The sequence below is a fragment of the Gossypium arboreum genome, chromosome 13 (assembly GCF_025698485.1).
Source record: "Gossypium arboreum isolate Shixiya-1 chromosome 13, ASM2569848v2, whole genome shotgun sequence".
Classification (NCBI taxonomy): Eukaryota; Viridiplantae; Streptophyta; class Magnoliopsida; order Malvales; family Malvaceae; genus Gossypium; species Gossypium arboreum.
Genome location: NC_069082.1, coordinates 14,622,135 through 14,688,359, shown reverse-complemented (window position 1 = coordinate 14,688,359; position 66,225 = coordinate 14,622,135). Strand labels below are relative to the sequence as shown.

The following is a 66,225-nucleotide window of genomic DNA, read 5'->3' as shown; positions in this document are numbered from 1 at the left end:
TCTCGTGTGTCCTCCAATCCCCTCTCACTGCGAAGGGCTTACCGCATTTTCGGCACTCGAACGGCTTTGCTCCATGCTTTCGCTTGTAATGTGTCTGCAAAGTTCTGAAATCCTTCAATGGTCTAGACCTTGGGTGATCTATATTGTTTTTGCAACCCTCAGCACAGCAGTAACAAGGAAGTCTCAGCATAGAAGAAGCCGGTTTCGTTCCTCTTAAGGATTCAGGGCCTTTTCGATACTGTGATCCATGCCCCCACATATGCATCTAAGAAACAAATGGGACAAAGATTACAAGACATCCTTAATTACGAAGAAATCCCATGATGTCATAGAATAATCTAATAGGTGATTAATGATTTGTCATACAATAAGTACTATAGGTAGTAAGTTTTTGGAACCTGCATGTTGTTGTATCTATTGAAGGTTTTGTTGCAGACACTGCAAGAGAACTGAGTGGGACCAACAAGGATCTGGGCGGGTGAAGGAATCCAGTACTGTCCTTCAACAAGACTGTTACCAATGTCATTAGAGTTGCTAGAGCTGGTCTCAACTGTTGTTGGTGGACCAATGTGGAGGGCAACTGTTACACCACTTTCAGTCTCGGTAGTACTAGTAGGGTTTGGACAGCTGGGGACCTTGCTTGACGTTGAGCTTGAAGGATGTGATGTTAAAGGGTATTTGGAAATGCGTGGGGCTTGTCCAGGAGGACCAAGTGATAAGACTATGGAATCTTCACCTTCTACATGATCATCAGCTTCATGGCAGGAACTTTCTCTAGGGGATATATTATTGTAGGTAAAGGAAGGAGCTTGCATGCTGATAATTGCTGCTAGTGCTACACAAGGGATTTATTTTTGGCCTTTTGGAGAAGAAAGATTAGTGGGGACTAGAAGGCTATGAATAAAGAATTGGTTTTTTTTACCCTTTTTTTACTGTGCCATGTAACAAGAAAAAGCTCGAGTAAGCTGCTATAAAGAAACTCACAACATGGTTCTCAAATCATTAAATAGTGGATAATTTCATGACAAGTAGGGAGAGCTTGGGAAGGGTGGTTTATAAAGGGGCCGTGGAGACCCAGAGAGATTGGATTTTGGCGTGTTTGGGAATGGAGGAGACAAGCGAGCGACAAAGGAGGAGAGGGGGAAGATGCATAGGAGAGCGTAGCAACAGTGAGTAACACTCCTTTCACTCTCACAGGCAGTGTGCAGGTAGGCTAAAAATGCTCGATAATCGAGCTCCTAATCCCTTCCTCTTTTCGACTCCTGCTTACATTTACTCTTTTTTCTTTTATTCAGCCAAAAAGTGAGAGATGTACATGATGCAGCAGATATGAAATGAAGCAATTTTAACTGTACAAATGGAAGGCGTGAGTACCTTCCTCCCCCACATTTGTTATTTAAAGATATTGTGATAGTGATAAAGGCGTTTTGGTGTTTCTGCTGTGTTGTGTGGAGGTGATTCATGCTGGAGGAGACTACTACTTTGCAGAAAAAGCAATCAATCAATATATGTATATAACAATTTGAATGAAAAATACAATAATTCCACACAGAAACAAGAGAGTACTCTACTCCTTTACTCCTATATTATATCATCACCTCAGCATTCTCCTTTTACAATTTCAATAAGTTTGAATGTGTTAATTTAGCCTTTGGCTTTGGCATTGGCACGGCTGAAAGGTGAAATTGCTGCAGCACTTATATATATATATATATATATATATATATATATAAAAGGAATTGTCAATTTGGACCAAGACCAGAAGAGAGAGAGAGAGAGAGAGAGAGAGACTGTGCAAGTGCTTACATGCATGTGTTTCAAGGCATAGAAATGTGAAGATTCTTCACTGTAAAGGAGAAAGTTATCAGGGGGAAAAAATTTGGCGATTCAGTCTTCACCTACTGGAATTAATTCAATGAGAGAAGCAATTGTTTTTTCACGTTCAACCCTTGCTTTTTCAACATTAATTGATTTGTCCTAATGTTTGTTCCTTTGATTGGAAAGAACACACAACCCTTTACATCTTAAGCCTATCTTCAACCTTTTAACGGCCTCCCGATCATGAACCATCCCATCAAATATACATATACATATATAAGCCACTTCAGAATATATATATATATATATATATATATATATATATATATATATATATTACGGTCCATAACGTAACTACTAAGTTTAGCCGCAATATATATATGTATAAAACAAAATCTAGAGTTTGAACATATTTAAGGCCAAACGCTGACTTAGAAAATTTTGAATGAAGGATTAAATTTTGAGAAATTAAAATAGGTATGTGTTGTGTTTGATTCATCATGTCATTACATTATTTTTATTGTTAGAAGGCCTTCGAGGTTAAACTAAATTTGATTTTCTTTGGGCCTTGGCTTCTATTCATTCATTCTTTTTCTTCTTGTTTTTATTTATTTCACAATATATTTTTTAAATATTTCTCCATTCTTGTTAAATATTTTAAATTTAAACACATTAGACTTATCATGATATTAACATACAATTTGTAATTCTCCAAAAAAAAATGTACTCAAATATTTTTAGTGTCACAAAATGTAATATTTCAACACAATATGACCATAAATATAAAATTCACAATAATCACACTAGAAATAATAATTTTAATAAAAAAGCTAAAATTCTAATCAAGATTGAATAAATTTAAGATTATAAAACAATCAATTATAATTTCTTCAAAGATTTGTATTAATCAACTTCTAAAAGTTGTTAATTAAGTTGTTAGGAATCTCATATGTGACCAAAGATCCCTAATTCATTCAATCAATAAAAATTTATTCTTGTATAAAATCTCAATTTATCACAAGACACAACATTAACTTATAGAGATTAATCTATAAATGTTTAATTTTGAAAAATTATTGAGTTTTTCATCATATATTTGTTAAGTTGCAACTTGATAACTCCCATATTTAAAGTTATTTTAGTATAGTTTTTGTAGTATTTTGCGATTAAATTGTAATAGTTAGATTACTTCTGTTATATTTTATGGTTTCTCGAATTAATTATATTTTATATGCATTTTGTTTATTTTGTTTATTATTTTTAGAATTAGTTCACATTTATTTGCTATTTTTAATTTTTTCATTGTATAAAAAGTGATTGTTAGGGTTTTAACTCGATTAAGTAACAAACAAGAAAATAGCAGAATAAATTGAGAAATTGAGCACACAAATTTAACGTGGAAAAATCCCTCCAAAGAGGATAAAAAACCACGGGCAAATATAATTTTACTATAATGGCAAAAGAACGAAGAGTACAAAAGATGGAGATAAAAACTAAACCTCGAAAACCCAAAAACAAAGAACCCACAAAATGTAAACACAAAATTCTCTAAATGTGTTATGAGTTCTAATCTCTAATGGGTGTATTTTCTAAGGTTGTAAAAGAGCCTATTTATAGGCTAAATTCATAGATCAAATAATAATAAAATAATCTAAACTAATCGTGTTTGATTGAAACAAGTAAATGAGTTTAACCGAAAGACTATTTTTCAAATTTGATGAAAATAGGAGTCATATTTAACAAATCTCCACCTTGACTCATATTTCCACAATGCCATCTTTGCTAAAGCCCACCACGAGCCTATCTTGAACTATGCGAGGAATTAATCGAGTCAATTTGTGCTTAGAACCTGAAGACTTCTAGCCTTCGACTTGTACACTTTGCCAAATCAAAACTAATCCGGTCCGATTTTCACGAACACGGTGCCTAACTTTTCAAAACCTGCATCTAAAAGAGAACCTCTCTTCAACGAAATAGTCATACCTTTTTCCCTCCTATGACCAAGTTGCCTCCGCTCCAAACAAGTTGACTTCAACTCCGTAACGGACGAGGGATATCCGATTTCACCGGTCACTGTATAACCTTTCAGAATATAAAGACTGCTGGTTCTTTTACCTTTTAACAAAACGAGAGCTCCACGAGATACTTTAATACCGCTCGACTCGATGTTGATTTTGCATCCTTTCAAGTCTAAAATACTTAAGGAGATGAGATTCTTTCGTAAATCAGGTACATATCTGACATCTGAGAGTGTCCTAATCGTCCCATTGTGCATCTTAATTTTAACAGTACCAATACCAATAACCTTACTAGATGAATCGTTTCCCATGCGCACAACTCCACCTTCAATCGAACTGTATGTGGAGAACTAGTCTCTATTGGGACACATGTGGAAAGAACATCTTGAATCTAGGATCCATTCGGATGTGAGCTTGGTGTTATCACTTGTTGACACTAACAAGAAATCATCCCCATTTTCATCGGCCAAATTAGCACCAGCTACATCTTCCTCGTTACTCTCAGCTGTTTTTTTATTTCGCAGTTTATAACAATCTGCTTTGACATGACCTAACTTTTTACAATAGCGACACCTTTTATCTCGTTTCTTTGATGCTACCAAAACGGAAGCTTGCCTATCTGTCTTGCTATCCAAATGAAGCTCATTGTCGACTTTGTCTCTACTCAACAAATGACCCTTCACATCTTCGAACGAGAGTTTGTCTCTGCCATAAATCAGGGTCTCCCTAAAAGACTTGTATGAAGGGGGTAAAGAGCACAATAATAGCATAGCCTGATCTTCATCGTCAATATTAACCTCAACATTCTTTAAATCATTTAAAAGAGTAATGAATTGACTGGTGTGATCTCTAAGAAGCTCACCTTCGTTCAAACGAAACGTAAATAGACGTTGTTTCAACACTAAACGGTTAGCCAGAGACTTAGTCGCATAAAGAGTTTCTAACCTTTTCCACAAGGCAGATGATGTCTTCTCCATCAATACCTCCTGCAATACCGTATTCTTGAGGCACAACTGGATTGCAGATAAAGCCTTTTCATCAAGCTCTTCGCATTCTGTTTTATTTAGATTCTCAGGCTTTTTCCCGATAACAACCTTTTTCAAGCCTGATTGAACTAGAATTGCCATCATCCGAACTTGCCACAGATTGAAATTTGTCTCACCATCGAACTTCTCAATTTCAAACCTTGTTGTTGCCATCTCTAAACGGGCTGATCTATGAAAATTGAACTAGCTCTAATACCACTTGTTAGGATTTTAACCCGATTAAGTAACGAACAAGAAAATAGCAGAATAAATTGAGAAATTGAACACACAAATTTAACGTGGAAAAACCCCTCCAAAGAGGATAAAAAACCACGGGCAAAGATAATTTTACTATAATGGCAAAAGAACGAAGAGTACAAAAGATGGAGATAAAAACTAAACCCCGAAAACCCGAAAATAAAGAACCCACAAAATGTAAATACAAAATTCTCTAAATGTGTTATGAGTTCTAATCTCTAATGGGTGTATTTTCTAAGGTTGTAAAAGAGCCTATTTATAGGTTGTAAACAGTGTTTAACTGAAACAAGTAAACAGTGTTTAACTGAAAGACTATTTTTCAAATTTGACTGAAGATAGGAGTCATATTTAACAGTGATAAAGAGAAGTTTTCTGCTCTACCGGATCAAATTTGCAACAGAGCATGTTTTTAAATTTAAAAATTTTGGAAGCAAGCAGGTCCATCGCAATTCTTTGTTTTGTGGAGTGTCATAATAAAAAACTCAATGATTAAGAGGTATGAATTAAAAGCTTTTATGGAAAAGAAAAAAGAAAAGAAAGAAAGAAAATCACTTGGAGGCAAAAAGAAAAATCTCTAACAACAAGAGAAACTTCATGCTTATAAAGACAAGAAGAAAAGGAGATCCAAGAAGCTCAATTCATCTTCTTTATCTATGTTCTCTCTAGATTGTTTCTTTTTTCTTTTCATTTATGCAAGTTTGTTTTCAATTTCTTTGTGTGATGTTTTCACAATTCTCAATGAACAAAACTTTTTTTCATGATGGATCCTATACCTTAGTTAATTAACTATTTTTCTCTTCAATTATTTTTATTTATGTTAATTACTTAGTCAGTCTTATGCTTATTTAATCTGTTTGTTTGGCTACTAAGTTGTATTAATTTGATAACATTAATTTATCTTGCAAGAGAAAGTTAGAGTTTAGATCTAGATTGCTTAGGATTAAATTTAGTAGCATGGTGAACAAGTTGATTTGTAGCTAGGATAGGAATATTTCTGATGCCCTAATCAACCAAATTCGTTTATTTTTAACGACTTAACCCAACTTGCCTAGCATAGGAATATAGCTAGTGGGGAAGAAAAATTAATTTAGCTAGATATTGGAAGGGTCTAATTAATGCCATTGAATCATAGGTTAGTAATTACATATATTAAATAATTGAATGAGAGATAATTGATTAGCTAGATTAGGTGAAGTTAGAGTCCTAAGTCCATAAAATTGATTTAGAAACTTGAAAGTTTTCATTGCTTTAGTAAAATCTTTATAATTTGCTTAGTTTAATTTTAGTAGTAATTAGAATTTATTTTATTAATATGGATTAGATAAAATTGAATAGTTGGTACTTAGAAGCTTAAAATTTGGTCATCGTAGGAACAATCTCTTCTTATCACCGTATTTACTTGATAGACACGTACACTTGCGTTAAAAATTTTAGTCATCAAGATATTTGCGTCGTTGCCAAGGACCAAAATTTTAAGTTATAATATACTAATATTAATTTTATTCATAAGTAATCTGAGATCACATCTTTTTATTTTTTTTCAAGTATTCTAAAATTGCACGTACAAATATAGGTTAGATTCTTTAAAACTATTTGATCAGAAAATTAAAAGAACTTGTCACCAAATTTGAAAAGCAACCAGACAAGCTAAAATACAACCAACTGAAATGGAAAATGAGAATACTAAGGATCTTGGTGCCAAACCACCTTGGTTGGTAACCAATCATTGATGTTAAAAGCACCTCAACAATCAAGGAGGAGATGTATTGATTACAACATGCCACTAGATAAGGGATATCTCTCTAGTATTGCTAAACCTACCATTGAGGCAAATAACTTCAAGAACAACAAATTCTTTGGACTACTAAGTGAATACCCAAATTCTCATCTAAGAACTTTCTTAGAGATTAATGAGTATAGTGGGATATTCGATGAGGTGATGAAACTATTTTTGTTCAAATTTTCTCTAGATGGGAGAGCTAAGGATTGACTCAACTTTCTCCTCCATGCCTCTATTACTTCGTAGGATCAATTGGTGGAGAAATTTCTAGCTAGATATTTCCCTCTTGCTAAAACTATCAAACTTTTAAGGGATATTTACACTTTCATTCAATATGATGGGGATACTATGTATGATGTGTGGGAAAGTTACAATGAACTTCTTAAAAAGTGCCCAAACCATGGCTTGGAAAGCGCTCAACAAATTTTGGTTTTTTACAGTGGATTAGATGTTGCGACGAAATTTCAAGAAAATGATGCATTTGGAGGTTCGTTAGTTTGAAAGTTCCCCAAATATGCTTATATGATTTTGGAAGATCTAATCTTTTGAAATTATAAGGTTTATGAGCATACTGTATGAAGAAACCAACAAAAGTTAATGTGAGGGGTGCACATTCTACTAAGTAATGTTATGAATATATTTAAGAGGCAAACTACTTGGGAAACCAGAACCAACAACAAAATAATGCAGTTGTTAACACTTATAATCTTGAATAGAGAAATCACTCAAAATTTTCATAGAGGAACAATCATTAGGGAACTAATGCACCAATTTAGATCAAATGCTCTGTTTGAGTTTCAACAAAGATAGCCACAAGGTCTACCTAAGAAAACAACTGAAGAGCTCTTTTTGGAATACATGAAAAAAAAATGATGCTCAAGTCTCAAGTCAAGAGGCAGCCCTTCAATCATTAGAGAAACAACTAGGCCATTTTGCAAATGCTTTAAGCAGTCGATCAAAAAGAACTTTGTTGGCTAACGCACAGCCAAATCTATAGATGGATTTTCGGAATGAGCAATCTAATTCAATTTTTCTTACAAGTAATAAAGAGAGCCTTAGTTACACTAGGTTAAGCAAATAGGTTAGTTAATCTGATTAACAAGATTTAATAACAGAAAAAGGGGTTGAACAGAGTTTGCCCCAAAATTCTAAGCAGAATAAAGAAAGAGTTGAAAAGTCAAAGTTAAAACTTGTTGAAAAAAAGACTCTAGTTTATCCACCTCCTCCATTCCTACGGTGGTTCCAAATGAGCACACTGGATAAACAATTTTATCGATTTCTAGATATGTATAAGAAACTAACTATAAACATTCCATTTGCAGAGGCCTTAGAGCAAATTTCGTGTTTTGTTAAGTTCATAGAAGACATATTGTCGAAGAAAATGTGTCTTAGAGATTATGAGATTATGGCTTTAACTAAAGAATGCAATGTAATTTTATAACATAAGTTGCTTTTAAAGCTTGAGGACCCAGGTAGTTTCGATATCCGATGCTCTATTGGTGTTAATTTTTCTATTAAAGCTTTGTGTTATCTAGGAGAAAGCATCAACTTGATGTCATCGTTAGTTTATAATAAGCTCAAACTAAGAGGGGTAATGCCTACATCAGTTACATTGCGATTAGCTGATATAACTCTAGCATATTTTAGGGGTGTTATGGAGAATGTTATTGTGAAGGTAGGAAACTTTTTTTTTTTACTTTATAGTTCTAGACATGGAGAAAGGCATTGATGTTCCCCTTATCCTTGGTAACCTTTACTAGCGATAGGGTGATCATTCATTGATGTCCAAAAGGGTGAACTTAGAATAAGGGTAGAAAATGAAAATGTAACCTTTAAGGTTTCTCCACTTTAAACTTGATGCAAGATCAGGAAGAGTGTTGTTTGGTTCAAGTTCTTGACAGGATTACAAAGAAGATAATCTTGCCAAGACTATAAATAAGGAGCTTCTTGGAAGGTAACCCAAGCTTCTAAACTTTTGCTTAATTTTTTTCTTTTCTTTAGTTTTTTATTTTTATTTTTACTTTTAAATATATACTAGACTTTCTAACCTACTTAAGCTCGGGTTTAAAGAAGTAATTGTAAATAAATTTAAAATTATGGATTAATGTTAAATTATATAAAAACATGACAAAGACACGCAATATCATTAAAATGAAATAAATATATGATCATTCGATCTCTTTACATAACATGGATAAAAAAATCATGTGAATCATATGTTGGATCTAACGACTTTAGTGTAGTATATTCGTTTGTAAACTTGTAATTTTTTTAATTGATTGGTTAATAAAAAAATCATTGATTACAGTAATATACTTTGTATGATTGTCCTCATATGGTTTTTTTTTACGCAAAGCAAAATGGAAGCAAATGTTGCTCATTGGTTGTCTAATATTTAAACTAATACTAAGTTCTATTACGTGGTTGGATCATAATACAAAAAGACAATTTATATTAGTAGATGAACCTAAATATGTCCTTAGTCTAATCGGAAATAAGCAAACCAATTGAAAGACTAATATGTCTTCTATCAAGTTTAATTGGGGGAGATGCTTTATATTGAGTATTGGAGTGGATAACTCCTAGAAGATAGACATAAATGTGATTGATTGACTGGACTGACAGTACTTCGGACTAGAACCAAGAAGAATATTGAATCCATTTATGGATTTTTTCACTTGTGACATTCATAAGGTAGCATACCTAAATCTTGAGTGGATGACGGACTATGTATGCGTGACTCATACACTTTGATGTAAGTAAAAGCCTGAGTTAGAATAGACAAGGAATCAAAATCTAGTTCATTGGGTGTACAACTATTATAGTATGTAGCATCATTCACAACAGTGGAATTCATAACCCTAGACATGGGTAAATGATATCCTCTCATTGACATTACATGGTTGATGAAAAGTAAACGTAGTCATAAGTTATTTGTGTTTGTGATGAATGACTTGATTATTATTTGATAGTGATTGACTTTTCATGAAGGAAGATGTAATGAATACCATGAGATAAAATAGGATCATATTAGGTGAAAGAATATTATCCCGAAGAGATTAAGGATATCATATAAGGGTAATACACTAATGACAAGTTCAATGTGTAACAGCATGTTTTTAGTGATGTCGGAACAATGGTTTTGAGACCACAATTCTAATTAGTGAATTATTATTTTATTATTTATTTAATGTCTATAGGATTATATTTAGGTTGTATTAAAATTTTGTTAAGAAATTTTAATGTTTAAATGGTTAATTAGGTAAAAAGGACTATATCGTAAAAGGGGTAAAAGTTGATTTTTATTAGTTAAAAAGGCTAAATAGCTATGGAAAGGAAAGCTAATGGACTTATATGACAGTTATATCAGTATCAAGAAGAGAAAAGTATCAGTGATAACGTCGGGTGCAGAGGCATCCTCATGTGCATGGATAGCATATGTTCTTGCTGGTGCTCGTGCCTCATATTTGACAGTTGAATCTTTTTTTGCACCTCGGTTTCAACTCACATTGCCAGGATTTCGAGGTAGTCTACCTCTTGCAGTGGGGTTGCTCGGCCTTGAAGTTTGAACAGTATATTTTTCAAGCCTTTCTGGGCAATCTCTGAGATAGTGGTCAAAGGAACTACATCTAAAACAGGCTCCAATTTTCGTTCGACACTCACCAAAATGAAATTTATTACAGTACTTGCATTTGGGTTTGGTATTTCTTACACTACCCGTACTAGTTACAGATGTAGCCTGAGATCTTGAATTGGAACGTGGAATACTTCTATCTTTCCTAGAGTACCCCGTAGAGGTGGTAAAGTGGTCAAAATTTTTCTTTGATTTCTTAGAAGCTGACTATTGTGACTTTCTCATAAATCTTTTACTCAAAGTTCTGGCTTTCATCTCAACCTGTTTCTTTTCTTTACTCAGCTCTTTAGCTTTATGTGTTCAATCAACCAGTATAACAAATTCTTTTAATCCAAGATTCCCAACCAACAACTTAATATCTTCATTCAGACCCTCTTCAAACCACTTACACATTGTGATTTCAGTCGGGATACACTCTCAGGCATACTTACTCAGTCGGAAAAATTTTCGTTCATACTTAGATACAATCATATGCCCCTGTTTAAGCTCCAGAAATTCTTTTCTTTTTTGATCAAGGATCCTCTGACTGATATATTTCTTTTTGAACTCAGTTTGGAAAAATTCCCATGTGACCATATCCTTCGGTACAATAGAAATTAGTGTATTCCACCATTGATAAGCCAAATCTTTTAATAGAGATACAACACATTTCAGACATTCGGCCGGTGTGCAAGATAATTCATCCAAAACACTGATAGTATTTTCTAACCAGAATTTGGCCCTTTTAGGATCATCTTCAGCTGTTGCTCTGAATTCTTCTGCCTATATTTTTTAATTTTATCTATGTGAGGCTTACTAGTTCTAACAAGTTCTATACCTTGAGGTATATCAGGAACTGGTTGAGAAATAGAAGGGGGTAGAGATTTTTTTACAACCAGATTTGTTCTTACGAATTCTGTAAACCATTCATTCATCATTTGGAAGAAGGATTCTTTTGCCTCTCCTCCTCAACCCTCAGATACGGGCATTCTACTACTAGATACTGCTCTTTGTACTAAAGCTTGAGCATTACTCTCAGCTTCTTCGGATTAAGCTCGGTTTGATGACATTACTATATGAAAAACATATTTAAAATGGTCAGGAGATAACACACTATCATAGGTTATATAATGGTATGAATAGCTAGAGTTGTACATGCTACGTTAGTCCGAGAATCAACTAAACCGTGACTCTTATACCAATAAATGTAACACTCCTAACCTATATTCATCGTTAGAACAGGGTTATAGAGCATTACTGGAGTTTACATGTAACGCCCCAAAATTTATGTTTTTGCTTTTGGGAATTTATGGCACTATTGAGTATCTGCTTCAGTGGTTAAATGTTCTGGGTGTGTGTGAGAGGTTCTAAGATCAAGCCTTACTTTGGAAAATTTTGGTATTTTTCTGAATAAAGTCTTAACCTTGCTCAATAGGCTTATGTTTAATTCTTGATAAGAATATATCAGAATGGGCCTGCTGGTCTGGTGGCTAAGTGGAGTGTTGGTGTGAGAAAGGTCTTGGGTTCTACTCTCTATAACGATAAGGGTTGTATTTTGCTTCTAGTAGTGGCTAGAGTTGTGCTGATTAGGGACTCTAAGTAGTGGTGTGTAGTGGGGGAGTGTGGGAGTGGAAGTAGGAGGGAATTAAGGGATTTGGGGTGAGTTCAAATTTACCCAGCAATTTTTTTTGAAAAAATTCAGTTTCTCTCCCCTCTTGAAGGAAATTCTGCTGTTCATTCTTCTCTTTCCCCAGCCAAAAATCCTCCATTCTCTCTTTGTTCTCCTTTTTGCTACCTTGTTGGACGGTAATTGTTCTCCCTTCCTCATTTGTGGCTTTTCTTTAAGTACTACGGTAAGTAGTCTCTTGTGGTTGTGATTTTGGACGTTAAGTTTTGTTGAGGTTATTTATTTTGTTGATTTGGCATCATCGCATTGCTGATATCAAGACTCTTCTCGTGCTGCTTCGTTAGCAAACTGAATTTGAAGCGTTAGGGGTAAGTTTTAATCGCTCGTCGATTGAGTAATCCGTTTGGATTGGTTTTAACTCGATGTTTGAATGTCTAACTGAGTAGTTTTGGGTAAATATAGGTTCGGGAAGGCTCAGAGTTCGTCTTAGGTTCAATTGAAACTAGGTGGGTACCCGAAAACGCAGGAAATGAGGTTTCAGTGAAAGTCAAAAACCATTCTGTCGATGCCACACGGCCATGTGGTAGGCCGTGTGCCCTAACACAGGCGTGTGATCGATGAGGCTAGGCCTTGCGCACTGGACACGACTGTGTGATGGCCAAGTAGGCCGTATGCAAGACATGAGCTCGACCTTTTAGGCTATGTGAGCCACACGGGTATGTGGGCCCATACGGGTGAACCACACGGGCGTGTAGAATTGTAGGCCAGACAATGTGATCCACACAAGCAAGGCCAATTTAGGCAGAGTAGGCCACATGGGCGTGTGGGCCCACATGAGCAGGCCACATGGGCGTGTGAGCCTATTTTTTTGGAAAACTCTATAAGGTTGCATACGTCGTCCAAGTTGACAGTGACCTGTTGCAGGGTTGGTAAGCATTACTCAGACCCCTAATTTCGTGATCTGCTTATGTGATGTATGATTTAATTATGTGATACTTAGTGTGTAAATCTGAACTATTTGAGCAATCTGATAGACTGTATTTTAACATGCCATTTATGTATGTTGCATTGCATCGGGGTTAGGTTGTTGTTATCAGAGGAAGTATTCTGAAAGGCTTTGAAGCCTGATATATGGCAGCTTAGCTGTAATTATCTGATTATGTGTCGCATTTTGGTACAGCCTGGTGTGTAGGGATGGGTGGGTTGATTTTATCCCCACATGGTGTGTAGGGTTGGACGGAGATGATGTGTAGAGGCTGGTGGATAGGACTTTGATGATCTATTCTGCATCTGTATCTGAGTTGGCTAAGGCCTAAACTGTTCTGTAATGGGCTCTAGCCTCATACTGTATTCTGGTGTATGTTTGAATGCATGTTTTATCCACGAGGATTACACACTGAGTTTGCGAAAACTCACCCTTTTCTATTTTATCTGTTTAGGTAATCCTCAATAGTAGACGGATCAGAGCAGCAGAGGACTTAGCGGTGGCCACACGGTTATCCACTTGGACTATTTATTGTTTACTTATGTTTTAATTTATATTTGGGAAAATTTGATATAATTAAGGCCTTTATGGATTTTTACTTAATTTGGGATTTTGTAATGTTTTACGGGTTTTTTATTGCTAGTAGTAGGAAAACTCGGGTTTTATAAAGAATCAAATGTTTTATGAAACTACCATGCATGCGAAAATGCTTTTAAAAGCTTCTAAAAAGTTTAACGTTTTAAAAATGGTTAACGATTGAAAACAAATGACACGTTTTAGAAGATAACATAAGATGATGAAAAGAGGTACCTACGGAGAAATGGTCTTAACGTCATTTCGATTTATAAAGCACTATCATGTGATATCGCTAGATTCGACCATAACTTGGGGTTTTACATTTAGTGGTATCAGAGTCAGGTTGCAAAACTTGGATGTAGATTTGGGTTTTAAAGAAATGATTTGTAAATAACCTGAAATATTTTTTGAAATAAGTATGTGGTACGCCAAGTCTCCAGCGCCGATACTGTAAGTTCTTTGAAAATCTATTTAGAATTGTCTGAAAATATGATTAGAATATTCTGAAACTACTTTAGGTAGTATAGCACACCGAAAACACTTTAGGAAGTGTAAACTGAAACCAGTAGTGAGACTACGATTCGCGATAACAGACTCTAAACTTCTGATACTGTACTGTATAAAATATTTGTTAATAAATATTGGAACTGTAACTAATGCATAAAACTGTTAATACAGATAAATTTTAAAATTTACGATGAGCACACGTGGTACTCATAGACGAGGTACTAAAGGCGATGGTAGGGGCAGTAGAGGGGCTCGAGCTGAGTCCTTGACATCTGATACTATTCTGAATATGGATACTAGTGAGACAGCGGTATCACTTGTGACAGAGATTGGGTCTGGGTCTCATGATCGTGTGGTTAGGGATGGCACACTGTCCGAAGCCATGCTACGAATTTTGGAGAGGGTCGCTGGGCCCAATACTAGTTTTGGAGGCCGAGGGTCGGTTACAGAATGACTCCGGTCCAATGGGGCTTAGTTATTCAGGGGTGTCGTTGGAGTCGCCCTTAACGTGGCTGAGTGTTGGATGGAGGCGACGGAGAGAATTATGGACGACCTGGATTTTACTGAGCAGAAGCTTAAGGGGGCTGTTTCTCTGTTACGTGATGAGGCATACAAGTGGTAGCTCACGGTTAAAGAAGGTACTCAACCCGACCGTTTGACCTGGGATTATTTTAAGACTGTGTTCTAGGATAAGTATGTAGGGGCCAACTATATGATGCCAGGAGGCGTGAGTTCCTTAATCACACCCAGGGAGACCGTCCAGTGGCCGAGTATGAGGCTAAATTTTGAGAGTGAGCCATTATACACGAGGCATAGTGGCAACTTAATATGAGAGATGTGTACGTTTTGAGGATGGCCTCAGGGATAATCTAAGGGTGCTGATAGCTCCGCAGAGGGAGTGTGAGTTTACTGTTCTAGTCGAGAAGGCCAAGATTGCTGAGGATGTTAAGCGCGCAGAGTGCCAGAACAGAGATCGCAAGAGGGCTCAGAACAAGAGGGATTCAGGGCCCTCGAGTTCTGGGTTGAGGCCTAAGAAAAAGGCCATATTTGATGGGCCAGTGAGAGTTGGGCCTCCTGTTGCACCTACTGGGATCTTACCTTGTGGACATTGTGGTAGATGCCATCCGGGCGAGTGTTGGAGGACCACTGAGGCATGTCTGATGTGGGTTCACAGAGCATCGTGTAAGAGATTGTCCATTGAGAACTGATTAGATGCAAGCTCTAGTTACTGGGACTGCACCGCCACCGGGAGTAGTTCAGTAGCCATTTAGAGGTCAAGGTCAGGCCAAGGATGGTAATGGCATGGGCCAAGGACAGATAGCACTGGGTAGAGGTGCTAGATTGACTGAGGCAAAACAGCCTGCTTTGGTCTATGCTACTCGTCATCGTGAGGACAGAGATGCTCCGAACGTCATTACGGGTACATTTTTAATCTTTAATGTACCTTATCTTGCACTGATAGACATAGGCTCTACACACTTATACGTAGCTAGTACTGTGTTTGAAACCTTGAGCATTCCGGTTGAAAGTACTTCTAGCGAGGTAACTATTGTGAGCCCGTTGGGATAGTCTATTCGAGTAAGTAAACAGTTTAGAGACGTCCCATTAGAGGTCCGAGGGATAGTATTTCTAGCTAATTTGATGGAGCTCCCATTTGGGGAGTTCGATTTGATATTGGGGATGGATTGGTTAGTAAAGCACCAAGTAAGTTTGAATTTGCGACAAAAAGGAGTGTTGAGAACTGATGAGGACAATGAGGTAATTGTGATTAGGGAATGACAAGACTACCTGACTAATGTGATCTCTGCTTTGGTAGCGGAAAGGGTGTGAGGCATTCTTGGCCTATGTCAGTATTTCTGATTCTAGGGACTCTTCAGTTAAAGACATCAGAACAGTGAGGGATTTTCTAGACGTGTTTCATGAGGAGTTATCAGGGTTACCTCCAAGTTGTGAGGTGGATTTTGGGATTAAGTTGTTTCCTGGCACAGCTCCAGTGTCTATCGCTAGTTATCGAATGGAACGAAAAGAGCTGACAAAACTTAAGGCTCAAATTCAGGAGCTGTTAGACCGTGGGTTCGTTCATCCTAGTGTGTCTCCATGGGGAGCACCTGTTCTGTTTGTAAAGAAGAAAGATGGGACGAGGAGGATGTGCATCGACTATCGACAGTTGAATAAGCTAACGATTAAGAAAAAATACCCACTTCTGAGGATAAACAACTTATTCGACCAGTTTAGAGGGGCTTCTGTGTTTTCTAAGATCGATTTGTGTTCGGGTTACCATCAGTTGAGAGTCAAGGAGGCTAATGTGCATAAGAAGGCATTTAAGACTCGATATGGACATTACAAGTTCCTAGTTATGCCTTTTGCTTTGACTAATGCACCGATGACATTTATGGATTTAATGAACAGAGTATTTCAGCCCTACCGGATCAGTTTGTGGTGGTGTTTATCTGTTACATTTTGGTGTATTCTAAGATAGAGGATGAGCACGATGAATATCTCAGAGTGGTTGTACAGATTCTTCGTGAGAAACAGTTGTATGTGAAGTTCAACAAGTGTGAGTTCTGGCTTCAGGAAGTGACATTTCTGGGACATGTAGTTTCTGCTGAGGGGATACAAGTTGATCCTCATAAGATTGAGGCTGTGTTGGGTTGGAAATAGTCAAAGAATGTGTCTGATACTTGCAGCTTTCTGGGGCTAGAAGGATATTATTGATGTTTTGTAGAAGGGTTCTCTTTGATCGCAACTCCGATGACTAAGCTATTGCATAAGGGAGTTCCTTCCGTTTGGACTGATGCACAGCAGGAGAGCTTTGATAAGCTCAAGACGGTTTTAACTCAGGCTCCTATTCTAATACAGCCTGAGCCCAGTAAAAACTTCATGGTATACAATGATGCGCAGCATGTGGGTCTGGGTTGTGTTCTGATGCAAGTTAAGAAGGTAATTGCTTATGTATCTCGACATCTTAAGACTCATGAGGCGAACTATCTGACGCACAACTTAGAGTTGGCAGCAGTGGTATTTGTATTGAAAATCTGGAGGCATTACTTGTATGGTGAAAGGTGTATTATCTACACTGATCACAAGAGCCTCAAGTATCTCCTCACTCAGAAGGAGTTAAACCTTAGGCAGGGTAGATGGGTTGAACTACTTAAGGATTACGACTGTACGATTAAATACCACCCTGGTAAGACTAACGTGGTGGCCAGTGTACTGAGTCGTAGGGATGTGATTGATCTGAGGGTGATGTTTGCTCGCCCCAGTTTATTTGATGATGGTAGTTTATTGGCCGAGCTACAGGTTAAGCCGACTTGGATAGATCAGATTAATGGTAAATAGTTGGAGGATGAGTCTTTGCGTCTTTGGTTTGGACAGATTGAAAGTTGTAACATTACGAATTTTACATTGAACAGTGATGGGGTACTATGTTTCTGCGGTTGAATTTATGTATCGAATGATGAGGATTTGAGACAATCAATTCTGAGGGAAGCGTATAATATCCCTTATGCTATGCATCTCGGCGGGAAGAAAATGTACCGAGATCTTCGAGAGTTATATTGGTGGCCAGGGTTGAAGCGTGTGGTCACTGATTTCGTTGCTCACCGTTTGACTTGTCAGTAGGTTAAGGCTGAGCATCAGTTACCTTCGGGTTTGCTGCAGCCGGTTGAGATACCGATGTGGAAATGTGAGCAAGTAATGATGGACTTCATTAGTGGGTTGCATCTAACACCCACTAAGAAGGATTATGTATAGGTTATCGTGGATCAATTGACCAAGTTTTCTCACTTCATTCCACTCAGGACGGACTTCTCTCTACAGAAATTGTGTAAACTCTACATATCAGAAATAGTGAGACTTCATGGGGTACCCCAGTCGATAATCTCTGTTAGGGATCCACGTTTCACGTCTCGATTCTGGAAGAAGCTTCATGAGGCTCTGGGTTCAACATTGGACTTCAGTACTACTTTCCATCCTCAGATAGATGGTCAATCTGAGAGGGTGTTTCAGACATTGGAGAATATGTTGAGGAGCTGTGTGATTGACTTCCGAGGCAGTTGGAAGGAGTATTTGCCGTTTGCAGAGTTCGCTTACAATAATAGTTACCAGTCTAGTATACAGATGACACCTTACGAGGCACTTTATGGTCATAAGTGTCACACCCCTTTATGCTGGACTGAGTTGGGTGAGCGACGTGTTCTGGGTCTTGAGTTGGTTTTTGAGACAGAGGATAAGGTTAGGTTGATTCAAGATCGACTAAAAGCGGCATCGGATAGGCAGAAATCTTATACAGATCTAAAGAGATGTGAAATCGAGTGTTTTGTGGGGGACTTCGTGTTCTAAAGGTCTCGCCATGGAAGAAGATTCTGATGTTTGGTTGTAAGGGCAAGCTGAGCCCTAGATTTATTGGGTCGTACCGTATTCTGAAACGAGTAGGACCGGTTTCTTATCAATTGGAACTACCTCCAGAGTTAGACCGTATCCACGATTCACGTCCCGATGTTGAAGCACTACTGCTCTGATCCCACACATATTGTTCCTCTAGAGAAGATTGAGGTTCGACCAGATCTGACCTTCGAGGAGGAGTCGATTCAGGATTTGAATCGAGACGTTAAAGTTATGAGGAGGAAACCCATTCCTTTAGTAAAGGTGCTGTGGCGGAATCATAGCACTGAGGGGGTTACATGGGAGCTTGAAGATGCAATGTGCTAGCAGTATCCTCATTTGTTCTGATTAGGTAAATTTCAAGGCCAAAATTTTCTTTTTGGGGGGTAGAGTTGTAATGCCCCAAAATTTATGTTTTTGTTTTTGTGAATTTATGACGCAATTGAGTATCTGCTTCAGTGATTAAATGTTCTGGGTGTGTGTGAAAGGTTCCAAGTTCAACCCTTACTTGGGAAAATTTTGCTATTTTTCTGAATAAAGCCTTAACCTTGCTCAATAGGCTTATGTTTAATTTTTGATAAGAATATATCAGAATGGGTCTGCTGGTTTGGTGGCTAAGTGGAGTGTTGGTGTGAGGGAAGTCTTGTGTTCGACTCTCTAGGATGAAAAGGGTTGTATTTTTGCTTCTAGTAGTGGCTAGAGTTGTGCTGATTAGGGACTTTGAGTAATGGTGTGCAGTGGGATGGTGTGTAGTGGGGGAGTGTGAGAGTGGAAGTAAGAGGCAATTAAGGGATTTGGGGTGAGTTCTACTTTACCTAGCAACTTTTTTTTAAAAAAAATTCTGTTTTTCTCCCCTCCTGAAGGAAATTTTACTGTTCATTCTTCCCTTTCCCCAGTCAAAAATCCACCCTTCTCTCTTCGTTCTCCTTTTTGCTCCCTTGTTGGACGGTAATCGTTCACCCTCCCCAATTTGTGGTGTTTCTTTAAGTACTACGGTAAGTAGTCTCTTGTGGTTGTGATTTTGGACGTTAAGTTTTGTTGAGGATATTTATTTTGTTGATTTGGCAGCATCGCATTGCTGAGACTAAGACTCTTCTCGTGCTGCTTCGTTAGCAAACTGAACTTGAAGTGTTAGGGGTAAGTTTCAATCACTCGTCGATTGAGTAATCCGTTTGGATTGGTTTTAATTCAATGTTTGAGTGTCTAACTGAGTAATTTTGGGCAAATATAAGTTCGGGAAGGCTAGGAGTTCGTCTTAGCTTCAATTGAAACCAGTTGTGTACATGGAAACACAGGAAATGAGGTTTCGGCGAAAGTCAAAAACCATTCTATCCACGCCACACGGCCATGTGGTAGGCCGTATGCCCTAACACGGGCGTGTGATCGACGAGGCTAGGCCGTGAGTACTGGGCACGGCTGTGTGATCTACTAGGCCAGGTAGTGCGTATTGGGCACGGCCGTGTGATGGCCAAGCAGGTCATGGGCTCGACCTATTGGGCCATGTGGGCTACACGGCATGTGGGCCCATATGTGTGAACCACTCGGGCGTGTGGAATTCTGGGCTAGGCTGTGTGATCCACATGGCTAAGGCCAATTTAGGCTGAGTTGGCCACACGGGCTTGTGGGCCCACACGGGTAGGCCACATGGGAGTGTGAGCCTATTTTTTTGGAAAACTCTGTAAGGTTGCATGGGTCGCCCAAGTTGATTGTGAACTATCATAGGGTCGGTAAGCATTACTCAGACCCCTAATTTCATGATCTGGTTATGTGATGTATGATTTTAAGCATGTGATACTTAGCGTGTAACTCTGAATTGTTTGAGAAATCTGATAGACTGCATTTTAGCATGCCATTTATGTATGTTGCATTGCACCATGGTTGGGTTGTTTTTATTAGAGGAAGTATTTTGAAAGGCTTTTAAGTCTGATATCTGGAAACTTAGCTGCAATTATCTGATTATGTACTGCATTCCGGTATAGTCTGGTGTGTAGGGATTGGTGGGTTGATTTTATCCCTACATAGTGTGTAGGTTGGACGGAGATGGTGTGTAGAGGCTGGTGGGTAGGACTTTGATGATCTGTTCTGCATCTGTATCTGAGTGGGCTAAGGCCTAGATTGGTTCTGTAATGGGCTCCGGCCCCAGACTGTATTCTGATGTATGTTTGAATACATGTTTTATCCGTGAGGATTACACATTGAGTTTGTGAAAACTTACCCTTTTCAGTTTTATCTGTTCAAGTAATCCCTAGTAGTAGACGGATCGGAGCAGCAGAGGACTCAGCGGTGGTCACACAATTTTCCACTTGGACTATTTACCGTTTACTTATGTTTTAATTTATATTTGGGAAAATTTAATATAATTAAGGCCTTTACGGATTTTTGCTTAAATTGGGATTTCAAAATGTTTTACGGGTTTTTTGCTGCTAGTAGTAGGAAAACTCAGGTTTTCAAAAGAATCAAATGTTTTACGAAACTACCACGCATACGAAAATGCTTTTAAAAGCTTCCGCAAAGTTTAATGTTTTAAAAATGGTTAACGATTGAAAACAAATGACACGTTTTAGAAGATAAAATAAGATGGTGAAAAGAGGTACTTACGGAGAAATGGTCTTAACAACATCGCGATTTCTAAAGCACTATCATATGATATCGCTAGATTTGGGCATAACGTCTAGGCTGAGTTTAGGGCATTACATTACAGATCAAATACAGTAAATATCAATCATACTGTCCCTTCAATGGGCCCTCGAGGCCCAAAATATGCATTTAAAATAAGTCGGGACTAAACCGGAAACTCAGATAATTTTTTGTAAAATTCCAAAATTTTTCCTAGTTGTAGGGAACACACGCCCATGTGGCCAGGCCATGTGGTTCACACGGTCAAGAGATACACCTGTGTTGTAACACCCCTTACCCGTCCCTGAGATCGGGATAAGGTACGAGGCATTACAGAACATAAACAAGGTATTTCCGAAAAATACTTGTCATAAAATTTCATTCCAAATTAAAATCGACCAAACAAAATCATTTTGTCCTTATCTTGGACCTACGAGGTCTAAAACATACATTAGAAGTAACCCAGAACTAAACTGAGAACTTAAGAAGATTCTAAGAAAGTTTCTAGGTTTAAGCCTCACACGCCCGTGTGGAGGCAATGCACACGCTCGTGTGCTTTGGGACACGCCCGTGTCCCTTACCCGTGTGAAATTTTTAGAATTTATTTTTTTCGAACTTACAAGGGTTTTCACACAGCCGAGCACACGCCCGTGTCCAAAAACCTAGACATTCTGTTTATGACATCATCATTTATTTAGAGGCACATAGCCAAGGCACACGTCCGTGTGCTAGGCCATGTCCTCGACACGACTGAGACACACGGCCGTGTCTCTACCCATGTGTTTACTACCATGCATACTGACTTATAAATTTTCAATGCAGGGGACACACAACCATTCAATATGCCCATGGGGCAGACCGTGTGTCATACACGGCCTAGACACATTGATAAACTGTAATATATACATATTTTTACCCCATGCTTAATGCATTTTATGGATGATTTTCCCTTTGAATTGGTGAATTCGATGCTCCTAATGCTTTAATTTCATGTTTTAAAGAGAAAGGAACGAGAAACGGGCCAAAAACAGAGAAAATGGGCCAAAGTACGAAATCAACACGGCCTGGACTTCCTCACACGGGCAGACCACACGGCTGTGTCAATTTGGCAGATTCGAAGCACGATTCACATGGGCGTGCCCCTGCCAAGCCCAAGTCGAGTCCAATTCAGAAAAGGCTAATTTTGAGGGTTTTTAGGCATACTAAAGCCTATAAATATGCCCTAAAGGAAGTGAAAGGGGGAGACGGAGAGGAAGGAAGTCGATTGATCCATCTCAGAAGTCAGAGTCACCATCAAGACTGAAGATCTCCCCTGAATTTCCCTTCAGAAGTTTTGGTTTTTCTTTATGTTTTGTATTCGTTATTCTTCTGAGATGTTTTCCTTTTTAGTTATGAACTAAATCCCCTAAATATCTAAGGGGAATGAAACCTAAGACAAATCTTGTTATTATTTTTTGAATTGTATGATAAATATTTAACTTGTTCTTAATTATGTGTTCTTAATTCTTATTTTGATATCCTAGGATACTGATTCAAGATAAGCTCTTATACAGAGGAGGAATAGACCCTGTCTAAGACTACATTTGTCATAATTAAGCGGAGTTGTTTGCGCGCCTAGACATAGGGTGACAAGATTTTGCCGGATTAGGGTGAAACCTAATAAGGGGATCCATAAATCGAGTTAATGCAACCCTAGGTGTTAATTAGAGAAAAGTCTCAATTATTCAATCTAGGGATTAGATGTTATTAGTCTTGAATAGGGATAATAACATAACTTAGGGATCTCTACGGAACAAGTTATATGAATAAATCGTCTGATTCGGAGCCAAAATAACAAGTACAGTCTAGGTGGATTTTTCCTTAGGTATTGTCTTAATTCAATTATTTTCCAAAAGTAATCCCCCAATTCCATTCTCTGTGAATTCTTAGATTAGTTAATTAGTTAGTTAAAACAAAACCTCCTTATTCTTAGGCTAGATAACAAAAAGATAGTCATTACTAGTACTTTTAGTTCCTTTGGGTTCGACAATTTGGTCTTGCTAAAACTATACTACTGTTCGATAGGTACACTTGCCTGCATCACAATAATAGTTAGTTTTGAGAATGATTAATTATAAATATTTAAAACTTACCTGTCATGAAAATCGCGATCAAGTTTTTGGCGCCGTTGCCGGGGATCGAACCCGAGTCACCCGCGTGACAGGCGAGAATACTCACCACTATACTACAACCCCCAATCGAAGAGATTGCTGAAAAACAAGACAATCAGCTACCTCCTGTAATTGCGGTTAATCAAAATCCTGCTCGACGCACTATGTATGATTATGCTAAACCTTATTTAACAGGAACTGAATCGAGCATAGTTAGACCTGCTGTAGCTGCAAATACTTTTGAACTAAAACCTAACAGTATTCAAATGATACAGCAATTTGTTTAGTTTGATGGTTTGCAGGATGAGGATCCCAACACTCATTTAGCAAACTTTTTGGAACTATACGAGACATTTAAAATTAATGGTGTTTCTGATGATGCCATTCGTCTTCGGTTATTCCCTTTTTCGTTGAGGAACAAAGCTAAATATTTGTTGAACTCATTACCACGAGAGTCAATTACTTCTTGGGAACAAATGATCGAAAAACTTTTACTAAAATATTTTCCGCAGACTAAAATGGCTAAATTATGTAATGATATCTCTTCGTTTATGTAGATGGACTTAGAAACTCTTTACGATGCATGGGAAAGATACAAGGACTTACTGAGAAGTTGCCCTCACCATGGGTTACCGCTTTGGCTTCAGGTTCAAACATTCTATAATGACCTGAATCCTTCGACTCGACAAATGGTTAACGCAGCTACTGGCGGAACCATCAATAATAAAACACCTAAAGATTCTTATGAGTTTATAGAGGAGATGTCACTGAATAAAAATCAGTGGCAAGTCATGAGGACTAAGCCAACTAAAACAGCAGACGTTTATAATGTCGACTTGGTTACTATGCTGTCAAACCAGGTAGAACTTCTAAATAAAAAGATTGATGGTTTTCTTAGTTCTTCACAGGTTCACCCAGTAATACAGTGCGAAGCAAGTGGAAGTGGAACAAGCCATTCAGAATACCAACCTTATGGCCACAACATGGATAGCGAGCAGTTAAATTACATGGGTAATAATCCTCGATCTCAAAAAAATCCATATAGTAACACTTACAATGCAGGTTGGAAGAACTACCCAAATTTCTCGTGGGGCGGTCAAGGAAATCAAAGACCACAACACACTCCGGGTTTTCAACAGCCACCCTATCAACAGGAAAAGAAACCGAACCTTGAAGAGATGCTTAGAAAGTTTATGTCAGAAACCCATTTTCAGAATACCGAAACAACACTTAAAAATCAACAAGCGTCAATCCAAGGGCTCGAAACTCAGATAGGCCAGCTTTCTAAACTAATTTCCGAACGACCACAAGGTAGCCTGCCAAGCAACACTGAATCTAACCTAAGAGAGAAACTCAATGCAATTTCCATTCAAGATGAGGAAGGGTTAGTGGCAAAACCATGGCCAGAACTGGTGGTAAACGAAGGTAAGAATGAGGTAGGCCAAAACGAACAAAAATTGGTAAGTACAGAATATAAACCTCGTGTGCCATACCCCAATGCGACAAGGAAAGACTGCTCAGATGAACAATTTGGTAAATCCCTTAAACTTTTAAAGAAACTACATATTAACCTACCGTTTATTAAAGCACTTTCGCAGATGCTGAACGCAGTCAAATTTTTAAAGGAGCTTCTAGAAAATAAACGAAAGTTAGATGAAAGGTCGCATGTAGAGTTGAACGCTGTTTGCTCAGCCATTCTTCAGAATAAAATACCCAACAAACTAAAAGATCCAGGGAGTTTTACTATTCCTTGTTTAATTGGTAGTTTAGATGTTAATAATGCGTTGGCTGATTTAGGGGCTAGTATCAATGTTATGCCTTACAAATTGTTTAAGCAACTAGGTATAGGGAAACCCAAACAAACTAGGATTAGCATTCAATTAGTAGATAAAACTGTCAGATTTCCTAGGGTATCATTAAAGACGTACTCGTTAAAATTGACAAATTTATATTCCCAGTTGATTTTGTTGTTTTAGACATAGAAGAGGACAGTAATGTTCCTTTAATTTTGGGAAGGCCCTTTTTAGCAACTGCTAGAACAATTATTGACGTTGGCACAGGTGAACTAACACTTCGTGTAGGAGACGAAACAATCACCCTTCAAGCTCGCAACTCGAACAACATATCAAAAATTGAAGGTGATTGTACAAATTGTTCTACTAAGACTGATCATACAGTGTAGCCTATTATGCAGGAAATAAGTTTGAAGGACACACATGAGCCATGTTCAATCCACAACAAAGGATCTACACATGAAGAATGAATGTTACAAATCGAGGAGTTAGATGAATGGCTGACATTTAAACCTAGAAAACACGATAAACCAAAACTATGCTAGAACGAGCTTAATGCCTCACCAAATCAACTTAAGGTTGGAGATAAGGTTTCATTAGATGCCACAGATCTTCACATTGACACTACCAAACCGAATGAAGAAATTCCTCTTACAGTACTTAGCATTTTCCCATTTGGTATAGTCGAGGTAAGTCATCCCAAGTTTGGCAGTTTTAAGGTAAACAACACTCGTCTAAAACCTTATTTTGATGAGAATGATAGAAGGAATGAGGAGTATAAACTCCTCAAACCCCCATGACCATTCAATGGAGAGGTAAGTCGAGCTTAGACTATAAATAAGCGCTTCTCGAGAGGCAACCCGAGTACTAACGGTTTTAAATTATTTAAATTTCAAATTTTAAACATCTAGGTCACTAACAGAGTCTTTGAGCACAGGTTCTAACTCCACATGGTAAAACACACGGCCGTGCGAAAACAGGGTAAAAGTTATCTTTCCCAACACGGGATGCGATAAGTGGCCACGGGCGTGCGTCCTGGCTGTGGTCAAATTTACCAAATGAACACAGGCGTTTGACACGCCCGTGACTAGCACCCATGGACAACACTGTCAAAACAACATGGGCGTGTGCAGAGCTACACGACCGTGGGAAAAGCAAACCACATCACACACAGTCGCGTAACATGATCATATAGCCACACGACCTATACATAAGGGCATGCCCTAAGGCCGTGTGATGACATCTCACTTCGCAACAAACATGGGCGAGACACGGTCCACACGGGCGTGTGAACCGGCCGTGCCACTTGAAAAATTGCATTATCTATCTTATTTTATTTTTCTTTTATTAATTTTTGAAGATTATTTTTTTTAAACACGGCTTATCTTTCTGATTACTATCAAATTATTCCCCCAATTCTCCTTTTGTCTTTTAGAATCATGTTTGTCTTCCAGCTTTATTTCCAACAACTCGCTCTAGCTAATCCAGGAATTTCATCCATTTTAAACTCAGGAAGTTTCACTTTTCTCTTTATCTTATGAACTTACACTGAAATTTGTTAAAATATCTATCTTTGTACATTGAGGAAAATGTACATCCTAAGTGTGGGGGGGTATTCATTTCCCTATAAGAAAAATCCCTGAATGACTACCGTGTTCTCTTGAAAAGCTCTCATATCATTTTTAGGATAAATTTTGATTGATTTATGATTTTGATTGATATATCCTGAATTAAAACATAGGCATTTATGCATTTATTGTTTAAACTTTAAGACATTAGAGAATCAAGCATGATAAGTTAATTTTTAAGAAATTAAAATTTTAGGTTGTTTCCCCAAAGTTTAGGTATTACTTTGAATTGGAATTCACAAGTTTTAAACATCAAAAAGCCATAATTTTTGTGAGATTTTTGATCTTTTTGAGCATCTATTAATTCTTTCATGCTCACTTTTATTATTGCTCTGAGTGCGTCAGTCTTGAACTGTTATTCTAGAACTTGCTTGATTATGCATGTCAAGACCACACTATTTGATTTGATATGTCAAAATGAGAAAGGCACTTAGGATTAACCCACTCATGCCATGAAAAGCCTACCTCCACGATTAACCCTTAGTAAATCCCGTTGAGCTAACAAGCCATTTCTTGTATTACCCTTAATATTAACCCTTAACCCATTATTGTTGAAATCCCTTAAATTAATTTGATCCCCTTTTTTTGTCGAGATTGGAATTGAAATAGTTTCTTAACTATGTTTTATTCTACTTTGATTTAATTCTTGTTTTGAAAAAAAAATGTATACATCCTAGTAGCAGTAATCTTCTGAGACAAAGAAGTTAAATTCCATATTCTGAGAAGAGCCTCGTTGTACGCAATTGATAACTAGCTATTTTTCTAGTTAGGTAATTTTTCAAGTCAATCTCGATTCTAACCTTTTCTTTCAGCTCGAGACCACACCCCCTAACCAAGCCTCGTTACAACCCTTTAAAGAACTTTTGATTGATGTATCATATCAATTTATAGTGGTGGAGATTTGATTTTAATGCTAGCCTCTGCTAATGACTTTTCATTATTGACTATTGAGTGCTTCATTTATTGTACTTAAACACCTCGAGTGATTTGAGTGAATCTTTAGTGAGGATGTGAAACTCTGTGACATTTTGAATCAAAGGTAATTATTTAGATGAGGGGAGACACCTATGTTTTCAGAATAAAATGCTCAACTTGGAATGATTGAAACTTTGATGTTCTTTTAGTTGAATTCTCAATGTATGATTACCTATGAATTATTTTGAGATATTATCGATAGAAATTATAAGTTGAGAAGAATTTATTTTGATTATGAGTTGAGAATTTTGCTTGAGGACAAGCAAATGCTTAAGTGTAGGGGTATTTGATAAACCGTAATTTATACATATTTTTACCCCATGCTTAACGCATTTTATGGATGATTTCCATTAGAATTGGTGAATTCGATGATTCTAATGCTTTAATTTCATGTTTTATACTTAGGAGTGCATAGAAGAGCGAAAGGAACGAGAAACGGGCCAAAAACAAAAAAAATGGGACAAAGTACGAATTTAACACGGCCTGGACCTCCTCACACGGGCAGACCACACAGCCGTGTCAATTTGGCAGATTCAAAGCACGACTCCCACGGGCGTGTCGCTACCTAGCCCAAGTTGAGTCCAATTCAAAAAAGGCCAATTTTGAGGGATTCTAGGCATTTTAAAGCATATAAATACACCCTAGAGGAGGAAAATAAGAGGGCATAGAGAGGAAGGAAGGAATTACTCGAAGAAAGCCGATTAATCCATCTCAGAAGCTGGTTTCATCATCAAGACTGAAGATCTCCCCTCAACTTCCCTTCAGGAGTTTTGGGTTTTCTTTATGTTTTGTATTCGTTATTCTTTTGAGATGTTTTCCTTTTTAGTTATGAACTAAATCCCCAAAATACCTAAGGGGAATGAAAGCTAAGACGAATCTTGTTATTATTTTCTGAATTGTATGATAAATATTTAACTTGTTCTTGATTATGTGTTCTTAATTCTTGTTTTGATATCCCAGGATACTAATTCAAGATAAGCTCTTATTCAGAGGAGGAATAGACACTGTCTAAGAGTACATTTGTCATAATTAAGCGGAGTTGATTGCGTGCCTAGACATAGGGTGACAAGATTTTTCCGAATTAGGGTGAAACCTAATAGGGGGATCCATAGTCATTACTAGTACTTTTAGTTCCTTTGGGTTCGACAATTCGGTCTTGCTAAAACTATACTACTGTTCGATAGGTACACTTGCCTACATCGCGATAATAGCTAGTTTGAAGAATGATTAATTATAAATATATAAAACTTATCACACAAAATCACGCGATCAAGTTATTGATTACTTTAGCCATTTATTTTCTTGCAATTTAATTTAATTTTATTATTATTATTTATTAATTTACTTTTTCTTTCTCTTGGCAAGTTTTTATAGTTTATGACTAGAAGAAACCCGTCAGGACCACTATTTTTTAACGAAGAAATCGATTGCACAGTTCGCAGAAAGTAAAGAGATATAAGGTGAAGCTTAAGATACTGATAAACCATAAATTATACATATTTTTACCCCAAGTTTAATGCATTTTATGGATGATTTCTCATTAGAATATGTGAATTCGATGCTCCTAATGCTTTAATTTCATGTTTTATTCTTAGGAGAGCATAGGAGAGCGAAAGGAATGAGAAACGGGCCAAAAATGGAGAAAATGGGCCAAGGTATGAAATCAACACGGCTTGGACCTCCTCACACAGGCAGACCCCACGACCGTGTTAATTTGGCAGGCTCGAGCACGACCTAAAGTAATCGAACGCAGGCGTGTGTCACGGGCGTGCCCCTGCCAAGCTCAAGTTGAGTCCAATTCGGAAAAGGCTAATTTTGAGGGCTTCTAGGCATTCCAAAGCTTATAAATACACTCTAGAGAAGAAAGAAAAGGGGGGAGGGAGAAGGGGGAGTAAGAAATTACTCCAAGGAAGCCGATTGATCCATCTCAGAAGCCAGATTCATCATTAAGACTGAAGATCTCTCCTCAATTTCCCTTTAGGAGTTTTGGGTTTTCTTTGTGTTTTGTATTCTTTATTCTTCTGAGATGTTTTCTTATTTAGTTATGAACTAAAACCCCTAAATACCTAAGGGGAATGAAACCAAAGACGGATCTTGTTATTATTTTCTGAATCGTATGATAAATATTTTACTTGTTCTTAATTATGTGTTCTTAATTCTTGTTTTGATATCTCGGGATAATGATTCAAGACACGCTCTTATTCAGAGGAGGAATAGACCCTGTCTAAGAGTACATTTGTCATAATTAAGCAGAGTTGATTGCGCGCCTAGACATAGGGTGACAAGATTTTGCCGGATTAGGGTGAAACCTAATAAGGGGATCCATAGATCGAGTTAATGCAACCCTAGAGTGTTAATTAGAGAAAAGTCTCGGTTATTCATTTTAGGGATTAGACGTTATTAGTCTTGAATAGGGATAATAACATAACTTAGGGATCTCTATGGAACAAGTTGAATGAATAAATCGTCCGATTCAGAGCTAGAATAACAAGTAAAGTCTAGGTGGGTTTTTCCTTAGGAATTGTCTTAAGTTAATCAATTTTTCCCAAAAGCAATTCCCCAATTCTTTTCTCTGTGCGTTCTTAGTTTAGATAATTAGTTAATTAAAACAAAACCTCTTTATTCTTAGGCTAGATAATAAAAAGATAGTCATTACTAGTACTTTTAGTTCCTTTGGGTTCAACAATCCAGTCTTGCTAAAACTATACTAGTATTCGATAGGTACACTTGACTACATCGCAATAATAGTTAGTTTAAGAACAAGTAATTATAAATATTTAAAACCTATCACGAAATCACGCGATCAAGTTTTTGGTACCGTTTCCAGGAAACTAAGATATTAGGAACGCTCAATTTTTATTACTTTAGCCATTTATTTTTCTTACAATTTAATTTAATTTTATTATTATTATTATTTATTAACCTACTCTTTCTTTCTCTTGGTAGGTTTTTTTTATAGTTTATGACTAGAAGAAATCCTTCGGGACCATTACTTTTTGACGAAGAAATCGATCGTATAGTTCGTAGAAACCAAAGAGAAATAAGGTGAAGATTAAGATACACGGAGAACGAGCAAGAAGACGATACTCAACCTCCAACCGAAAAGATGGCTGAAAACCAAGGCAATCAGCTACCTCCTGCAATTGCAGTTAATAAAATCCTGCTCCACGCACTATGTATGATTATGCTAAACCTTCTTTAACAGGAACTGAATCAAGCATAGTTAGACCTGCTGTAGCTGCAAATACTTTTGAATTAAAACCTAACACTATTCAAATGATACAAAAATTTGTTCAGTTTGATGGTTTGCAGGATGAGGATCCCAACGCTCATTTAGACAACTTTTTAGAACTATGCGATACATTTAAAATTAATGACGTTTCTGATGATGCCATATGTCTTCGGTTGTTTCCCTTTTCATTGAAGAAAGCTAAACAGTGGTTGAACTTATTACCACGAAGGTCAATTACTACTTGGGAACAAATGACCGAAAAATTTTTACTAAAATATTTTCCGCCGGCTAAAACGGCTAAATTACGTAATGATATATCTTCTTTTATGCAGATGGATTTAGAAACACTCAACGATGCATGGGAGAGATACGAGGACCTTTTGAGAAGATGCCCCCACCATGGGTTACCGCTTTGGCTCCAAGTTCAAACATTCCACAATGGTCTGAATCATCCGACTCGGCAAATGGTTGACGCAGCTGCTGGCGGAACCATTAATAAAAAAACACCTGAAGATGCCTATTAGTTTATTGAGGAGATGTCACTGAATAACTATCAGTGGCAAGTCATGATGACAAAGCCAACGAAAACAGCCGGTGTGTATAATGTCGATTCGGCCACCATGCTGTCAAATCAGGTAAAACTCTTGAATAAAAAAGATTGATGGTTTTTTTAGTTCTTCACAGGTTCACCCAGTAATACAGTGCGGAGCAAGTGGAGGTGGAACAAACCATTCGGAATACCAACCTTATGGCCACAACATGGATAACAAGCAATTAAACTACATGGGTAATAATCCTCGACCTCAAAACAATCCATATAGTAACACTTATAATGCAGGTTGGAGGAACCACCCCAATTTTTCGTGGGGCAGTCAAGGAAATCAAAGACCACAATATCCTCTGGGCTACCAACAACCACCCTACCAACAAGAAAAGAAGCCAAACCTTGAAGAGATGCTCTCAAAGTTTATATTAGTGTCAGAAACCCGTTCTCAAAAAATCGAGACAACACTTAAAAATAACAAGCATCGATCCAAGGGCTCGAAACTCAGATAGGCCAGCTTTCCAAACGACCACAAGGTAGTTTGCCAAGTAATACTGAACCTAACCCAAAGGAACAACTCCACGCAATTAATATTCAAGATGACGAAGGAGTCGTTGAGCCTGAACTAGAACCGAGGCAAGAAACTATGGTAAGCAAAGGTCAAGGTGAGGTAGATGAAAATACAAACAAACCAGTGACTGTCAAATATAAACCTCGTGTGTCATACCCCAACGCGACAAGGAAAAATCACTCAGATGAACAATTTGGTAAATTCTTTAAACTCTTAAAAAAATTACATATTAACTTACCGTTTATTGAAGCTATATCGTAGATGCCAAACGCAATGAAATTCTTAAAAGAGCTTTTAGCAAATAAGCAGAACTTGGACGAGGCGTCGCATGTGGAGCTAAACGTAGTTTGCTCGACCATTCTCCAAAATAAACTACCCAACAAACTATAAGACCCAGGGAGCTTTACTAATCATTGCTTAATTGGTAGTTTAGATGTTAATCATGCATTAGCTGATCTAGGGGCTAGTATCAATGTCATGCCTTACAAAATGTTTAAGCAACTAGGTCTCGGGAAACCCAAACAGACTAGAATGAGCATTCAATTAGTAAATAAAACTATAAGATTCCCTAGAGGTATTACTGAAGATGTGCTAGTTAAAATCAATAAATTTATATTTTGTTCTAGACATAGAAGAGGATAGCAACACTCCCTTAATTCTAGGAAGGCCCTTTTTAGCAACTGCTAAAACCATCATTGATGTTGGCACAGGTGAACTCACACTCCGGGTGGGAGACGAAACAATCACCCTTCAAGCTCATAATTCTGGCAACACATCAGGAATTGAAGGTGATCATTTAAACCATTCTACTAAAACTAACAATAAGGGGCAACCTACTTTGCAGAAAATGATTCTGAAGGAAGCACACGAGTCGTTCTCAAGCACTAGTAGAGGACTTGTTCATGAAGATCGAAGATTACAAATCGAGGAACTTGATGAATGGTCGAGGCACAAACTAAGAACACCCGACAAACTAAAACTACGCCAAAACAAGCCCGGTACCTCTCCAAATCAACTTAAGGTTGGTGATAAGGTCTTATTAGATGCCGCAGATCCCCACATTGTCACTACCACACCGAATGAGGAAATCCCTCTTACGGTACTCAGTATTTTTCCATTCGGTACGGTGGGGGTAAGTCATCCCAATTTCGGTACTTTTAAGGTAAACAACACCCGATTAAAACCTTATTTTGATGAGATTGATAGCAGGAATAAGGAGTATAAACTCCTCAAACCACCATGATCATTCACTGGAGGGGTAATTCGAGCTTAGACTATAAATAAGCGCTTTTCGGCAGGCAACCCGAGCACTAACAATATTAATTTCTTTAAATGTTGGTATTTAACTCCTAACTTATTAATAGAAATCTTAAATACAGGTGTTTCCACATAGACACGGCCAAGCACACGGGCGTGCTTACGACCATGTGAAAAGAGGGAAAAATATTTACCCAACACGGGCTACGATTAAATGCCACGGTCGTACGGTATGGCCGTGTGACAGCCCTAAATTGACCCTAGTCGGAAAGTGGTTTCGAGACCGCTAAACCGAGTCACCGAAGTATTTGAATCTGATATTTATTGTCTAAAATATGTGAATATGAATGTGTGAAAGTTTTAAGCTTCGATTTAGTCGATTGCATATGAATTTAATTAATAGGACTTATGTGTGACACTTTTAAAAGGTGATAGGTTAATCTATAAGGACCTATTAATGCATGTTATAAAAATGATGGGTTTGCATGTCAAATTTCCATTTATAATAAGTAGTGGCGGCCATGGTATGGGTCATTGATGATAATATGTATTTTCTATTAGCATTATTAGTTTACAAAATAAAATAAGGAATTAAGAATAATAAAACATGTGGTAAATGGGAGGAGAAACCAAAGTTTTCATCTTTGCTCCTCATTGCCGTGACTAGGAGAGAACAAGCTTGGAAAAATTCAGCTATGGTGGTTAGCTAAATCAAGGTAAGTTCAAGGATGATTCTTGGATTTCTAGCATTTTTTTTTGAGTTAGTCATTAAGCTCCTTGCTTAGCCCATGTCCAAATTTTGAATCTTGTTGGTAACATGAGTAATCGGTTAAGAGAAAATGTTCAAGAAATGGTTGTTGTTCATGTTATTTGGATGAAAAGAAAAAATTGGTAGTTAGGTGAAGTAGAGTCTAACAAATGAGCACATATGTGCATTAGTTGCTAGATGGAGAAAAATCGGCTAGCAAGTTGAGTATTAAGGCCGAATATGATTTTGGATATTATTGGGCAATGTATGTGTTTTGAATTGATGGAATGGAGAGGATGCTTTAATTGTGTTATGAACAATTATATGTTAAATTAAGGTTTGCTAAGCTAGCTATTAAGGTGAAGTGCAAATGTTAGTATTTGATTACTAGTGTATATATGTGTAATAGCTTAAATGAAGATGCTTGATGTCATGAATAAATGTTGTTTATATGTTTGGGAATTGAGTAAAATTTGATGTTTAATCACTTAAGGATTCGGCATTGTTTAAGATAATTTACTTAAAATGTGATTTTGAATGTTATGAGTATTGGGATGTAAGTATATGTGTGTACTTGGTCATAGGAGTTTGCTATGAAATTTTGTTTGGTTGAGTGATGAATGGCCGAATGAACTATAGGCTAGGGTGGATAAATTTTTGTACATAAGTAGTGTGTGTGACTATTGGTTAATGAATATTCGGCATAATGGGGTTTATGAGTAAATGGCATAATATATATATATATATATATATATATGTGTGAATATGTGGTAGTGCATAAAACAAGAAATCGATTAAATTGGGATGGTCACACATAGGTATATTTGGCTTGTAGTTTTATAAATGTGATATGAGTATTTTGTTTGTAAATGAGTAGTAAATATGTTAAGAATGGTTCTAAAATGTATATGGATGCCGTGTGATTGTGTTTGATTGGGAAGTAAATTGTTTGATTTAGCTCAAGAGCTTAGAGGATCAAAGTTGGATAAGGGAAAGGAAAAAGTGATCGAATAGTCAGTTAAAATCGTTTGACAACATCCGAGGTAAGTTTTGAGTAATGAAACTTAGTTTATGATTTGATTAAGTCATGACATATAAGCATAACAAATAAGCGGTGATATAATGATTCTACTTGAATTGTATATTGAGGTGATTAGTTTATATCTATGACGGGTAGCGAATGTGTATAGAGATCATGTTATAAAGCAAATCAAAATCATGCTCTTTGTATGTGGCTATTGAGCGAAAATGGTAATGGTTGATAAGCGTCTTGTGTTTGAATTCTAGTTATGATAATGAAATATGGATGTGTCATGATTTATTGGTATATGTGCTTGATTATTCGGATGATATCCGGGCTAAGTCCCGAAGGCATTTGTGCAAGTTACTATATCCGGGCTAAGTCCTGAAGGCATTTGTGCGAGTAGTTGCTATACTCGGGCTAAGTCCCGAAGGCATTTGTGCTAGTGACTATATCCGGGCTAAGTCCCAAAGGCATTCATGCTAGTGACTATATCCGGGCTAAGACCCGAAGGCATTTGTGCGAGTTGCTATATCCGGCTAAATCCCGAAGATACTTGGGTTTGGAAGCAAGCGATCTTGCTGTAATAATTTCAATTAATACGCTCATAAAATACAAATGATAAGGTATGTTTCGTATATGCATCGGAAAGGTTGATTCCTTTCAAATAGTACTCGCTCAATTGATTAACGAGCTTAGGCCTCTAGTTAGGTTTGATACCACATGTATGAATATATTGGTTGAAGCATGAAGAAATTATGATTTTGAGAATGTGCATATATGAAATTATTCATTTAGTCATATGAACGCTATACTTTAGTCGTAAATAATTTACGTTACTCAAAACTTACTAAGCATTAAATGCTTATTCCGTTTCTTTAATTCTCTGCTTTTATAGATTTTTGTTCGTCACTATCGGACTCGGGATTGTCAAAGTCAAGTCGTCCACACTATCTAAGCCCTTTTGGTACTCTTTTAGTTAAACGTTGATAATGGCATGTATAGGACTAACCTTTGTTGTTAATCAAGTACCTTTGGTAATGTGTATATATTCGGATAGCCATGCGAAAATGGCTTAAATATTTTGAGCATAGTATTAAAATCATTTTGTATATATATGGTTATTGAGAGGTGTGGAAATGCTTGGCAATGATTAGCCATTGGAATGGTTAATCACGATCATATTTGGTGCTATGTATGTCAAATGGCTAGTTGAATCATGGAAACTATGAAATAGGTGAAATTTACCTTAAAATAGATGCTGACAGTAGTAGTGATGTGAGTTTGAAAATTCACTAAAAATAGTAGAAATGTAATTAAATAATGAATAAATTATGTAATCGAACCTTGATGAGTCTATTTTCATATGGACAAAGCGAAATGACCATATGAGCCGTATTTTATGAGATGTTTAAGTTTTCGTGAAACAGGGCCAGAACAGTTACTGGATCCCCTGTTCTGACTTTGGAAATTTACCGTAAATTAACCAGAAATAATTAGAAGTCATGCTTTATATGTACAGATTTATTTTTGAGTCTAGTTTCATTAGAAACAAACGGAATATGTATTGAAGCCCTGTACATGGAGATATCTAAGTCGTAATGCATGAAGGTCAGAGTAGTCGAACCCTGAAACAGGGGAGACTTTAACTAATAAACTGTGCTAATTGGCCTGACCAAAAATTCTAGAAAAAAATATGTAGATGAATATATGAGTCTAGTTTCAGGGAAAATTTACGGAATCAGTTTTCGAGTTTTGGAACTCGAGATATGATTTTTAAGGTGACAGTGATGCTGTTAGCTAGCTTGTTTGGAAATTTTAAAATGAACTGTGTAAATAAATGAATTAAGTTCGTTAACACCTCGTGTTCGACTCCGGCAACGGTCTCGGGTGCGGGGCGTTACAGGCCGTGGTCGAGCCTGCCAAAACAACACGGGCGTGCGACACGCCCGTATGAGAGAACGGTGGGCGAACCTGTTAAAACAACACGGGCATTTGACACGCCTGTGTGGAACACCTGTGGTCAAACTGTTAAATTAACACGGGCGTGGGGCTTGCACACACGGGCGTGAGAGAAGTGAACGAAGCTAGACACGACCGTGCAACACAGCCGTGTGAACCCATATGCCCGAGGAACACGGGCGTGTACTAAATGTCAGGCGCGCCCAAATTTGAAATTCGCGAATCACACGGGCTAAAATTGGGGAACACGGGCCTGTGCCCTGGCCGTGTGGCCCAAAATCTATAAAACCCTACACTATTTACTTTCTTCCCCATTCAAAAACCCTAACCCTAGCCGCTGCAACTCCACAGGGCCTCCCTGCCACGCCCGTGTTCCACTTCCCACTTCATTTTTGACGCTCAATCTCTTTCCCTTAGCGTTTGTTTACTCCTTTCACTTCTATTTTACTTATTTCTAATGCTTATTATCAACATAAACTTCATATCTTTTGATCTATTTTTCATTTTTTCTATAATTTAATTTGCATTCTTAGGTTAGTTATCATAAATTTGGTGTTAAATCAAGTTATTAGGAACACCTCATACCCATGACATTACTATGTTTATTCTCACGCTATTACCATGCCAATGTATATCATTTAATTTGCATTCCTAAGTTAGTTATCATACATTCCGTGTTAAATTGAGATTAGGAAAACCTCATACCCATTACATTTCTATTCTCATTCTCATTGTTATTGTGGTTGAGTTTGCTTCATATTAATAATATTGGCTTATATATGGAGGAGTTCAAGGAGGAGAATGAACTACATGCTCTCAGTCGCCACATACATTTCTCTCCCTCGAAGTGCTGGCACACTTTGGCCCCTGGCGTGGCCTCCTACAATCCTAGTCGCTCTAAGGCATCAGTTCTCCCACCATCCCTGAGGTACTTACATGCTATTTTAGCTCACACGATTACAGGGAGGTGAGAGAGCATTGGCGTCGTCAACACCCACGACGTCTACTTCTTATGGTGCATGTCGCACTGGGCACGTCATCGACCTTGCCTATTTCATTGCCCTCGCGATTCAGCACCAGACAGAGCAGCATAGGAAGAGAGTCATCTCCATTGGCCCTTACGTGACTCGGCTGGCGCGACACTTCGGGCTCCTCAACATCGCGGCCCGAGAATCATCCCTCACCCTCATCGGCCAGATGTCTCCACAAGTCATCTCGAGCATGCTTATCATGAGGATGATCGAGAGGCGCCGAGGAATCTACCCTCCCTAGCACTGTCTTGCCCAATCTACCAAAGAGGAGGACTACGAGGACTTTCCTGATGATGTACCCCCACAGCACGAGGGCCCACCGACTCAGCCACCACCACACTCTCGTCTAGTTCATGCAGCTGCTTCATACACTAACATCTCTGAGCGCCTTACTCGATTCGAGCAATAGTGTTTTCAACGATTTGACAACATTGATGCTACTCTACAACAGATTTGTTAGCACCTCCAAATCTCATCGCCAGTCCCACCTCACGAACCAGCCAGCGATGAAGACGCTTAAAAACATTTATTTATTATTTTATGTTTTTAATTTTTATTAAAACTACTTTTATTTTTATTTTTTAGCAGATTTTAGAATTTTATTTTTAATTATCAATTTCAGTTTTTCTTTATGAGTAATTATTCTTCCTAATATCCCCTAAAAAGTTCCTGATTTTATCACAGTTATATAGAGCTTTTAAGCTTATCGTCACATAGGAACTAAAACTCCACCGGGAAAGGTTCTCCACGACTACCATGTCCTGATCAACCACGACCATAGCTACCACTAAAGATAATATCCTTTTGGCGCAGGACTTATGGACTAATGAACCTCTACGACCGCCGGAATATCCTCCTCAACTCTCAAACCGATTACTCTCTAAAACTCTAGTTCGAGGAATTCATCATATAGGAAGTTTCACTTCTCTCCCTATCTTATTTTTATTCTATAATACCTATCTTTGTACGTTGAGGGCAATGTACATCTTAAGTGTGGGGGGCATTCATGTCATTATCAGAAAAATCCCTGAATGATTACCTTGTTCTCTTGACAAGCTCTCATATCATATTTAGGATAAATTTTAATTGATTTATGATTTTGATTGATATATCTTGAATTAATACATAGGGATTTATGCATTGATTGTTTAAACTTTAAGACATTAGAGAATCAAGCATAATAAGTTGATTTTTAAGAATTTAAAATTATAGGTTGTTTCCCCAAGTCTAAGTATTACTTTGAATTGGAATTCACAAGTTTTAACATCAAAAGCCATACTTTTTGTGAGATTTTTTAGCCTTTTGAGCATCTATTAATTCTTTCATGCTCACTTTTATTATTGCTTTGAGTGTGTCAGTATTGAACTGTTATTCTAGAACTTGCTTGATTATGCATGTCGAGACCACACCATTTGATTTGATATATCAAAATGATTAAGGCACTTAGGATTAACCCACTCATGCCATGAAAAGCCTACCTCCACGATTAACCCTTAGTAAACCCATTTGAGCCTAACAAGCCATTCCTTGTATTAACCTCAATATTAACCCTTAACCCATTATTGTTGAAATCTCCTAAATTAATTTGATTCCTATTTTTTTCGAGATTTGAGTTGAAGAAATTGCTTAGCTATGTCTTGTTTGTAATAAGTTAGTCTATGATTATTTAACTTGTTCTTAATTAAAAAAAAAACTATGTATACATATCTATAATTTCATATTCTGAGAAGAAGCTCTTGTACGCAAGTGAAGATTTACTCTTTTTCTAGTTAGGCAATTTTTCGATTCAATTTCGATTATAACCCTTTCTTTCAGCTTGTGACCACACCCCCCTAACCAAGCCTCACTACAACCCTCTAAAGACTGTTTGATTGATATATCATCTTAAATTATAGTGGTGGAGATTTGATTTTCATGCAAGCCTATGGTAATGACTTTTTATTATTGACTATTGAGTTCTTCATTTATTGTCCTTAAACACCTCGAGTGATTTGAGTGAATCTTCAGTGAGGATGTGAAACTTTGTGATATTCTGAATCAAAGGCAATTACTCAGATGATGAGAGACACCTATGTTTGCATGATTAAAATGCTAACCTTGGAATGTTTGAAACTTTTATATTCTTTTAGTTGAATTCTCAATGTATGATTACTTATGGATTAATGTGAGATATTATCGATAGGAATTATAAGTTGAGAAGAATTTATTTTGATTATGAGTTGAGAATTTTGCTTGAGGACAAGCAAATGCTTAAGTGTGGGGGTATTTGATAAACCATAAATTATACATTTTTTTACCCCATGTTTAATGCATTTTATGGATGATTTCTCATTAGAATTGGTGAATTCGATGCTCCTAATGCTTTAATTTCATGTTTTATACTTAGGAGAGCATAGGAGAGTGAAAAGAACGAGAAACAAGCCAAAAATGGAGAAAATGGGCCAAGGTACGAAATCAACACGGCCTGGACCTCCTCACATGGGTAGACCACACGGTCGTGTCAATTTTGCAGGATCGAGCACGGCCTAAAGTAATCGAACACGAGCGTGTCCCTGCCGAGCCCAAGTTAAGTCCAATTCGGAAAAGGCTAATTTTGAGGGCTTCTAGGCATTCCAAAGCCTATAAATACACCCTAGAGAAGGAAGAAAAGTGGGGAGGGGAGAAAGGGGAGTAAGGAATTACTCCAAGGAAGCTAATTGATCCATCTCAGAAGCCGGATTCATCATCAAGACTGAAGATCTCTCCTCAATTTCCCTTTAGGAGTTTTGGGTTTTCTTTATGTTTTGTATTCTTTATTCTTTTGAGATGTTTTCTTATTTATTTTTGAACTAAAACCCTTAAATACCTACGGGGAATGAAACCTAAGACGAATCTTGTTATTATTTTCTAAATCGTATGATAAATATTTAACTTGTTCTTAATTATGTGTTCTTAATTCTTGTTTTGATATCCCAGGATACTGATTCAAGACACGCTCTTATTCAGAGGAGAAATAGACCTTGTTTAAGAGTACATTTGTCATAATTAAGCGGAGTTGATTGCGCGCCTATACATAGGGTGACAAGATTTTGCCGGATTAGGGTGAAACCTAATAAGGGGATCCATAGATCGAGTTAATGTAACCCTAGAGTGTTAATTAAAGAAAAGACTCGGTTATTCATTTTAGGGATTAGACATTATTAGTCTTGAATAGGGATAATAACATAACTTAGGGATCTCTACGGAACAAGTTGAATGAATAAATCGTCCGATTTGGAGCCAGAATAACAAGTAAAGTCTAGGTGGATTTTTCCTTAGGTATTGTCTTAAGTCAATCAATTTTTCCCAAAAGCAATTCCCTAATTCTTTTCTCCGTGTGTTCTTAGTTTAGATAATTAGTTAATTAAAACAAAACCTCTTTATTCTTAGGCTAGATAATAAAAAGACAATCATTATTAGTACTTTTAGTTCCTTTGGGTTGGATAATTCGGTCTTGCTAAAACTATACTACTGTTCGATAGGTACACTTGCCTACATCGCAATAATAGTTAGTTTAAGAATGAGTAATTATAAATATTTAAAACCTATCATGAAATCAAGTGATCAGATACACAGAGAACGAGCAAGAGGATGATACTCAACCCCCAATCGAAGAGATGGCTGAAAACCAAGACAATCAGCTACCTCCTGTAATTACGGTTAATCAAAATCCTGCTCCACGCACTAAGTATGATTATGCTAAACCTTCTTTAACAGGAACTGAATCAAGCACTATTAGACCTGCTGTAGCTGCAAATACTTTTGAACTAAAACCTAACACTATTCAAATGATGCAACAATTTGTTCAGTTTGATGGTTTGCAGGATGATGATCCCAACGCTCACTTAGCAAACTTTTTGGAACTATGCGATACATTTAAAATTAATGGTGTTTCTGATGATGCCATTCGTCTTCGGTTATTCCTTTTTTTTGTTGAGGAACAAAGCTAAACAGTGGTTGAAGTATCACTACTTGGGAATAAATGATCGAAAAATTTCTAATAAAATATTTCCTGCTGGCTAAAACAGCCAAATTACGTAATGATATCTCTTCGTTTTTGTAGATGGACTTAGAAACTCTTTACGATGCATGGGAGAGATACAAGGACTTACTGAGAAGGTGCCCTTACCATGGGTTACCGCTTTGGCTTCAGGTTCAAACGTTCCATAATGGCCTGAATCCTTTGACTCGGTAAATGGTTGACGCAGCTGCTGGTGGAACCATCAATAATAAAACACCTGAAGATGCTTATGAGTTTATAGGGGAGATGTCACTAAATAACTATCAGTGGCAAGTCATGAGGACAAAAGCAACGAAAACAGCCGGTGTTTATAACGTTAATTCGGTCACCATGCTCTCTAATCAGGTAGAACTCTTGAATAAGAAAATTGATGGTTTTCTTAGTTCTTCACAGGTTCACCCAGTAATGCAGTACGAAGCAACTGGAGGTAGATCAAGCAATTCGGAATACCAACCTTACAGCCACAACATGGATAACAAGCAGTTAAATTACATAGGTAATAATTTTTGATCTCAAAACAATCCATATTGTAACACTTACAATGCAGGTTAGAGGAACCACCCAGATATCTCATGAGGAGGCCAAGGAAGTCAGAGACCACCTCCAGGCTACCAACAACCACCCTACCAATAGGAAAAGAAGCTGAACCTTGAAGAGATGCTCTCAAAGTTTATATCAGTGTCAGAAACTCATTTCCAAAACACTGAGACAGCACTTAAAAATGAACAAGCGTCGATCCAAGGGCTCGAAACTCAAATAGGCCAGCTTTCCAAACAAATCTCCGAACGACCACAAGGTAGCTTGCCAAGTAATAATAAACCCAACCCAAGGGAACAACTCAATGCTATTAATGTTCAAGATGAAGAATGATTCGTTGAGCCTGAGCCAGAACCGAGGAAAGAAACTATGGTAAGCAGAGGCCAAGGTGAGGTAGGTCATAATAAAAACAAATTAGTGAATGTCGAATATAAACGTCATGTGCCATACCCCAATGCAACAAGGAAAGACCGCTCAGATGAACAATTTGGTAAATTCCTTAAACTCTTAAAAAAATTACACATGAACTTACCATTTATTAAAGCTCTATCACAAATGCCAAATGCAATAAAATTTTTAAAGGAGCTTTTAGTAAATAAGGGAAAGTTGAACGAGGCGTCGTATGTGGAGCTAAACGCAGTTTGCTCAGCTATTCTGCAAAATAAGCTACCAAACAAATTAAAAGATCCAAGGAGTTTTACAATTCCTTGCTTAATTAATAGATTAGATGTTAATAATGAATTAGCTGATTTAGGGGCTACTATTAACGTCATGCCCTACAAAATGTTCAAACAATTAGGTCTTAGGAAACACAAATAGACTAGGATGAGAATTTAATTAGCAGATAAAACTATAAGATTTCCTAGGGGTATTATTGAAGATGTACTAGTTAAAATCGATAAATTTATATTTCCCATGGACTTCATTGTTTTAGACATAGAAGAGGATAGCAACGCTCCTTTAATTCTAGGAAGGCCTTTTTTAGCAACTGCTAAAACGATCATTGATGTTGGCACAGGTGAACTCACACACCGTGTGGGAGACGAAACAATCACCCTTCAAGCTCGCAATTCTGGCAACACATCGGAAATTGAAGGTGATCATTTAACCCATTCTACTAAAACTGACAATATGGTACAACCTACTTTGCAGGAAATGAGTCTGAATGAAACACATGAGTCATTCTCAAGCAGTAGCAGAGGACATGTTCATGGAAATCAAAGGCTACAAATCGAGGAGCTAGATGAATAGTGGACGCATAAACCAATAACACACGATAAACTAGAACTACGCCAGAACGAGCTCAACACCTTCCCACATCAACTTAAAGTTGGAGATAAAGTCTTATTAGATGCTGTAGATCTTCACATTTTCACTACCACACCGAATGCAGAAATTCCTCTTACGGTACTTAGCATTTTCCCATTCGGTACAGTCGAGGTAAGTCATCCCAATTTCAGCACTTTTAAGGTAAACAACACTCTTCTGAAACATTATTTTGATGAGAATGATAGCAGGAATAAGGAGTATAAACTCTTCGAACCACCATGACCATTCAATGGAGAGGTAATTCGAGCTTAAACTATAAATAAGCGCTTCTTGGGAGGTAACCCGAGCACTAACTGTATTAACTTCTTTAAAATTTAGTCTTCAACACCTAACTTACTAACGGAGCTCTTGAATACAGGTTTTCCACAGAGACACGGCCAAGCACACGGGCGTGCTTAGGGCCGTGTAAAAATAGGACAACAATTTTCCCAAATACGGGCTACGATAAAAAGCCACGACCATGCGACATGGCTGTGGTCAAACCTGCCAAAACAGCACAGGAGTGCGACACGCTCATGTCTAGTACTTGTGGTTTAAACTGTTAGATTGACATGGGCGTGGGAGAAGCAAACAAAGCCAAACATGGCCGTGTGACACAACCGTGTGCACCCATACGCCCAAGGAACACAGGAGTGTACTAAATGTCAGACGCGCCCAAACTCAAAATTCGCGAATCACACGGGCTGAATTTGGGGAACACGGGTGTGTTACTTGGCCGTGTGCCCCAAAATCTATAAATAGGCTACACTATTCATTATCTTCTTCACCCAAAAACCCTAACCCTAGCCGCTTCAAGTCCACACGTCCTCCTCGCCACGCTCGTGTGTCGCTTCCAACTTCATTCCTGACGCTTATTCTTCCATTTTTTAGCGTTTGTTCACTCTTTTACCTTTACTGCTATAATCTTCATGTATCTCACACTATGCTATCATTCAAGTTTCATTTCTTTTAAGATTAGTTATCATTCATTTCCCATAACATATTTTTATGAAACTCTCATGCCTTATTCACCTATTTTAAATCAATATTCATAGTTTTCAATTGCTTTTTGTTATTTACCATTACAACTCATGCCATGTGCCAAATTTATGCTTTTTATATTTCCATAAAATTCGATGCCTATTCTCATGCCATTACAATGCCAATGTCACGAAATTATGCTATCAAAATTATTATGTTGGCTGAGATTGGCTAGTATTAGTAATTTTGGCTGAAATTGTTAGTTCAAATTCATGGCTTTTCAAATTCATTTACCTACTATTATTCTCCTTTATAATTGCAGGTACCATGTCATCCTCACGTGGTAAAAAGGCCATTGTCCCTGCTTCAAAGAAAAGGAAGGGAGCGTCATCTTCCTCGGATCGTACCACGGAAGTTCGTCACCCTTTCTTGAGGTTCCCCATCGGGCCCCAAGAAGAACTATTCCAAATACTGCAGGCTCGACCCTTAATTGTGGGCCGCTGCATCAACTGGGCTGCAATAGAACAAGTTTAGTTAGCTGATGGGATTCAGGCCCTCCTAACCACCGACCCTTGAGAGCTTTTCTTTGGGATCATCGAGCCGACGTATCTCGAGCTTACGATGGAATTATGCTCCACATTTCATCTTCAGACCGTGATGACGAACTAAGATGATCCCGGCACGTTGCAATTTCACCTAGGTGGATTAATCTGCCAGCTCAGCGTACCAGAATTCAGTACTGCACTGGGTTTATATACGGAAGAATTCAAGGAGGAGAATGACTTACATGCTCTTAACCGCCACATCTATCATTCTCCTTCACGATGCTGGGAAGCATTAGTACCAGGTGGGGCCACCTACAATCCTAGTCGCTCCAAGGCATCACCTCTCCCTTCATCTCTGAGGTACCTACACGCCATTTTGGCTCACACGATTATAGGACGACGACATTCACGACGCCTACTTTTTATGGTGTATGTCGTACAGGCACGTCATTGACCTTGCCTATTTCATTGCCCTCGCAATTCAGCACTAGACGGAGCGGCATAGGAAGGGGGTCATATCCATTGGCCCCTATGTTACTCGTTTGGCTCGACACTTCGGGCTCCTCAGCCCCGCAGCCCAAGAATCATCCTTAACCCTCATTGGCTAGATGTCTCCACAAGGCATCTCGAGCATGCCTAGCATGAGGATGATTGAAAAGTGCCGAGGAACCTACCCTCCTCAATATCGTCTCACCCAATCTACTGAAGAGGATGCCTATAAGGACATTCTTGATGATGTCCTTCCACAACATGAGGACCCACCGTCTCAGCCACCACTACCTTCTCGTCTAGTTCATGCGGCGGCTTCATATGTTGACATCTCTGAATGCCTCACTCAATTCGAGCAGTAGTGTTTTCAATGATTTGACAACATTGATGCTACTCTACAGCAAATTTGTCAGCACCTCCGCATCTCATTGCCAGTCCCACCTCGCGAACCATCTAGCGATAAAGATGTTTAAAAAAGTTATTTATTATTTTATATTTTTAATTTTTATTAAAACTACTTTTTATTTTTATTAAGATTTTAGAATTTTGCTTTATTATCAATTTCGGTTATTTCATTAAGAGTAATTATTCTTACTAATATCCCCTAAAAAGTTCCTGATTTTATTACAGTTATATAGAGCTCCTAAGCCCATCATCGCATAGGAACTAAAAACTCCACCGGGGAAGGTTCTCCACGACTGCCATGTCCTGATCGACCACGACCATAGCTACCACTAGATATAATATTCTTTTGGGGTAGGACTTATAGACTAATGAACCTCTACCACCACCGGAGTATCCTCCTCCACTCTCGCACCAGTTACTCTCCAAAACTCCAGTTCGAGGAATTCATCATACAGGAAGTTTCACTTCTCCCCCTATCTTATGATTACAATTTTATCTTTTTCGATCTATCTTTGTATATTGAGGCTGCCTTGTTCTCTTGAAAAACTCTCATATTATATTCAGGATAAATTTTGATTGATTTATGATTTTGATTGATATATCTTGAATTAAAACGTAGGCATTTATGCATTGATTGTTTAAACCTTAAGACATTAGAGAATCAAGCATGAAAAGTTTATTTTTAAGAATTTAAAATTTTAGGTTGTTTCCCCAAAGTTTAGGTATTACTTTGAGTTGGAATTCACAAGTTTTAAACATCAAAAAGCCATAATTTTTGTTAGATTTTTGAGCCCTTTGAGCATCTATTAATTCTTTCATGCTCACTTTTATTATTGCTTTGAGTGCGTCAGTATTGAATTGTTATTCTAGAACTTGCTTGATTATGCATGTCAAGACCACACTATTTGATTTGATATGTCAAAATGAGAAAGGCACTTAGGATTAACCCACTCATGCCATGAAAAGCCTACCTCCACGATTAACCCCTAGTAAACCCCCTTGAGCCTAACAAACCATTTCTTGTATTATCCTTAATATTAACCCTTAACCCATTATTGTTGAAATCCCCTAAATTAATTTGATCCCCATTTTTGTCGAGATTTGAATTGAAATAGTTGCTTAACTATGTTTTATTCTATTTTGTAAATTAACTTGTTCTTAATAAAAAATGTATACATATTAGTAGTAGTAATCTTTTGTTTTTGAGCTTAGATCTCGCATTTAAAATCCTCATTCTTTATCGTATTACATTATGGTAATACATATATAATCGCATGTATGTGTGGTTAAAGACCACTTGGATTTGTCTATTTGTACCCGGAATTCCTAATTCAAAATTCAAATTTAAATGTACAATGATTCCATATTCTAAGAAGTAGCTCTATTGTACGCAAGTGATATTAAATCTTTTTCTAGTTATGTGATTTTTCAATTCAATCTCGATTCTAACTTTTGCTTTCAGCCTGTGACCACACCCACTAACCAAGCCTCATTACAACCCTCTAAAAACCTTTTTGATTGATGTATCATCTCAATTTATAGTGGTGGAGATTTGATTTTCATGTAAGCCTATGGTAATGACTTTTCATTATTGACTATTGAGTGCTTCATTTATTGTCCTTAAACACCTCGAGTGATTTGAGTGAATCTTTAGTGAGGATGTGAAGCTCTGTGACATTTTGAATCAAAGGTAATTACTTAGATGAGGGGAGACACTTATGTTTGCATTATTAAATACTCAACTTGGAATGTTTGAAACTTTTATGTTCTTTTAGTTGAATTCTCAATGTATGATTACTTATGGATTATTTTGAGATATTTTCGATAGAGATTATAAGTTGAGAAAGATTTATTTTGATTATGAGTTGAGGATTTTGCTTGAGGACAAGCAAATGCTTAAGTGTGGGGGTATTTGATAAACTGTAATATATACATATTTTTACCCCATTCTTAATGCATTTTATAGATCATTTTCCCTTAGAATTGGTGAATTCAATGCTCCTAATGCTTTAATTTCATGTTTTATACTTATTAGAGCATAGGAGAGCAAAAGGAACGAGAAATAGGCCAGAAACAGAGAAAATGGGCCAAAGTACGAAATCAACACGGCCTTGACTTCCTCATACGGGCAGACCACACGGCCGTGTCAATTTGGTAGATTCGAAGCACGATTCACATAGGCGTGTCCCTACAGAGCCCAAGTTGAGTCAAATTCAGAAAAGGCTAATTTTGAGGGGTTTTAGGCATTCTAAAGCCTATAAATATGCCCTAAAGGAAGAGGAATGAGGGGGGCACGGAGAGGAATGAAGGAATTACTTGAAGGAAGTCAATTGATCCATCTCAAAAGTCAGAGTCACCATCAAGACTGAAGATCTCCCCTCAATTTCCCTTTAGGAGTTTTGGGTTTTCTTCATGTTTTGTATTCGTTATTCTTCTGAGATGTTTTCCTTTTTAGTTATGAACTAAATCCCCTAAATACCTAAGGGGAATGAAACCTAAGACGAATCTTGTTATTATTTTATGAATTGTATGATAAATATTTAACTTGTTCTTAATTATGTGTTCTTAATTCTTGTTTTGATATCCCAGGATACTAATTCAGGATAAGCTCTTATCCAGAGGAGGAATAGACCCTGTCAAAGAGTACATTTGTCATAATTAAGCGGAGTTGTTTGCGCGCATAGACATAGGGTGACAAGATTTTGCCGGATTAGAGTGAAACCTAATAAGGGGATCCATAGATCGAGTTAATGCAACCCTAGGGTGTTAATTAGAGAAAAGTCTCAATTATTCAATCTAGGGATTAGACGTTATTAGTCTTGAGTAGGGATAATAACATAACTTAGGGATGTCTACGGAACAAGTTAAATGAATAAATCGTTCGATTCGGAGCTAGAATAACAAGTACAACATAGGTGGATTTTTCCTTAGGTATTATCTTAATTCAATCATTTTCCAAAAGTAATCCCCCAATTCCATTCTCTATGAGTTCTTAGATTAGTTAATTAGTTAGTTAAAACAAAACCCCCTTATTCTTAGGCTAGATAATAAAAAGACAGTCATTACTAGTACTTTTAGTTCTTTTGGATTCGAGAATCCGGTCTTGCTAAAACTATACTACTGTTCAATAGGTACACTTGCCTATATCGCGATAATAGTTAGTTTCAAGAACAATTAATTATAAATATTTAAAACTTACCTGTCACGAAAATCGCAATCACACATGCTCGTGTGTCTACCCTTGTAGACCATTTTGGAGGCTAGTTTCCAAGCCAATCGTCACCCTCAATCACTTATATATTCAAACACACTTTATAACATGCAACATGACATATTTGTGCAATCAAACATTCCACACCATGGCACTCTCACGTATTCATAACGTCATTTTATTGCACACTCATTTGCTACACCATTTAGAGGCATTCCACACCAATTTCATGCATTATTAAACTTGTTACCATAACTTCAATTTGTGTATTCATGCACATAATCATTTTAAGATATTAGGTCATCCTTTATCCTTTAGCACTAGATTTATACTTTACCATAAATTCATCGATCAACCACACGCTACATCATTATCATGCATTCACCAAGCAATAACATGTCCTACCATCAAAACACTAGCACATGCATGCATGGGTAATTAGATTACAACCCAATGATCAAGTATGAGCCATATCACATTACCATTACAAAATGAATCATCATTATCATAGTCTTTCACAATTTGGCCAGATAGCATGACAGATATCACAAAATGACCAAGTTTCCTATACATGCTATACTCAAAATAATAATTTCACTATACCCAATAGTCTTTTGATAGTGTGATCGAGTACTCCGACAGCTTGTGATCCCTGAGCTAGCTTGTCGGAACTACAAAGGATGAAAAAAGAGAAGAGAGTAAGCATTAAAGCTTAGTAAGTCCACATGCAAATAATATACAATAGTGGTAAACAATTAACATGTAAAAACATGATAATATATACATATTCTTTCATTCAAACCTCTTTGCTTACTCATCATATGCACATATATATATATACTTGCTCATCGTAAACCGATCTTTATTAAGGCATTACTCATAGGTTTAGCATACATACCTGTACTCATCGTAAGTATCCATAACCATACCTTTTTCATATGTCCTTCTTGGGACTCTCATTACATTCTTTACAATACCCGTTGAACATTCGGAATTCTATTGGATACACGGAAACCTTGCACATAAGTGCCTCATATAAAAACGTAGCCGAATCTACCACATAACATGTAACACATCCATAATGAACTCGGACCTCTTAACGAGCTCGGATGTTACATGAATCGCATCCACCATGAACTCGAACCTCTCAACGAGCTCCGATGCCACATATCTCATGAACCCAGACCACTCAACGAGTTCAGACTCCTTAGTTCCTAGTGACATGTCACTTGTATCCTAAACTATTCCTAAGGTTCAAACGAGATTTTTCTTTACTTGCATATAGTATCTCCTTCGTACTTGTTCGTAACATCGTAAATCACGACCATAATAACATTCATGCTTCCATAACAATCAATAAGCATATAACTCATAATTACAATAAAACATTTATAAAATTATATTAAAGCATTTAAAACAAACTACCATACCACATTATTTGCATATGTACTTACCTCGGTACAAAATGATGGTAATCGAACCTATTCTTCTTATACTTTATTCTTTCATCGTTCAAATCTCGATTCACATTTTTCTTGATTTATAATGCCAAATTTAACTTATTTATTATTCACATTATTCAAACGGGTCCATAAATCATGCTTTCGCAAATTTACATTTTGACCCCTAAACTTTCACATATTTACGATTTAGCCTCTAGGCTCGTAAAATTAAATGCATACATTTTCTTGATTACCCAAGCTTGGCCAAACCTTTTTTATGCTCATATCAGCCTATATTTTCTTTTATTTCACATTATTATTACTCACTTTTTCACTTTTACAAACAAGTCTTTCATTTAGGTGTTTTCACTAAAAATCACCTAATAAAATATGTTCATCATGCATCAAACATTCATATTCCTCCATTAATCATCAAAATACAAGCATGTAATGCACGGGTCAATTTTCATATATGAACCCTAGCTCAAAATATAGCTAGAAATGGGTAGACCATGTGACCCGAGACTTTAAAAATATAAAGAACGTTAAAAATGGGGCTAGGGAACACTTACTATTGAGCTTGGAAATGTTGAACAAAACCCTAGCTATGGTGTTTTGTGATTTTTGGCAGCCAAGGAGGAAGATGGACACGTTTTGGTTTGATTTTCCCTTTTGATTCTTTTAATTACCTAATGACCAAAATGCCCTTAGGGTTTCTCTTTCTAACTTTTCCTATGCACATCCATTTTTGTCCAAAATTATAAAAATTAGTCAAATTTCTAACTAGGACCCCCTAATTCATAAGCTAAAGCAATTTCATCCTAAAAGCTTCTAGAATGTAAGTTTTGCACTTTATTCAATTTGGTCCCTAAATTGCAATTGAACATTTTATGTTTAGAATTTCTTCATGAAACTTTCACACAAGTATGCATTCATAATATAAACCTCATAAGAATCATATAATAATTATTTCTATCTCAGATTTGTGGTCTTGAAACCACTATTCTGACTAGGCCCTAATTCGGGATGTTACCCATGTCTCTAGCAGTGTGGACATTCGAAATAGGGACACACGGCCGTATCCAAATTTGGGTAGTTACTAACTTGGGTCACACGGCCAAGCCACACACCCGTGTGCTAGGCCATGTGAACATTTTAATTTACATTAATTAGGTACAGGGGCTACATGGCCAAGTCACATACCCGTGTGCCACTCACAGCTGAGATACACGCCTGTGTCTCTGTCCATGAAAACAATTCTGAGCATTCTGTTTCTCAATTTTTACGATGCAAGGGACACACAGCCAAGACACATGCCCATGTGCTAGGCCGTGTGTCACACACGGCTAAGACATACACCCGTGTGTCTACCCATGTGGACAAAATAAAGTCATTTCAAACCCACTTGTCTTCCACGTACATCAACACTTTAATACATTCACCAACCAATTCAAGACATTAAAACCAAGGTAAAACTAAGTCCTATACATGACATATTATCACATATGTTCAACTGTTCAAACTTACCAAATACACATATGTGCATATAGACATATTTTATCAATTATGCTACTTTAAACCAATAATTAATAGGTCTATTTACTTTCCACCATTTAACCATTTCAAACACTCATATCAAACATTTTTAGGCCATATATTTACATACCAAAATATACCAAACACAAGCCATACCAATGGCTAGTTTCAACCAAATATTTATATGCCATCATTTGGCTAATTTAACCTATACATGCCATTATATCCATAAGAAATTTTTCTATTTATACCAAAACGAGATGAAGGATAGTGTGACGTTGCTCCGACTCGCTTCTAACCTTTACAAGCTTTCGAATACTATAAAATAGAGGAAATAAACTAGAGTAATCTTTAAAGCTTAGTAAGTCCGTATAATAGAAAATTAACTTACCATTTGTTTTACATTAAGGTAAGCTAACTAAACATGCTCAAATCAATTTGGCCAATTGCCTAAACACATATCCTCATCAAGCATGTTAGTCATATAGTTCATATAAATACCAAGAAACATGAATGAGCTCATCAGTATTCAGTTTCCACATACATGTATTTATCACTTCAACTATATGTGAACATGTACATATCATATCTTTGTACTTCAAATATTTCTCATAGTAATTCATCTCGAATTCATATCATCTCATGTCAGAACTTTACCCATTGAATCATTTAAAATATCGATGGATACAAGGGTACTACAAATGAAGTGTATGAGTTTGAAATCCGTCATTTCATATTCAGGAATGCTCATTGAGTATTTAAACAAGAAGCTCTTCCAAGCCAAATAACAGAAAGCTCATGTGAGCTTATAATGGGAAGCTTATCCAGGCTTAATAACAGGAAGCTCTTAAGAGCTTAAATCAAAAATCTCATGCGAGCTTAATGGGTAACACTGAAGAGCTATTATCAAGAAGCTCATGAAAGAGATTTTAATCGGGAAGCTCCAGATAGCCATATATCGGGACGCTCATAAGAGCTGCGGTGTGTCTGCAACACATGCTGGATCACTACTGATCAAAATGCTCATAAGAGTATATAAATGAGAAGCTTGAAAGATTCATGTATCAGAAAGCTCAAGAGAGCTTATATCGGGATGCTCATATCATCTATAATGGGATGGTCTTGTGAGCTATGGTGTGTTCGCAATATATGCAGAACCACAACCACTCCGGGAACCTTGTATCCATCTAATTTCATTTGTTTAGATGGGATTTATTTCTTGTCAGACATTGTCGGATATGTGATTTATTTTCATACTTAACAATTATACAAACCATATACATATAAATCAATCATATCACATAAATATACAATTTAGTTACACGAACTTACCTTAACAATGTTCGTGAACTAGTATGCTACTAATCCGTTACTTTTTCTTTACCTCGATCTAGCTTTGTATTTGATCTATCCGGATCTATACGAGTAAATTTAGCTCAACTTAATACAATTCATATTCAATTCAATTGAATTCACATCCTAGGAAAAATTACCATTTTTCCCCTATACTTTTAATTAATGACGATTTCATCCCTAGGCTCGGAAAATGAAATTCATGCAATTTAATCCTTATTCCAAGCCTAACCAATTTTTACATATAAAATTTATAGCCCATATATTTCAAAAAATTCAGAATTTTTTCATGAATTTTACATCTTTTCAATTTAGTCCATAAATCACAATTTCATGAAAATTTCCTTTACAAAAGTTGTTTATCTATCATTAACTTTTCCATTTCTACTATAAAACTTCATAATTCATGCATATTCACCCATGGAAAAACTCTATTACTTTGATTATTTTACACATTAATCCCTGAAATAGCTAAATTAAGCTATTACGATCTTGGAAATATAAAAATTACTAAAAACAGGACAAAAAAACATACCTAATTGATCAAAATAATTTTATTTATCTTCAAGCTCTCAAACTAGGGTTTCCATGGCTTTTTAATTGGGAAAGATGATATAAAATGATGATATTAGATATTTATTTTATTTATCATCTTTTATTTATTTACATTCCAATTTAGTCCTTTTCTTCTCTTAAATTTCCATGGATAAATCATCATACTTATCTAATAACTCCTCCTAATGGTCTATTTCCCATATAAGGACCTCAATTTTTGAATTCCATACCTCAATTTTTGAATTCCATAACTGTTTGATCGTTTTAGCCACTAGAATTCAACTTTTGCATTTTATGCAATTTGGTCCTTTTATCAATTAATCATGTAATCAGTAAAATTTTCTTAATGAAATTTCTATAAAATATTCCTATCATAATTCAAATAATGAAATAATATTAAAATAATTTATTACGGACTTGGATTTGTGGTCCTAAAACCACTGTTCTGATTTTATTGAAAACGGGCTATTACACTTTGTCTTTATCATTTTTAGTTTCAAACCCTAAAATTAGCCTTTGGAGAAGAACAACACTCGGTCAAGCATAGTTTGATTGCATGGTGAGTTTTTAAGCCTCGTTTTTAATGATTTTTATGTTTTTGAGTTTGTTTTAGCTTAATCTAGCTAACCTGGGGGTTAATTTGCAAAATTGTAAAAAATTAGGGACTTTCTGTGAATGTTTTTGAATAGGTTTTTTTATGTTAGTTGATGGATTATTGATTTTTTTGTAAAATAAATATGTGTCGAAACCATTTTTAAATCGAGTTTTGGAAAATGGGAATCGACTTTAAGAAAAAAGAAAATGGGAGTCGCCACCAATCTTTTTAGGTGTGATTGGATCACCTTATAAAATGTTTTGTTTTAAAACATTAATTTTGGTCTACAAAAGTCGAGAAAATTGTTTCGGGAGCCAGTTACGTACGAGGAAGGGTTAGCACCCTCGTAACGCCCAAAAATTGGTACCTAATTGATTATCAAGTGTATTTAATGTCGGAAATTTGAAAGTTTTAAGATGCAAACCTCTTTTAATTAGAATGTCTCAATTTTGAAAATTAAGGCTCACTTATTTCAAACGAGTCAAAACATCACATCCAGTAAGTTAGGACGCAACATTTTAAAAACTTCAAAACTAAACTCGTCTTTCGAAAATTTTTATCTCGAAACAACAAAACGCCATATCCAGTAAGTTAGGACACTATGTTTTGAAATCTCGAAATAATTGTTTAAGTTTTAAAAACTCAAAATCACTTAGAAGGGTGCTTGACTATTCAAATTCAACGAGAAAAGTCGCAACCCAGTAAGATAGGGCACTACCTTTCTCGAAGTTTCCAAACATCAAGCATTGCCTTTTATTTTTTTAAAAAAAACCTTGGAATATTATTTTAAATGACGTTTTAGGATGACATATTAATGCATCATGAAGCATAGATGTACAAAATATTCTAACATTTCCATACAAACATAAATAATATCATTAAGACAAAACTAAATAACATGAACATACGTTTGATGAAAAAAATCATACTAGGGTAAATATAAGATAATAAACAAATAAAAACATGAGCAAACTAAAAGAAAAACATAATACATGCAAAAATTATACAACAATATATATCATAAAATAGCACATAAAAGAAATAATTAAACATAGCATATAAAAAAAATGAAACTATGCACAAATAAGATAAATGACATACACTAAAAAAATGAATAAATAGAACATTTACAAATTATAAAAATATAATGCAATAGGTCAAAATACATGCAATGATAATATAATATATATACATGCATAGAAAATATATATTTGAAAATAAACTATATAAAAGGTTCAATATTATAATATATAAAATACATAATCAAATGTATAAAAGATAGGAATAAATATACATATTTGAAAAATGAAGAAATTAAAATAAAAAAAGTTGAAAAACTAAGATAGACGAAGAATAAAATAAGAACAAACCACAGAGAGTAAGAACGCGAGAGGGGGAGAAATTTGAGTGAATGCTCTCAAGAATTCTTATTGCTTCCCAAAACTCAAGTCATTTACAATGAAGGGAGAGGCCTCTATTTATAGTTGAGCCTCCCCAAATCCAACAATGATGATCAATTACATCAACGGTTAAGATTAAAAGATATCTACAAATTAAATCTCCAAGATTACAAGATCATATCTTCAAGATTGCATATCATATCTAAGATTGCATATCATATCTAAGACTGTATCATATCTAAGATTGCATATCATAACTAAGATTGCATATCCTTAAAGATTATATTTCCATATGAGTCAAGCTTATAGATGGACCTTAAATCTTTTCAAGTAATGGGCCATTCCGATTGGGCCAAATTATATGTTTGTAATTTTGTACTGGACTTGGACTTTGTTTTATTTTTATTTTTTGGGGTTTATTATTTTAAATACTGAAATGGGCCGGGCAAAATTGAGTGTTTACAATATGTTTTGTTAAGTGATTTTTGTTGAATGTTGGACATAGGGATTAAATTGTTCAAGGTATAATAAATTCATGGGTTTTGTTGTGAATTGTTGGAAAATATGATTTTCTTTAAGGTCCCTTGCAACATGAGTTAAGTTGGATTTAGGTTAAAGCGGTAAGATTTTAAGTTATGAGCTTAAGGACTAAATTGTTAAAAGTTAAAATATTAGGGGTAAATTTGTAATTTAGCATAAATATGAATTATGGATTAAATTGAATTTTAAAAATACTTAATTGAATGAAATTATTTATTTCGATCAAGATAAACCACAATCAGACCTAAATCGAGGAAAGGCTAAAGCTTTGGATTAGTTCAAATTACACTTCTATGCCCTAGTCATCGAGGTAAGTTTGTATGAACTACAACCGTATTAATGTTAGTTAAATTTGAATGTTTGCTATGTTTTTGTAATATAAATAATTATGAAAATAAATGTCTTCATGCTATGATGAATTGACGGATAACAAGTCCCAGTTGAACCTTAAAAAATTCTTAGGATACAAATGACATGTCATTAGGGATTTCATGTTTCGGGTACTAGTCTTGAATGTCCTACCGTTGGCTAAGGTTCTGCATTTATTGCGGATTCTCCATAGCTCGTGTGAGTAACATCGTGTAGCTTACATTCTGACCCAGATCTCGTGTGAGTAGGCCTATTTCACAGCTCATATGAGCAATGATGTAAAGGAAAGGTTACGGTTATATGTAAAGGCACACTGTGTGTGAGCTTTCCGAAGTATCAGATGAAATTCTAGATGGTTTAATGGGTATGAAAAGGAAATGAAATGGAATTATTCAAATGAATAAATCATGAATTTATAGAAAGGTTGATGAGTTCATTGTATATACATGTATTGTAATCTACCAATTTACGGTTGAATTCATTTGAATCATGGACAAGTATACTAACTTGTGAGTTTATAATGCTTGTATAGGCTTGTGCCAAACTTATGGTTTTACTTGATGCTATATTTATGCTATAAATTATGCAAATGAAATGGTAGTTTTAGTTTAAGTTTAAATGAGCTTACTAAACACTCATTGCTTATATAGTTATTGTCCTTTGTTTTATAGATTATCAGAAGCTCGATTGATTGGAAGCTCGTCGGAGATCTATCACATCCAGCAGTCAAATCAGTAGTTTTTGAGTAATTTTGGCCAAGGTTAATAATGACATGTATAGGTTGTTTTGTAATGGTGATTTGGTATGTTTATACTTTAAAGTTTATGGTTGATTTGGTACACTTTAATTCTTTACCAAGTTATGTCAAATTAGTCACTTTTGAGTACTTGTAAATAAGGTTCTTTTGCTATGTTGATGATAGCTTGAAAATGGTCAATTTGTGACATGTTTTTGGCACATATTTGAACTAGGTCTTTATGCATGAATTGAGGCAATGTTAACATGTTTAGGTAAATGATGTTTTAATGCTATTCTGGTGCCTTTGAATGACATATTTGTTAGGTGATTTAAGATGATTGAAATGACATGTTTTTGTATGTTTGAATGGTGTTTGAACCCCTTGAATGTGTGCCTAAATGGTTCAAATGATTAGGTATGAATTAGACAAGTAATGGCTTGATTTTAGGTAAATTTTGGGTTCACATGGCCTGGCGACATGGCCGTGTGTCATTTGAGAGTTTCTTAGTGTTTCCAGTTAGCGAGTTATATGGCCTAGCACACGGCCTAGCACACAGGCGTGTGTGGCAACTCAGAGAGTTACACAACCTAGCACGCTGCCTGACACATGCGCGTGTGGGGAAACTCAGTGAGTTACACGGGTGAAGACATGAGCTGGGACTCGGCCATGTGTCCATTGTTCGAATGTTACATGGCTTGGCCACATATTTGTGTGACCCTTATTTTTCAATTTTTGTAACTTTTCCTTAAACTTTTCATTTTGTTTCAAATTAGTCTTGAATTACTTTAAGCTATTTTTAGGGTCTTGAAGGCTCGATTTAGGGACAAAATACATGTGATTGAATGGGTTATATTATGTTTAATTTATTTAAGTGTTAAGATGTTAATTTTTTTTATTGTTCAATAATGCTCTATAACCCTAATTCAGTGATAGTGACAGGTTAGGAGTGTTACAAATTGGATGAGCACTAATCGAGTTACTTTCATAATGGTATGTCATTGGGGAGAACACATACTTATGATAAGGTCATTGGCCAAGCACTGATCAAGTTGCTTTTTTAATGGTATATCGTTGGGGAGAGCTTAGTCACGATACTATAGTGGAATGACTTAGTGACTAAATGAGTTTACAATAAATATGTGAAAAGCTGAAACTTAATTATAAACCATTTGAGCCTCAATTGCATATGTCTAATTGGTCCCTCCGCTATCTCGTTGAAACAAAAAATGAATTGCATGTTGAATAAAATGAACATAAATGAATGGAAATGGTGAAATGGAGAAATGAAGAAATAGTAAACATTTGAAAATGATTATGGATTTCTCCAAAAATGAAAATGAAAATGGAGAAATGGAATCTTTTGGAAATGAATGTGGTTTTCTCCAAAATGAAAATGAAAATGACCTGAAAAATGAATTTATGTTTCTTGAATTAAATGAAGTTTAAAACTGGAAATAAATTATTTTGTCATAGTGAACCATTGAATGTAGAAATATTAAATATATTTTCTCATAGATTCTTTTACGGTAAAGTTGTCACACCCCATATTTTATTCATTTTATAGCATTAGTTTATGACACAATGAATTAAATGGCTTAGTGGTTGAGTGTGTGATTTGTTTTCAAAAGGTCCCATGTTCAAGCCCCCACAGTCCCACTTTTTTATTTAACTTTTTTGACAAATTCAAGTGGTCAACCTTCTTGTGCCATCCACCTCACTTGCCTTGTGGGAAGGATTCCTTTCCTTTTCATTCTAGTCAACTTACCTTACTTAGCCCCCTTTTTACTCTCATGATCCACTTTTGGTGCATTTGTCTTCCTTATTGCCTTTTTCCCTCCCTTACCATACTTTAGCCGGCCATGCACCTAAACACACTTTTATTTTTAGTTTATTTATTTCTCATCTTTTCTCTCCTCCTCTTTCTTTAGCCGCCCCTCCTCTTTGCTCCTCCTTTTTCTCCTATTTTCTTTTGTTTTCACCACCCCTTCTCTTCATTTCTCCTCCTTTCCACCACCTCACCATCACCATTGCCATCGACCATACCTAAATTCTTCGATTCTTCTTCTTTTCTCTTCCTCTTCTCGTAATCGATTTCTTTAATCCTTAAATTTTTGATATTTTGTTTGTAAGAAAAGATTATTTCACATCTTATTTCTAATTATTTTTATATATTATATTATTTTTTGTCTAGTGGCAAATCCTACTCTCTAATCAACTATTCGTAGGAATTTGTTGAGCCTCTTTTTCCTTTGATATTATGTAAGTTTGGAGATTTCTTTCGTATATTTTTATATATATTTGGTTAGGACAATACTAACCATTCAGCTTATTGGATTTTATGAAGTGCTTTTCAAAATCCTGAATCCGTACCCCTACTTTTGGAAGAGCGCGATTAGACGAACGATTATGTAAGTATTTCACCATCATAAATTGAGGGTTATTCAGTAAAATAACTTGTTCTAATATGGTATTAATTGTTTATACATAAAGATTCTATATTTAACCTCTTCCTTTAGAAGTTGGACACGGAGTTGTTGTCATCAGATTTGCGAAATTAGGTGTGAGGATTTACTCTGATAAAATATATAATATTATTTTAAACCGATATAAGTATATATATGAGTATAAAATAACTATTTAAATAAATCTCTGAAAAGTGAAAATGGCGAATACATTAAGTATTCATATGGATTGATAAAATTCGATAAAAATAAGGATTCCAAGTAAGTAATTATGAAACTTCAAATATGTGATATGTTGTATGTGATTATATGATTTTTCTATTATACGTGATGTATGTTTTTTTGATACCCATGTTATGTGATATATGGTGATTTTGTATATGCATGCATTATAAACATGACACCGATTTACTGATACTTTGATTCACATGTTAAGCATGTTACTATTCTGATTATGATTTGCATGTTGAGTATGTTATTATTTTGATTCTGAATCACTTGTTAAACATGTCATTGTGTTAAACCATAATGAGTTCTGAATCCCATGCAAAACATTCCTGCTGAAAAATATTATACCATATCATATCACGTGCATTTGGGTTGGGATAATATTGTACCGAGGAAGATTCTGAAAATTTAATGATTTACACATTTCTGGTGACCACAATATTCTGCATATAGTAGTATATCTGCTTTATCTGGTGGCTCGTCCACAATATTCTATTTCTGGCAACCCTACTGCAATATCTAGTGGCTTGTTGATGTTATTTGTGTTATTAGATGGATGAGTTCTGGGGAACTTATTATGGTGTGTAGCGGAGATGGGTAGGTTCTGTTTTATGAAAAATCTGCACTATTTTTGAAAAAGCATTGCATTAACATCGTCATTATGCATTCTAATAAATGTGATTTTGAGGTTGTATATATATATATATGTAATATGTTAAATTGACGATGTTCTGTATTAATTTCTATTGTTATGATTTGTAACCACATTGGGCTTTAAAAAGTTCACCCCTTTAAGTTTCTGAATTTTCAGATAATAATTGAGGTTATGATGGGCTCAACTTATGGATGTGCACTCGAAAACTTTTAGAAAAAATATTATATTTTGGTACTTGATATTTTGGGATTTGTTTTTATTTCTGTGGAATGTGGCTTGGGACTTTCTTTTGAATTTTGGTTTTTGGATTGTTTCGTATGATTTGAAATTTTAAACTATCAGCTAAGACGATTTATGAAATTGATAAATAAAACTGGATTTTTCATAATAATGCCAAACTCAACTCAATGATTGTATTTTCAAACTCAATACTTCGTTTTCAAAATTCAACACTACCTACTCATTAAACTGGGATTTGACAAGATATATTAAAAATATGTTTTCAAAATGAGGAATGTGTTTTGTTATTTTTCTACTGTGTCATTTACTTGAAATATGATGTTTTTTGTAAACCATCAATACTTTAGTTTTTGTAAAGATAAACAATTTCAACAATACTTGGCTTTTCTTAAAGAAAATAAAAATGACGTTTTAAGTTGATAACTAATATTAAAGAGGAAGTAGTTAAAAGATTTTATGCGCCAACAATATGGTCAATGTGATCTTTGAGATTCAGCCATAACGTCTAGGCCGGGTTTAGAGGGTTACAAAAGTCATCGTGATTTTAACAAAATTAGAATTGGGTCTAGAAAATTATTTAATTGGAAATATACTGAAGTTTATTATTTGGGAAATAGAAAAACAAATAGTGGGTTCAATCAAATTATAAAGTATTAGGTTACAAGCTCACAAAGTACTTATAATTAGACCGATAAGGAAGAGGCTCAAAATTAAGTCATTTATGTTATAAGGGGGACGATAAACCCCAGCATTATGAACTAAGGTTGTCGCCTCTTATATCTTAGTTAGACTAGGAGTTCATTTTTCTAGTTGAAATAACTTCCACAATTCAACAAGGGTTCTACATTCTTTCCTTATAAATGGATGGCATAGGTAGGGCTATATATACAACTTTAAGATATTGTATTTTGCTCGAAAATAGAGACTTTTATTCTCTAGAAATTTAATATATTTTTCGGAATAATGATTCTCCTAGTTTCTATTTGAGAAGAGAATTTTCGTTGTCACCCCAAAGAAAGGAAAACTATTTCTATTTTTGTGTTTGATTCGAATCATTCGAGCCCACACTCGAATTAGTTCGTGGTACAAGAATAGAGGAGAAGATTGTTTGGTTGAAAGCCAGAATCAACAAGGGTTCATCTATCTGAAAACATAGGTCTGTATTCGGTCTAGAGTTTATTGCTATAAATATCATAAACTAGGTCGATTTTCAAAATTTTTATTTTCCACGGTGTAAGAAAACTGTTTTCGAACCAAGTTTTTTCCAACATCATGTTGATTAATCCATGAGCAATTGTATGAATTAGCCCATTTAAATATATTATTTAAACGTTAACGAAATATATATATATATATATATATCATTCAAAATATAAAATTATAATATATTGTATATCACTCCTAAATAATTTGAATAACTTGCTCTTCAATTACATTACTTAGAATTAAAATGAAAACAATTGTTTAGATGATTTTATTTTCTAACTTTTTCCTTTCCGGTAATATGCGAATCCTAAATTAACTAAGTTGTCAAATAAAATAAAAGAATAAACTATTTTCCTCTAAATTGAATGATTAATAAATTTATTTAAATAATTTAAAATATTAATCATTATGGACCACAAACATGAATATAAAAATTTTCTTTAAATTCACTTGTGATAACGAACTATACAAAATTTTAAATAAATTGGTATCTAACACAAACACGATAAATTAAGATACAATTAAAATAAAATAACATAAACAAAATAAATAAAAAATATATAAAAGTATACATAAAGTGAATTATTAAAAGTCATATTAATTTACAATAATAAACATATAATAATATTGTTAGCTCAAATGATAAAATCGAAATTGCCAATAGGGGGTGAATTGGTTTCTTAAAGATTTTGTGGTTACTAAGAAAAGAATAGAGATAATGAATACTACACTGTATAGTGGTTCGACCCTAATTGTTTGCTCCACTACCTTAGTTTTCCACAACTAAAGATTTTTCTAAATTCACTAATTTGATAATCTTTGAGGACAAAATTTAACTTTACAATCTCCCTTAAGATTTCTACCCAAAATCTAAGATTGCATTTCGCTTTCTATTCAAACCTTAAGACTCAACCCTCTCAAAGAGTAAATACAAATAACAAACTAAAAAGTAATCCTTACAAGAACAGAATGTTTTTCAATTAAGCATAAAGAAACAAGAATACACTTGAGATAAAAAATAACAATAAAGGCTCACATGTATGTATATGAAAAATAAGAAAGAAATTAAGCACTGAGATTGTTTTGATTGATATTTAATTTTGATGATCTCTTTTCTTGTTGTCGGACCTTTGGAAGATGGTATTTAAACCCCTAATTCATTTCCAACCATTGTGGTTGTTGGAAACATAAATAGATCCATTGGGGTTGAAAATACCAGATCATTAAATTCCCTTGCAACAAAAGGTATTGATATTTTTTCTACAAGTATCAATATTATTAGCATTTATAAATTTAGTTTACAATGATACCAAAGACAATTTATTGATACTTGGTAAAAGGTATCGATACTTTTTTAAAATGTATCAATACTTTTGTAATTGATTGAAAATAGAATGTAAATTTGGTATCGATTTTGGAATGAGTATAGATATTTTGAAAACTATAGATACTTGGCCAAAAAGTTTTGATACTTTTTTTCCTGGAGCAATACTGACTTGTTTAAAAATAATTTTAACATGATTGAAAATGTTTCACTCAATTGAAACCATTTTAACCTGATTTTATCATTTTTCCAATTTTATTCAACTTTAACTTTTATTCAAAAACACTTTAATTTGTTATATCAAAACATATTATCAAATAAAGTTTGGTTTAACAAATATTTTAAACATTTAGAAAACTAAAAAATAGAAAAGAAATAATTTCTTGAGCCTCTTTTATCTTTCTCTTTTTTACCTATCCTACACTTCACTCCCTAGTTGAAAAACCAAGAAAGTCAAGTGGGTGTAAAAACCTAATAGAAAAAAAAAAGGATATGTGTAAGATTTTCAATGCAAGATTTCTACTATTGTATATAATAATATATATAATATTTATTTTGGTAGTGTGTTAAACTTGGCATTATTTTTTTTAGGTTTGGGAGAATATAATTTTGAAAATTTGTCAAAACTGAATTTTTTTATGGAGCATCTAGTTTGGTAAAGCGAAGTAGAAATTTCAATGGAATGTGCAACATTTTGATGTATCATACAAAAAAGAAAAAGTTGGTGGATCAAAATTTCAAGTTTGATGGATAAAAAGTTAAGTCGTGAATATTTAAGAAAAATCAAAAGGAGTTTAGTAGAGCGAAAATTTAGTCCGGTGGAGCATGCAACAATTTCATTTTTTCATATAAAAATAAAAAAGAAAGTTGGTGGTGTGGAATTTAAACTTGTGAAATTTTGAAGAAAAATCAAAACAATTTTTGTGGAGCGGAAATTTAAGACTGTTGGAGCATGTTGCATTTTGATACTTCATGAAAAATCAGAATAAAATTTAGTTAAGTGGAATTTCAATTTTGGTGGAGCGAAATTCAAAACACCAAAATTTTTACACACCAATAAGAAAAACTTTTTTTGTCTCATATTTCCCTTCCAACTGTTATACCCTAAGTCCCCAACACACCAAACCATCAACTGTACCTGCTTTCACTAAAGATGCACTCCTTCACCATGACCATGTATAAGTTCAACACTAAGCTCGTAACCCTATACATTTCTTGTAACACTCCAGACCTGATCCTAAGGATGATCCGGGAATAGAATGTCACTGCCTTAAAATCATTTTCTTGAAAACCATATCTAGCGTATACCAATTTATACTATAGTTTAAGTTAGTATGAAATATAAGCTATTTTTCATTTGAAGATATATAAGATGATACACTTTGAAAACCGTAAATATTTTACTGAAACTTCATTGAAATCATAGTTTCATAAGCACAAGTTTAAATACAAAATTTTTTCTTTAATTGTGGACATTTTAACACCACCATCATGTCATGCATAATACAAAATACAAGACTTCTCACAGCAACGAATGTCCTATGGCATAGTCTTTAGAGATTCCTTTACTTCGTCAATAGGCCTAACAATGAAAGGTAACTAAGTAATTTCAAAGAACTTAGTTCCAAAGAAAACATTGCAATAGTTACATATAATTGAAGTAAGCCTTTACAACTCAGAAAAGTCACACACTAGTTGACAAATACCAAACGCAGATAGGCTATAAGCCGAACACTATTCCTTTGGTGTGTACACTACGCCTATACAACCATATAGACTACTTTCTTCGTGTTACTACAAACCCTAGTCCATATACAAAGTCATATCATTCTTTCATTCATTTTCCTTTGTCATGATTTGCCAATCTTGTTTGCAATAACACTTGCCCTACTAAAGGCTACACGACCATTTTCATGTATGACAATCTGCCAGTTCAATCATTTCATTG

General features: G+C 35.8%; 2 protein-coding genes, 1 long non-coding RNA gene and 4 other non-coding genes across 7 annotated transcripts in view; 2 read left to right on the top strand and 5 right to left on the bottom strand.

Moving 5' to 3' along the window:
- Positions 1–1,399, bottom strand: part of LOC108462044 (zinc finger protein WIP6-like) — a 1,693-nt gene extending 294 nt beyond the window's left edge. Inside the window, exons 1-2 of the mRNA XM_017762047.2 lie at positions 399–1,399; positions 1–265 (exon numbers count right to left, since the gene is read on the bottom strand). The exon at positions 1–265 is cut by the window's left edge and continues 294 nt beyond it. Coding sequence (XP_017617536.1) covers positions 1–265; positions 399–815 — 682 coding nt within the window. The 5' untranslated portion in view covers positions 816–1,399. The remainder of the gene's footprint in view (positions 266–398) is intronic.
- Positions 1,400–7,199: 5,800 nt separating this feature from the next.
- LOC128287122 (small nucleolar RNA R71) lies at positions 7,200–7,306 on the bottom strand. The gene has a single exon (XR_008277819.1). It is a non-coding gene; the product is annotated as a small nucleolar RNA R71 (small nucleolar RNA).
- Positions 7,307–18,326: 11,020 nt separating this feature from the next.
- LOC108462045 (uncharacterized) lies at positions 18,327–18,917 on the top strand. Its single transcript, XM_017762048.1, has 3 exons — positions 18,327–18,440; positions 18,551–18,683; positions 18,751–18,917. Exons 1-3 carry the CDS (start codon positions 18,327–18,329, stop codon positions 18,915–18,917), a joined length of 414 nt encoding a protein of 137 aa, XP_017617537.1.
- A 4,963-nt stretch (positions 18,918–23,880) lies between these two features.
- Positions 23,881–23,987, bottom strand: LOC128287083 (small nucleolar RNA R71). Its single transcript, XR_008277783.1, has one exon. It is a non-coding gene; the product is annotated as a small nucleolar RNA R71 (small nucleolar RNA).
- A 7,296-nt stretch (positions 23,988–31,283) lies between these two features.
- Positions 31,284–31,390, bottom strand: LOC128287000 (small nucleolar RNA R71). Its single transcript, XR_008277700.1, has one exon. It is a non-coding gene; the product is annotated as a small nucleolar RNA R71 (small nucleolar RNA).
- Positions 31,391–42,166: 10,776 nt separating this feature from the next.
- On the bottom strand, positions 42,167–42,273 carry LOC128287101 (small nucleolar RNA R71). The gene has a single exon (XR_008277801.1). It is a non-coding gene; the product is annotated as a small nucleolar RNA R71 (small nucleolar RNA).
- Positions 42,274–60,305: 18,032 nt separating this feature from the next.
- On the top strand, positions 60,306–61,704 carry LOC128286698 (uncharacterized). Its single transcript, XR_008277317.1, has 3 exons — positions 60,306–60,421; positions 60,507–60,570; positions 61,664–61,704. It is a non-coding gene; the product is annotated as an uncharacterized LOC128286698 (long non-coding RNA).
- Positions 61,705–66,225: the final 4,521 nt, after the last annotated feature.

Excerpts from the sequence above, each read along its gene's own strand:
- LOC108462045 (XM_017762048.1), top strand. The coding sequence starts at position 18,327 with ATGACACCTTACGAGGCACTTTATGGTCATAAGTGTCACACCCCTTTA. Across the intron at positions 18,441-18,550 it reads TTTTTGAGACAGAGGATAAG|GTCTCGCCATGGAAGAAGAT; the intron begins GTTAGGTTGATT and ends CGTGTTCTAAAG. Across the intron at positions 18,684-18,750 it reads ACTACCTCCAGAGTTAGACC|AGAAGATTGAGGTTCGACCA; the intron begins GTATCCACGATT and ends TTGTTCCTCTAG.